We start from the raw sequence: 72089 nt of genomic DNA on the forward strand, positions 1-72089 counted from the left end.
ATCCAATCACCCCATCCTCTGTCTTCCCCTTCTCCTCCTGCCAGCATCTTTCCCAGCATCAGGGTCTCTTCAAATGGGTCAGCTCTTTGCATCAGGTGGCCAAAGTACTGGAGTTTCAGAGTCAACATCAGTCATTCCAATGAACACCCAGGACTGAACTCCTTTAGGATGGATTGCTTGGATCTCCTTGCAAGCCAAGGGACTCTCAAGAGTCTTCTCCAACACCACAGTTCAAAGCATCAATTCTTCAGCACACAGCTTTCTTTACAGTCCAACTCTCATATACATACATGACTACTAGAAAAAACCACAGCCTTGACTAGATGAACCTGCAGTCACCATCTGCAGTGATTTTGGAGCCCAAAAAATAAAGTCTGACACTTTTTCCACATAAATTTGCCATGAAGTGATGGGACCAGATGCCATGATCTTAGTTTTCTGAATGTTGAGCTTTAAGCCAACTTTCTCATTCCTCTTTCACTTTTCATCAAGAGGCTCTTTAGTTCTTCTTTACTTTCTGTCATAAGGGTGGTGTCATCTGCATATCTGAGGTTATTGATATTTCTCCAAGCAATCTTGACTCCAGTTTGTGCTTCATCCCGCCCAGCATTTCTCATGATGTACTCTGCATGTAATCTGCTCCTTATGCAACTGTATTTAGTTAAACCATGTGATATGTCCAATGTTTAAGATCACAACTAAATATAGGTAACTACATACAGTTCAACATGAATAGGCATGAAATAAGGGGACCTGAGCTCTAGGTCAAAGATTGCAGTGTTAAATTCAGCTGGTGATTATAAATGTGTATTAAAATAGCTAGCTCCAAAGTCTGGAGTGAAGAAAGTGTTACTGGTATGAACTTGTATTACCTTTGGCCCCAGTGTTCAACTCCTTTATGGAATAACCTAAATTTGCATCAGGAGTTCTGTTCTTCATTGGATACAGGCTTTCAGGACATTTCATTAAGATATTTTTTCTCTCTTCCCTGAGAAGGGTGGTACAAGATTCAAGCCAGATCAAGAACACATTGGAAAGCTCTGGAGTGATTTCTGCCCCAACTCATCCAACAAAGCATGTTTCTGCAGTTGCTCTTTAGTTCCTGTCCTTTAAAGATTGATTCCTGACCTCTTATTCCACTGCTTAAGCTCTCATATCCAAAACAATATTTTTTTTTCAAATTGACTAGAAGTTAATTCTTCCAGTTAATTCTATTTAATTTCATTAAATTCTCTTAAATCTAATTAATTCTAATGAATTCTGATTAACTAGCATCAATTTCTGATGCTTGGAACCAAAGAAATATAAAAGATCACTCATTTTAGCAAGACATAGCTTGTGGACTAAGGGTAGTGGATGAGACTGAGATATATGGTAAGGATAAAAATCAGGATAACAGAGTAGTTGGGTAGAGAAATTACATAAATTTATGATACAAGCAGGCTTGAGATCATTTGGGACAGTGTAGGGGACAACTTTATAGATAATAGTTATTATAAATTTTCTAGTTTTTATATTGGATGATGGGTTCTTAGATGTTTATTTTAAAAATAAGTAAATACAGACAATCAAATAAAATAAATAAATAAATAAATTAGTAGTCCTGACCTTTTTTGGCACCAGGGACCAGTTTTGTGAAAGACAGTTTTTCTATGGAAGGGGAAGGGGACAGGAATGGCTTGGGGATGATTCAAGCACGTTACATTTCTTGTGCACTTTATTTCTATTACTTTTACATCAGCTCCACCTCAGATTACCAAGCATTAGCTTGTGGAGGTTGGGGACCTCTGCCTTAAACCACAGACCACTGATACAAATCTGTGATGAAATAAGAATTATGATTATCCTAAGTTATACACTTAAAATGTATATTTGAAGAGGCAGAACTTGTAAAAAAAAAATTTAATTAGGTAATGACTGAAAGCAAAAATACAATTTGCTGCTCAACTAACCTCTCCAAGGACTTTAGATAAACAGTTGCAACAGCTTTAGGAAAAACAGCTAAGTTTACTCCAAAAACTATTTGATAACATTCTAAATCCCAAGGAAACTTGAAAATAAATCTTGAATGAACTTATATTCACTGAGTTTCCTCTCTGGTCTTTCTGGTCTTCCAAAGCATGATTCCTTAATTCAATAATGAAATGTATTTTAGCAATCTTATCAGTAGGGTCATCACCAAAAATCTTGTGTTCTTCACTTTTTAAATTAGTTTTCAACACAGCGTTATCCTTACAGAAGCCTAACTTGCTATTTTAGAAAAAAAGAAAAAAAAATGCAAATGATTCTTATTGAAAGAAACTGTGAGGAGTGGATGATTACTATCTGAATAGACTCCAAGTCATGGCTTACATTGTTGATCATTGATCATAATTTTAATCAAGGTTCTAACTAAAATTCTAAGAAAAAATACTTTTAAAAAATATTATATTGTCCAACTTTAAAAATTTGTACTGTTTAGCAAATATACAGGTATAATAGTCACGGAATACTTCCGTTCAGTTCAGTCGCTCAGTCGTGTCCGACTCTTTGCGACCCCATGAATCGCAGCATGCCAGGCCTCCCTGTCCATTACCAACTACAGAATGCCTAAGTCATAAATAATATGACTAGTCAGCATAAGAAAAGAAATAATGTATGAATGTTCCAAATCCTATATGTTTTTGTACATACCTGCACATATTTCTATGTGTTTATATGTAGAACAACTGAACATCAGCTATACATCAAAAACTTAGATACATCAAATTTTAGAATTGAAAAGAATTTAAATGTTTTTTTAGTCACACTCTCTCATTTCCTTATTTTAAGAAAATAATATATCTGAAAACTCTGTGGATTCCATAGTTTTACTATTATTTTAAAAGATGAGAATTCTAAGGTCCACAAGAGTTACTTAAGACTTAAGTAACTTGCTACATTACTTGCTACATTACATTACTGAGGTCTTTATAGCCTAATATTCTTCCAACAAATATTTGTTCTGTGTTAGTCCCTCAGTCTTGTCCAACCCTTTGCAACCACATGGACTGTAGCCCTCCAGGCTCCTCTGTCCATGGAATTCTCCAGGCAAGAATACTGGAGTGGGTTTCCTTTCCCAGGGGATCTCCCTGACCCAGAGATTGAACCCAGGTCTCCTGCATTGTATGCAGATTTTTTACTATTTGAGCCAACATACCAACTATATATCAAGGGTTAGAGATGTGAAAAAAGACAAGATCCCCAGAAGAAGACAAAAAGCAAGCAAACAACAATAGCAAGGATCAGTAATTTAAATAATAACATGGTGTTAAAATGTTGCAATTGGGGACTATGGTAGGGAGTAGTCTAAACCAAAGTTCAGTTCAGTTCAGTCGCTCAGTTGTGTCTGACTCTTTGTGACCCCATGAATTGCAGCACGCCAGGCCTCCCTGTCCATCACCAACTCCCGGAGTTCACCCAAACCCATGCCCATTGAGTCGGTGATGCCATCCAGCCGAAAGACTATATTAAATAGGGTATTCAGAGAAGGGAGCTCTGAGAATTTAGGCCTGAGATATAAATCACAAAGAGGAAATCAACAGCCATAAATTATGTTGTAAACGAGGAAAATAACAAAGGCACAGCCATGAATCCTTTTCCAATGTGATATAAGATTTAAAATAACATCTCATAGAGACCATATTTTAACCTCCTCCCAACTGATTCTAAAAATCAAGTCTTTCAGTTAGACAATATGTGGCTTAGTTTCTCATCATATCTCCCTAAAACAGAGAGAACACATATATATTTAACATATTACACAGAACTTCACAGTTTTATAAAATGCTTTAAATTAAACACACTATTCTATTTGATGCTCACAGTAATCCTATATAGTAAGCAAAGTAGTTATTGTTGGAAGAAACCACAGTGGAATGAAATGAAAAGTAGGTTTAAAATTAGGGTTTGAAGCTGGTCCTAACATTTAGCAACTTGACTCCTTAATTTATATAACTTGAACTCTCTGAAACCAGATTGCCTCATTGGTCAAACTAGATTTCTTCTTTTTGTAGGCTGTTATAAGAATAAAGATAGTCTTCAAAATGGCAGTTGACTTATTAGGAGGTATGGAAGAATTTTAAATAACAGTTCTCAATAAGCACAATTTTCAGTTAAGGAACAAATATTAAGCAGTCAAAACTTTCAGTAGTATACTAAAGTCATAGTAGAAGTGTCTTAGAAATTAAAATTTCAGCGTTTAGAGTTTTATCCTTCCTATTTTCTCCTAATATTGTCTAATTACATATGAACTGAGTCTTTATGCTACTGAAACATGGTGATGTCAATGATCTCAATTATTTCTAAATATCTACTAGCTATGGTTTGGACTTGACTTTTTGTTGTAGTTGGTGTTTATATTGTTTTTTTTGTTGTTGTTGTTATTTATCAGGAAGCAACAGTTAGAATTGGACATGGACCAACAGACTCGTTCCAAATAGGGAAAGGAGTACGTCAAGGCTGTATATTGTCACCCTGCTTCTTTAACTTCTATGCAGAGTACATCATGAGAAATGCTGGGCTGGAAGAAGCACAAGCTGGAATCAAGATTGCCGGGAGAAATATCAATAACCTCAGATATGCAGATGACACCACTCTTATGGCAGAAAGTGAAGAAGAACTAAAAAGCCCCTTGATGAAAGTGAAAGAGGAGAGTGAAAAAATTGGCTTAAAGCTCAACATTCAGAAAACTAAGATCGTGGCACCCGGCCCCATTGCTTCATGGCAGATAGATGGGGAAACAATGGAAACAGTGGCTGACTTTATTTTGGGGGGCTCCAAAATCACTGCAGATGGTGATTGCAGCCATGAAAGTAAAAGACGCTTACTCCTTGGAAGGAAAGTTGTGACCAACCTAGATAGCATATTAAAAAGCAGAGATATTACTTTGCCAACAAAGGTCCGTCTGGTCAAGGTTATGGTTTTTCCAGTGGTCATGTATGGATGTGAGAATTGGACTGTGAAGAAAGCTGAGCACCGAAAAATTGATGTTTTTGAACTGTGGTGTTGGAGAAGACTCTTGAGAGTCCCTTGGACTGCAAGGAGATCCAACCAGTCCATCCTAAAGGAGATCAGTCCTAGATGTTCATTGGAAGGACTGATGCTGAAGCTGAAACTCCAGTACTTTGGCCACCTGATGCGAAGAGCTGACTCATTGGAAAAGACCCTGATGCTGGGAGGGATTGGGGGCAGGAGGAGAAGGGGAAGACAGAGGATGAGATGGCTGGATGGCATCACCGACTCGATGGACATCAGTCTGAATAAACTCTGGGATTTAGTGATGGACAGGGAGGCCTGGCATGTTGCGATACATGGAGTCGCAAAGAATTGGACACGACTGAGCGACTGAACTGAACTGACACTGGGGTTAGTTTGTTTTTTGTTTTTGTTTGCTTTACTTTGGTATTGTTTGCAGGACTTCTGAACATACAGGAAGAATGGGAGAATTATGATATTAATGAAGCAGTGGTATTGGTTGCTTGGATTTTGTGCTAACTTACTCTCAGTTTAGAGGATTTATTCTTTATGAAGCTAGGGAAGGCTAACATTTATAAGTAAACTAGAATACATATGTATGATGGTGTTTTCTCCTCATATTTTAATTTAAGCTATTTCATATTCATCCAAGTCATCCAACCAACCTTTCCTATCACACTGATATCTGAAGGAAGAAAATTACTCTGTTTTTAAGATTTACTTAGAACTTTGAATACCTTCAACCCAAAAATAGCCCAGTTGCTTTCTGAAACTTTTCCTCAAATGAACTCAGATTTATATAAGAGTAATCCCATAGAGACAAAAGAAATAGAGTTTTCAAAGCTGTAACCATATAAAAACTACATATCTTGCATGTTTATCAGACACCAACATTATACTCTTTATCTGAAAATTACACTAGAGAATAGCTGTTATATGTCCTTGATCTCTGCATCAAATGGTCAGTACCAGTCCTCTGGAGGACAACATGATGTTAGAAGAAGAGATCAAGATGAAGTGCTAATATTAGGGAGCACCATGCAATGATATTCCATAACCCTTACAGTCATTTCAAATGTTAAATCACATCCATGCTACAATGAGGAAACGGAGGTGCAGAAAAGATAAGTTGTTCACTCAATGCCACACGAAAAGTGGGAGAATTGGCATTTGATCCCCAGTCACTTCAGACAGGATCTTCCTACTGTATAGCATCTTTCCAGTTCAGAATATCTTAAAGATTCCATAGCATGTTGCATACAGTAACTCATCTCCAGACAAACTGAATTCATGTCATTAGCAACAATGGAAACAGAAGGCCAAATGCTAAGTTGAATCAATTCAGCCAAACCTTTCCATATTCACCATTTTCAGTTTATACTACAATTACTCTTTAATCTCACAATTTCAGAACAAAACTCATTTTTTAGGAAAAAAAGGAGTTGGGAAGAATTTGTAAGCACTGATTAATTTTTCAAATATATAGCTGTGAAAGGCAAATTGCTTTCCTGCTTTGTTCCTAGCTAATGCTTATCATTTCATACACACGTCAAATGCTAATTGATGAAACTTTGAGAGAGGAAAGGAAAGAACAGTATCTCACTTTTAAATATCTTTGAGAACTGAAAATTAAATTGAACATAAAATAATTGGGGGTGGAAAGAAGCTCACATTCTTCATTTCAAACCAAGAGTTCATAAAAGACACCAATTGAAACCTCCCACCTGTTAGGCAATTTGAGAAGAAAGACCAATTTACTAATCTATTCTTTGGATTAATTCTAACATCTTTGATGATAAGTTTACTTGTTTTCATTTGGTAATTGTATCACTTTCCACACAATAAACCCACAACTCAAAACAAGTTGGAAGTGTATTTTTAATAAAGCTAATTAGGCATCAGGAACTTTGGAAGATTCCTCTGTAAAGCACATTAGCAGTTGGGTAATTTCTCCACGGAAGAGTGGGAGGAGCCCTGGATCTTTCAAAATTCCAAATAGATCTTTATTGTTATCATGTCTTCTTTTTTCCTTAACAAAGTTAACATTTTTAAGTGTCACTAAGAGAGTGAGCTATGGTTGTCTTGAAAATGAATTCTGATTCCTTGTTGTGAGCTCAGGATCATATATTCATGGTTAGAAACTAAACTATATTTCTGCCCAACTGCTTGGCAAATATATTTCATTTTATATCATTTGTAACTGCCCAAAGTATAAAGAGCTCAAGGCAATCCCCATACCACAAAATATGCAAGTCAATTCAAGTTTCTCACTCCATCAGTTGTTTAGTAGATGCAGCATACTGAATTAATTGCAGAAGGGACCAAATTTATATGACTATTGAACACTTAAGCACTCATTAATTTTTCCAGGCTTTTCAGAAACCATTTAATGTCACAGAGTTTGGTGACTAGTGCATTGTTTCCATTTTCCTTTTTTAAGGTCACTGAAATGTTGAAGTGAAATAATGGTGCTCTCGTTGCCTCAAGTAATTAATGCCTCTCTAATGTGTCTTTCCAACAGAACATGTTTTAGCTATTAGTGAGACTAAAGTCTCTTATTAGTGCTTCCATCAGCAACCAAAGATTTCTAGAATGTCATAGGTTTATGAAACTGAAGACTACAGCTTTATAACATTCCATTTTATATGATTTTTTTCATATTATTGTAATTATCTTGAATGCAGAGCAGTTAGCTGAGGCTAGTTTGAAATTATTTTGTCTGAAGAATTCACCAGTTTTAAAAAATGAAATTTTATTACTTTAGTAGTAACATATAATTATACCAACAAATAACTGTCAAACTCTTAGGCAGGATTTTTCAGCTAGAAACCAGCTTTTCTTTTACTGACTGCATGAATTGATTGAAAACATTTCCTAAAAAGAAATTCTTTTCTCTCTCTTTTTAACTTAAAAATTATTTAGTTATAAAAGACACAATTTTTAACAGAAAATATACAGAAAAATTTCAAATGAATTCAAGAACAATCATTACAAAATCTGCATTTGTGAAAACTAAGATTGTACTAGAATGAAAACAAGATTCAGTCATTCCTTCATCATTTACTGACATTTAATATATGCAAGATCCTTCTTTAAGTATATTCAATATATTATTGAATAAAATAATCTGTGACTGAGGGAGAGAGAAAATAAGCATGTCAGAGAGTGCTAATTGCAATACAAATGAGAAAAATGAGGACAGGATCTGGGAAATGCAAGTGTTTGAATGCACAAGTTGTAATTCTAGGTGGTCTGGTCAGGGTAGTCAACATAGAGAAGGTAACATGAGATCAAGATTTAAAAGAAGTAAGGAGGGAATCATGCTGGGTCAAGAGCTACCAGCAGAGGGAAGGCAAGTGTTAAGATCCCCAAAGTGTAAATATACTGGCAGACTTGAAAAATATCAAATGATTAACATGACTACAGGAGACTCAACAAAGGGGAGCATAAAAGAGATGGAAATAAAGAGGCAATTTGGGGTGGGAAGGGGGAGTCAAATAGAAGGGACCTGGAAAGACTCGTGTTTTTCTTAATGAAAAGGGGAACCAGTGGAGAGTTTTGAGCAAAAGAGGGACATTGTCTAATATATTTTTGAAAGTAACTTCCAGCCATTGTATTGAGAATAGACTAGAGGAAGGCAGGGATGGAAGCCTGGTGACCAGCTGGGTGCTGGCTTACCAAACAAGGTAAGACATGACTGGAACCAGAAAAGAAGTAAAAGATACAGACTTCAGTGACCTTTACTGAGATCCTATCGAGCCTTAAGTACTTTTGTTCTCGCTAATGGTTTTCCGTGCTGTTTACCATATATATTTTTGTAATATATCTCCTTCAATAGACTGTGAGCACCTCAAAGACAGGGACCATATTTCATTCATTTTTATTTTTTTACTTTCAGAGTATTTTGCAAGCATCTGAAGGAACTGTATAAGCTTATGTGAAATAAACAACTTAAAATTCATCTCAATGCACAATGTTTGTATTTTCCACTTCAGAATAATATTTAATATGCAATTAAGATGTAAAAAAAGATAAGAGAAGGCTGAATATTAATAGACCAACAAAAATCACTAAGCTATGAAGTAGCAAAATGGATATATTTTGTGCATTATTCCCCTGTGAAATAATTCACATTTAATGGTGATCTGTAGCTCTTTAATAGTATCACATCTTTTCTACAAAAATATAAGGAAATTTACATTCTTTAAAATTTTGTATTCTTGCATTCTTTAGCCTGTTAAAGAATGCTAAATCTTTGAGGTCCTAACTGGTTTAAAAAAGAAAAAGAAAAAAAGACTATTTTCAGAAGTAATTATTTAGGAGAGAAACAGTTCTTTTTAAAAAACCAGATAGCTGACAGGATGGAGTTACATTACATACAGAACTACATATGATACATAATGTAATACAGAATTACATTAGTATTCATGGGTGTTCTCCAAACCTGGTATTCTCCAAATCTAGGAGACACTATATTAGTTTAGGATTGCTGGATCCAGTTTGAAAAATGTTTTATGTGTCGCAAAGAACATAAAAATGTCAAAACTTTCCACCAAAAATAACTAAAAGGAATTGTAAAATAATGCTTTTTTAATCTTTTATTTTTTTTAGCAATACAGAAAAGAATATTGATTTCCCTTTTGAACAATTTCTTTCTGATTGTAAACTGAATATAAATTCACTATAAAAAAATGAGATTTTTTTTTAAATCCCATAGTCTTTTTGCCAACAAAACATTTTCTGTATTAACATTTTGGTATATTTCTAACCTTTTTTTGGTGTGAAAATTTGCATATTTCTTATTTTAAAAAACTGAAATTGCATTATGTGTAATCTAATAGTGTATACTTTTAACTTGTCATAACTGACCATCTACCCACATCATTAAGTATTTCTGAAGATACGTTTCACTGCATTTGTGTTACTATTTTTCCATTGCTTTAAGTTGATCAAATATATAATGAGCACCTACTATGCACTAATACGTTAAGCACTAGACACAGACTCATGGAGTACCAGCTCTTGCCAAGAGCTTACATTCAACAAATAGTGAGGCAAACTGCAAGAATGCTAAAAGAACACAATGGAAATGGTGGCCCACCTAACTAACTCTAGGGAAATCAGGCTGAATTGAAGATGAGACCTGCAGGATAAGTAGGAGAGTGTTCCAGGCAAAGGTCTCTGATGAAGAAGACCATGTCTCCTTCAAGGTATTGAAAGTTTATTGTGGCAAGGGGAAAAATAAAGCAGTTGGGAATCTGGTATGGAGTTTGAGGTTCCAAATGACAGCATCCATTAAACAGCTTAATGTATAGGTTTAGTGTTCAATATATTAAGATGTTTAATGGAAGCTGTCATTTATATAGATCTAGTGTTCAATGGGGCTTCCCTGGTGGCTCAGATGGCAAAGAATCTGCCTGCAGTGCGGGAGACCCAGGTTCAATCGCTGGGTCAGGAAGATCCCCTGGAGAAGGGGATGGCTACCCACTCCAGTATTCTTACCTGGAGAATTCCATGGACAGAGGAGCGGGCGGGCTACAGCCATGGAGTCACAGAGTAGGACATGACTGAGTGACTAACATTAGTGTTCAGTAGAGCTCACTGAACTACAGACAGGGATTTGGGAGAGTTTAATATATGTCTGGTGATTATTCTATTAACCAATCTAAAATCACTTGATTATTTCAGGGATGCAAGAATGTATTATATATATGGTTTGTGTATTACAATAATATAACATTTTAAATAGTAAGTACAAAAGTATAATTTAAGCAATAAATACTTGCTATTTAAATATGATAACAATTATTAGTGATTTTTGTTGGAGCTATAAGCTGGTACATTAGTCTAATTTTTCTCAGATTATCAAAACTGAGCAAAAATTAAGAACACAAAAACTTAAGAAACTACTGAAAGTTATTTTCTTTTCAAAAGTACATTCTTTCACAAATAATAAACAGAAAATAAATAAATTTTAAAAGTTTACAACATTAAAAGATGATAGGTACTATTTAAAAAGTAGAGAAAGAGAGTAAGAATGTGGGGTAGGACAGGAGGGGGCTGTAATTTTGAATAGAAGGGTCAGAAGAGGTCGACTAGGATTTTCAAGCCAAGATTTCATGGAGGTGGGGGAGTGAGCCACGTAGATATCAGGGTTAGATGTTTCCAGACAGAAGAGCAAGGAAATCAGTGAGGCTGGAACAGAGAGAGCATATAAAGGGGGATTGTAATTGGAGATAAAGTCAGACAGGAAGAGTGGGGGGTGGGTGGGCAATGGCGTGTAGCTTCAGAGTTCATTCTAAGGAATTTGGTTTTTACTTTGAGTAAAACAAGGCTTCCCTGCTATATTCAGATGGTAAAGAATCTGCCTGTAATGCAGGAGACCTGGGTTTGATCCCTGGGTTGGGAAGATCCCCTGGAGAAGGGAATGGCAACCCACTGAGTATTCTTGCTTGGGAAATTCCATGGACAGAGAAGCCTGATAGGCTACTGTCCCTGGGATCACAAAGAGTTGGATGCAACTAACTTTCTTTTTCTGACTACATTGAAAATTTAGTCGGGCAATGTGGGAGACCTGAGTTCAGTTCCTGGGTTGGGAAGATCCTCTGGAGAAAGAAATGGCTACCCACTCCAGTAATCTGGCCTGGAGAATTCCATGCACTGTTTAGTCAAAATGTAATATTATTAGATGCTTTGAGTGTTAATGGACACTTGTAGTCAGTAACTGCATGCTCTTTAAGTTGGGGCTTCAATTGCCTTCAAGTAAAAAATTCTATAAAAACTTATTTCCAAAACTGCCCTATCAAGTAAGCTGCAGAAGGAAATGCAACCCGCTCCAGTATTCTTATCTGGAGAAACCCATGGACCCGAGGAGCCTGGTGGGCTGCTGTCCATGGGGTCGCACAGAGTCAGACACGAGTCAAGTGACTTAGCAGCAGCAGCAAGTAAGCTAACAATTTCAGTCTTGAAGATGAGAAGCATCTTTACTTTGTTAGAAAAAGTAAATCTTTTGTTCTGGTAGTCCTTATTTTTTTTTCATTTTTATGATTTTTACTTTTAATTGAAGGAAAATCGCTTACAATGTTATGTTGGTTTCTGCCATACAAGAACGTGATCAGCCATAAGGTGTGTATTATATATATATATTTATCTGCCCTTCCTCTTGAGCCTCCCTCCCACCGCATCTCCCCCCGCCCTCTCAGCTATCACAGAGCTCCCTGTGTTGTCACAGCATCTTCCCACTAACCATGCTACATGTGGTTGTATTTATGTCAATGCTACTCTCAATTTGTCCCACCCTCTCCTTCCTAACACCTAACACCACACACAAAAATAAGCTAAAAATGGATTAAAGATCTAAATGTAAGGTCAGAAACTTTAAACTCTTAGAGGAAAATGTAGTCAGAACACTCTTACATAAATCTCAGCAAGATCCTCTTTGACCCACTTCCTAAGGTAATGGAAATAAAAACAAAAGTTAAAAAATGGGACCTAATGAAGTTTAAAAGCTTTTGCACAGCAAAAGAAACTATAAACAAGATGAAAAGACAACCCTCAGAATGGGAGAAAATAATTGCAAACAAAACAACTGACAAAAAGTTAATCTCCAAAGCATACAAGGATCACATGCAGCTCAATATCAGAAAAACAAACAACCCAATTAAAAAAATAGACAGAAGACCTAAACAGACATTTCTCAGAAGAAGACACACAGATGGTTAATAAACAAATGAAACAATGTTTAATGGCACTCATATTAGAGAGATGCACATCAAAACTACAATGAGATACCACCTCACACTAGTCAGAATGGCCATCATCAAAAAATGGACAAACAGTAAATGCTGGAGAGAGTATGAGGAAAAGGGAGAAAAGGGAACTCTTTTTGATTGAGCTATAGATGATGTATAATATAAGTTTTAGTATGTGGACAGCATACTATTCACAATTTAGAGTTATTATAAAACATTGGCTATTTTCCCTGTGTTGTACAAAATATTCTTGTAGTTTATTTTACACATAGCAATTTGTACAGTTTGGTCCACCTACTCCTATCATGACCTTCCCCCTTCTCCTCTCCCCACTGGTAGCCACTAGTTTGTTCTCTATATCTATGAGTCTGTTTCTTTTTTATTATAACTGCCAGTTTGTTTTCTTTTACCTGCTAGTTTGCTTTTTTTTTGGGGGGGTGGGCGGGGGGATTCCATCGTTTATTTAACTATTCACCCTCTTGTTATACATTTAGATTGCATTCTCATTTTCACCACTGCAAACAGCACTTCAGGAAGTTTTTTTTTTTTTTTTTTTTTTTAATACAAGAAGCTTTGGCTACATTTCGGACTGCCACCTTTCCACAAGTCTTTTCTAAACTAAATCCTGTCCACTTTTCTTCCAGAGCTGTCTCTTCCACAAATTGATCTGACAGTAGTACAGCAAGTGGATGTCTTCCACTATCTTGTTCCTACTTCCCTATGTACAACACTGCTCAACAGTTATTTACTAGCTCTTTCATTTAGGTTCATCTTTCATCCTCAAATATCTGAACACCTTAACTTATATTATACATCATCTATATCTCAATCAAAAAGAGTTCCCTTCTCTCCCTTCCCTTAACTAGGGGAACAGTCACGCCTCTGCTGTCCTCTGGCACTACTGAAGTTTTGGCTGATGAGTGTTTGCTGTGAGCTGCTTTCCTGTGCACTAGAGGATGCTCAGCAGAATGCTGGGCCTGTACCTAGTAGGTGCCAGGAGCAAATCTCCGTATCCCATAGCACCCACCCCCCAAGTGGGGACAACCAAAATCATCTTTCAGTTCAGTTCAGTTCAGTCACTCAGTTGTGTCCAACTCTTTGCGACCCCATGAATCACAGCACGCCAGGCCTCCCTGTCCATCACCAACTCCCGGAGTCCACCCAGACTCATGTCCATCAAGTCGTTGATGCCATCCAGCCATCTCATCCTGGCATCCCCTTCTCCTCCTGCCCCCAATCCTTCCCAGCATTAGGGTCTTTCCCAATGAGTTAACTCTTCACATCAGGTGGCCAAAGTATTGGAGTTTCAGCATCAGTCCTTCCAATGAACACCCAGGACTGATCTCCTTTAGGATGGACTGGTTGGATCTCCTTGCAGTTCAAGGGACCCTCAAGAGTCTTCTCCAACACCACAGTTCAAAAGCATCAATTCTTCAGCGCTCAGCTTTCTTCACAGTCCAACTCTCACATCCATACATGACCACTGGAAAAACCGTAGCCTTGACTAGATGAACCTTTGTTGGCAAAGTAATGTCTCTGCTTTTTAATATGCTATCCAGGTTGGTCATAACTTTCCCTCCAAGGAGTAAGCATCTTTTAATTTCATGGCTGCAACACCATCTGCAGTGATATTGGAGCCCCCAAAAATAAAGTCAGCAACTGTTTCCACTGTTTCTCCATCTATGTGCCATGAAGTGATGAGACCACAGATGCCATGATCTTAGTTTTCTGAATGTTGAGCTTTAAGCCAACTTTTTCACTCTCCTCTTTCACTTTCATCAAGGGGCTTTTTAGTTCTTCTTCACTTTTTGCCATAAGGGTGGTGTTATCTGCATATCTGAGGTTATTGATATTTCTCCCAGAAATCTTGATTCCAGCTTGTGCTTCATCCAGTCCAGCATTTCTCATGATTTACTCCGCATATAAGTTAAAGAAGCAGGGTGACAATATACAGCCTTGACGTACTCCTTTCCCTATTTGGAACCAGTCTGTGATTCCATGTCCAGTTCTAACTGTTGCTTCCTGACCTGCATACAGGTTTCTCAAGAGGCAGATCAGGTGGTCTTGTATTCCCATCTCTTTCAGAATTTTCCACAGCTTATTGTGATCCACACAGTCAAAGATTTTGGCATAGTCAATAAAACAGAAATAGATGTTTAGACATTGCCTATTGTCTCTTGGGGAACAAAATCATTCCAGTTTAAGAACCATTACTTTATGTCATATCCTCTAGTCTGGAGTAGAAAAAAACCTTTTCTTTTAGATAATTCAACCAATTTATTCAGTCAATCATTAATACACATATCAATTAGATTCAGATCGCCAAAATCCTAATACAACACACTAGGTGACTGCTTGCTCTGTCTTCACTGTCAGTGTTCATAAAGAACAAAGTATTCTAGTTGTTACGGAGAGAAATCAATGCAAAACTGATCCAAATAACTACCCAGGTAATAATTTTTAATGTTTTTATAACAGAAGAATTTCTAAACTACTCTGTTACTATAAACAAATTTTAGCATTTACCTATTTGTATTATGGTTCTTCTTTAGATGGGTGGTATTACATAAACATCTTAATTTTTCGATTCTCTTGACACTCAAAGCATGGTCCAGAGACCAGAGTGTTGACATAAGCTGGAGCCTGTCAGAAATTCAGAATCTCAGGACCACCCAGATGGAATCAGAATCTTTAACAAGATGCCCAGAGACTTTATACACAGTAAAGATTGAGAAAGACTTAGTTACATGATTCCTCTCTCCCACTATTTAGTAAATTTAGTGAAATAAAATTACCTTCTGCCCAGATAGGGCTCTCTCATATTTTTATGTTAGTAATTCTTTCGTATTTATCAACTTATTTGAAAATGACAGAAAATTAGATATAGCCAGAAGAATAACAGTGTTTATTAAAAGTGCTTTGAAACATCAATCAGCTGAATCATGTATTTATCTATTAAGACAAAATTGAGATTTAGCTGGTATATAATTAGTATTTCAATTAATATGGCTATAAGCACTTCCCTTGTGGCTCAGCTGGTAAAGAATCTGCCTGCAATGCAGAAGACCTGGGCTCAATTCCAGGGTTGGGCAGATCCTCTGGAGAAGGGAAAGCCTACCCATTCCAGTATTCTGGACTGAAGAATTCATGGACTGTACAGTCCATGGGGTCACAAAGAGTTGGACACAACTGAGTGACTTTCACTTTTATATGTAGATAAAAATATTTCAGGAGATTCTTGATCCTTGTTCTTCAATATTTCTTACTTTTTCAATATAATCATGTTCTGCTACCAGATATATTGAAAGTGGAAGTAAAGTTGCTCAGTCGTGTCCAACTCTTTGCAACCCTATGGACTGTAGCCTGCCAGGCTCCTCCATCCAGGGGATTTTCCAGGCAAGAGTATTGGAGTGGATTGCCATTTCCTTCTCCAGAGTATCTTCCCAACCCAGGGATCGAACCCAGGTCTCCCACATTATAAGCAAGACGCTTTACTGTCTGAGCCACCAGGGAAGTCTTTTGCAATAATTTTGATTTTTTTTAAAAAAAATGGACTTTAGACTTGAAAAGTGGTTTCCATGGCTAACCCATTTTTATATTATGCTTAATGAATTTTAGGGTCAAATAAATTTTCAAACACAAGATCATTTTAAACAAAAATAACTTTTACTTGCAGAATCCCTTCCCTTCCCTCCTGATAATTTTATTCTCAATTTAGCAGTGGTGAGGGCAGCAAACATGTTATTGAAAGTTAAAGAAAAAGGAGGAATCATAAGAGTATTTTCTCTGTTTTCTTTTCATGTTCACCACCTACATTTAAAAACACACAGTGACTTTCCACAGTGCAGAAATATTAGTGATTGAGTTCAACAAAGTCATTTCTTTCTTGTCACTGAAATAACTAAAAGATGGTTTTGCCTAGAGCTTCACATTAACCAAGAAATAGCTGAGAGAGAGGTGATATGCAAATTTAAAAGGTGACTTTTTTTAGGATCGTTCTCAGTCTCATTTTTGGAATTAAATATACAGATGACAAAGGACCAGATAGCCAAAGCACTGTAGAGTTGGGAGACCTAACATCCTTGTTTTTCGTGCCCTCAAATCTCCATTTAAAAATCAAAGCACAGGGAGAGAGAATGGACTGGAATGTAAGGCAGACACCCAGAGACAGAAGTGTAACTGCTCAGTGTCCCCTGCCATTTTATCTGCCAGAGGCAAAACCCTGACTGCTCCTGCAGTTCCCTGGTCTCCCCTACGAGGATTATATATTCATACACCCCAAAGTGCTGGAAAACCCAACTTCCTACCTTGAGTAAAGGGAGACAGAGGAGACACTGAATGGCAAAGAGAGAACACAATTCCTTATTTTCTTTGTAAAAATGTAAGTGCAACATAGAAATACACAGGGGAAGATCATGTGAGTACATATAAATGAGTTCAGCATTTGTTGTGATGCAAACATTTACATTACTTTTGAGTGACAGATGCAGAAAACATTGCCTCCCACACTAGACAGCCAGAGCTTTTCCTCTGCAGATTTACACAGGCTCAATAACCCATCATTACTTCATCTCACAGTCTGTTCTGACCTTTACAGCGCTGCTTCTTTTATCGTCTATGATTCTCCAGTGTCTGATGCCTTTATTTTACAGTTCTACATTCCATTAAACTGAATTCTTCTTACACATTATTAATTCTTTCTCGAGTTATCCATATAGCTGTGAACTTATGTATATTTTCAAAGAACATTTAATGAACTGAGACTTAGTTGACTTAATAATTAAAGCATATATTAAAAGAATATATGCTTCATAGAGATTTTGTGGATGTCTCTGAAATCTTCTGGTAATATATTTTGCATGAGAATGGAGAGTTTTTTTTTTAATATTTAAGAATGAAAAGAGAAAGAAATAAAGAACAGACATTAAATAAAGAGAAATAATAAAAAAAGAGACAAATCCATAAAAAAGTCTGATACAGATGTACCATCCAGAATACCCTTGGCTATAAAAAAAATCTTTAGTGTTTATTCTTTGAATCCTTATTTCTAGTAATTTGGGCTTCCATTGACTGATAGGAATAGGTGAAAATTAACTAAAGAGACTTCAGTTTTCTGCCCTCACATCTGGAATCCCCCCCCAGTAATTTCCTCAACTCTTTTCAATTAAATATCTGTCCTCCCCTCAAAGCAAGCATTTTTTTTTTCCATTAATGTTTTTATATTGTTGTTTTATATTCAGTTACCCAGTCATGTTCGACTCGTTGCGGCCCCATGGACTGCGGCACCCCTGGCCTCCCTATCCCTCACCTTCTCCTGAAGTTTGCCCGAGTGACAAAAAAAAAAAAAAAAAAATGTAATAAAGATGCCTGTGAACACACAATGAAATATGCCAACTTTTGGAAATTTTCCTTTGGTTTCAAATTATTAAGTCTCTAAGTGGCATGGATTGTAAAAATTATTGTGCTTTCACTATATTCTGAGATGATGGGAAACTCTGAAACTCTGATGGAAGTTATGAAAGGGATAGCTATTTCCATTTCTCTCCCTAAAATAACAATAGAGGTATAGGTCTCAGTTTCCTCATCTGTAAATTGAAAGGATTCAACTAAGTGTTCTCTACGGATCAACTCAGTTTTATTACTCTTTGATTCTCATATAAATACTTTTTAGATGCCACTTCAATTGAGTTAACACAAAATGTAATAATAAGAAAAAAATTATTCACAGTAAGGATATTTATTCAATATATCCAGTCTTTAAAACTTCAATAAATAGTTCATTACTACCTATTTTGTAAAAGAATTTGTGCTAAATTTAAGGTTGCTAAATTTAGCAAATGAAAATAAAAGAGCTTAATTTGAATTTCAGAAAAATATCAAATAGCTTTTAAGTATGTCTTATGCGATGTTTGAAATATGCTTATACTAAAAAAGTACTTGCTGTTTATTTTAAATTCAAGTTTAACCAAGGGTTCTATATTTTATCAGGCGTCCTAATTACTTTTTTAACCAGTTTATTATAATTCATCAATAGACAAAAATTATATTTTTGTAAAATATTCATTTCCCATTTTTGCCAGTGATTCAACATAAACATTTTGCAGATATTATTTAAGAAACTCTAAATTATTCTTGTTTTATTTTCTTGAAATATTCAGCTAAGAGTGCCTACGTTATCGCAGAGAGAACTATATTCAATATCCTATAACAAACCATACAGGAAAAGAATATTAAAAATGTATATATATATGAATCACTTTGTTATAAAACAGAAGTTAATACATTATAAATCAACTATATTTCAATAAAAAAGTAAAAAGGATGAGCACAATGCCATACTAAATGGCCATAATTTAAAATATTGCTTTAATATACTCCCACTTATTCAAGTCATTCTGATGAATCTGCTGTTCATTCAGTGTCCATCTATGTCTCACATGAATTTTTCCATTTTTCATAGAATTATAAAGAAATTATACACAACATTAAAAACTGTCCTGTGACATGAAAAACACAACACATAAAAGTAAAATTAATAATTTGCACTTCATCTAAATGAAAAACTTTTACTCTGTAAAGACTATGTGAAGCGAATGAAAAGACAAGGTGTAGGCTAGAGAAAATATTTGCAAGCCATATATCTGACAAAGGCCTTACATCAAGAATGTGTGAAAAACTCTCAAAACTCCAATTAGAAAGTGGAAGAAAAGACATGAAGAGGATATACAGATGGAAAATAACATTAGCCATTAAGAAAATACAAATTAAAACCACAGTGAAATGCTACTACATAACTATCACAAAGGTTAAAAAGAAAATTATAGTACCAAGTTCTGATGAGAATGTAGAAAAACTGTATCACTAATACATTGCTGCTGGACGTGTGAAATGGTATAGCCACTCTGGAAAATATTTCGGCAGTTTCTTGTAAAATTAAGCATGCAACTATCATATGACTTAGCCATCGCACTCCTGGGCATTTATCCTAGAGAAGTGAGCACGTATTTTCATACAAAAACCTATACATATTTGTTTATAACCCCTTATTTGTAACAGCCAAAATCTGGAAACAGTCCAGATATATCCTTCAATGGGAAACAGTTACACAAACTGATATATCCATACCATGGAATACAACTCAGCAATAAAAAAGAACAAATCTGGTATGTGAAACAAGGTGAGACAATCTGAATGCAAATTGAAACAATTGGAATGCTAAGATGAAAAAAGCTAATTTAAGAATGTTACATACTATATGATTCCATTTATGTATAACACTATTGAAATAACAAAACTGAGATAGAGAGTAGGTTAAGTGTTACCAAGGTCTACGCAGAAGTAAAGAAAAAGGCGGCTGCGGCTATAGAGGGCAGTTCATAAGAGTCAGTTACAGTGATGGACCCGTCTTTATCTAGATTGCGGTGGAAGTTACAAGAACAAATATGAGATAAGAATTCACAGGAACACAGAAACACACACATACAGACGAGTACATGCAAAATGGGTGAAATCTGAATAAACTCTGTGGACTGTACCAATGTCAATTTCCTGGTTTTAAAAGTGCACTATTATGCAAGGTGTTTCCATTGGAGGAAACTGGGAGGAGGTTAAACCAAAACTCCCTACTCATATGAAATTTTTTGCAACTTTCTGTGAGTCTAAAATTGTTTTAAAATAGAAAGGAAAAGCTATCTTGAATAAAATCTTTGAAGGCTTTTGGAGACCCTATACTGAACTATTGACATTTAAAGTGTTTATTGACAGGTATGTATTTAGTGCCTTTTTGTTACTTGTTTTATGTTTTGTTTTTTGCAGTTCTTTGTTCTTTTCTTCTTTTAATCTCTTCTCTTATGGTTTGATGATCTTTTAGTGTTACATTTGTGCTCTTTTCTCTAGTTTTTGTGGATCTATTGTAGCTTTTGATTTGTTGTTACCAAAGGATTCATGTATGTTGACCTATGAGTTAAATCTATTGTTTTAAACTGAAGGTCATTTAAGTTAAAATACATTGAAGTCAATCCCTCAAATTTTATGCTGCTTTAACAACTAAGTTTATGCAATATTTTAAATCCTTTGTTGTCATTTCAACAATCTTCACAGCATATTCACCAAGGGTATATTCCATCTCAAGAAACTGCTCTCTCTGCTCATCCTTAAGAAGCAACTCCTTAACTTTTTTATCATAAAAATGCAACTTATTCACGTCATTAAGCTCTACTTCTATTTTTCTTACTATTTCTGTCACATCTATATTTACTTCTGCCACTGAAGTCTTGCACCCCTCAAAGCCATCCATGAGAGTTGGAATCAACTTTTTCTAAACTACTGTTAATGTTGATATTTTAACCTCTCCCCATGAATCAAGAATGTTCTTAACAATGTATAAAACGTGAATTCTTTCCAGAAGCCATTTAATTTACTTTGCTCAGATCCATCAGAGGAATCATCTACAGCAGTTATTTGTTGTAGTTGTTGTTCAGACACTAATTCATGTCTGACTCTTTGCAATACCATGGACTGCAGCAAGCCAGCCCTCCCTGTCCCTCACCATCTCCCAGAGTTCACCCAAGCTCATGTCCATTGAATTGGTGATGCCATCCAACCATCTCATCCTCTGCCACACTCTCCTTTTGTGTCTAACGTTTTCCAGCATCAGGGTCTTTTCCAATGAGCTGGCTCTTAGCATAGGTGGCCAAAGTATTGGAGCTTCGGCATCAGACCTTCCAATGAGTATTTGGGGTTGATTTCCCTTAGGATTGACTGGTTTGATCTCCTTGATATCCAAGGGACTCTCAGAGAGTCTTCAGCACCTCAGTTCAAAGGCATCAATTCTTTGGCACTCAGCATTCTTTATGGTCCAACTCCCACATTCATGCGTGACTACTGGAAAAGTGAAAATGAAAATCATTCAGTCATGTCAACTCTTTGGGACCCCATGGACTATACAGTCCATGGAATTATCCAGGCCAGAATACTGGAGTGGGTAGCCTTTCCCATCTCCAGGGGATATTCCCAACCCAGGGATTGGACCCAAGTCTCCCACATTGCAGGCAGATTCTTTACCAGCTGAGCCACAAGGAAAGCCCAGGAATACTGGAGTGGGCAGCGTATCCCTTCTCCAGGGGATCTTCCTGACCCAGGAATCAAACTGGGGTCTCCTGTATTGCAAGTGGATTCTTTACCAACTGAGCTATCAGGGAAGCCCTGACTACTGGAAATATCATAGCTTTGATTATACTGACCTTTGTCAGCAAAGTGATGTCTTTGCTTTTTAATATGCTGTCTAGATTTGTCATAGCCTTCCTCCCTGGTGGCTCAGATGGTAAAGCGTCTGCCTACAATGTGGGAGACCTGGGTTCAATCCCTGGGTCAGGAAGATCTCCTGGAGAAGGAAATGGCAACCCACTCCAGTATTCTTGCCTGGAAAATCCCATGGTTGGAGGAGCCTGGTAGGCTACAGTCCATGGGGTCCAAAGAGTCAGACATGACTGAGCAACTTCACTTTCTTTCTTTCTTTCCTTCCAAGAAGTAAGCAACTTCTAACTTCATGATTGTGGTCACCATCCACAGTGATTTTGGAGTCCAAAAAGAGAAAAAAAAAAATCTGGCAGGTTATAGCCTTATGAAATGCATTTCTTAAATAATAAGGCTTAAAAGTCAAAATAACTCAATGACCCATGGTTGTAGACTGGCTGTTGTATTAGCAGGAATAAAAAAAATATTAATCTCATTGTATATCTCTGTCAAAGCTCTTGGGTAACCATGTGTATTGCCAATCAGCAAGAAAAAGTATTATTTCCTCTGAGCAGTAGATCTCAAAAGTAGGCTTAAAATACTCAGCAAACCATGTTCAGCAAACAGATGTGCTGTCATGCAGGTTTTGTTAGTTTATCTACAGAGCACAGGCAGAGTAGGTGTGTATAATTATTAATGGCCTTACATTTTTGGAATGGTCAATGAAATGATCATTGGCTTCAAGTCACCAACTGCATTAGCCCCTAACAAGAGTCAGTCTGTCCTTTGAAGCCGGGTATTGACTTCTCTCTATGAAAGTCCTAGATAGCATCTTCTTCCAATACAAGGATATTTCATCTCCACCGAAATACATTACTTAATATAGCCAACTTCAGTAATTATCTTCGCTATATCCTCTAGATAACTTGCTGCAGCTTCTATGTCAGCACTTGCTCTCACCTTGCACTTTTATGTTATGGATATGGCTTCTTCCTTCAAACCTCATGAACCAACCTCTGCTACCTTCCAACTTTGCTTCACTGCTTCCTCATATCCCTCAGCCTTCACAGAACTAAAGTGTGTAAGGGTCTGGCTCTGCATTAGGCCTTTCCCTAAGGGAATTTTGTGGCTGACTTGATCTTCCATTCAGACCAATAATACTTCCTCCATATCAGCAATAAGGCTTTTTTGCTTTCTTATTATTAATGTGTTCATGAGAGTAGGACTTTTAATTTCCTTCAAGAACTTTTCCTTTGCAGTCACCAGTCAGCTGTTTGGCACAACAGGCCTCACTTTTGGCTTAACTCAGCTTTTGACATGACTTCTTCACTAAGCTAAATCATATTTAGCTTTTGATTTACTTTCCATAAAGTGAGAGATGTGCAACTCTTTTTTTCCCTTGAGCACTTAGAGACCACTGTATGGTTATTTATTTGTCTGATTTCAGTATTATTGTGTCTCAAGGAATAAAGAGGCCCAAGGAGAGGGAGAGAGATTGGGAAATGGCTAATCAATAGATCAGTCAGAACACGCATAACATTTTTCAATTAATTTTGCCATCTTTTATTCATGGTGCCAGGACAATTACAACAGTAACATCAAAAATCGCTGACCACAGATCAATGTAACAAACATAATAATAATGAGAAAATTTGGAATACTGTGAGGATTACTAAAACGTGACACTGAGATACAAAGTGAGAAAACACTGTTGGAAAAGTGTCACAGATACACTTGCTTGATGCAGAGTTGCCACAAACCTTCAATCTGTACAAAACATATTATCTGCAAAGCACAATAAAATGAGGTATGCCTATATGGAGTAAAGTAGGAACTCTCATTCTTTTTCATGTGGCTATTCAGTTGCCTTAGAACTATTTGACAAAGATGATATTATTTTCCCATTAAATGACCTTGGCATCCCCTCGTTGAAAATCAATTGGCCGTAGGTGTTTTGGTTTATTTCTGGATTTTCAATACTATTAATTGTTCCACATATCTAATCTTATGCCAGCACCACTCTGCTTGGGATTTTTTTTTTAAAGGAGTTTATTAGAAAGTTTTTAATTTGCGGAGCACAAGTCCTGCAACTTTGTTTTTTCCTTTTCAATATAGCTTTTGGCTATGTTGGGCCTTCTGAAATTCAATACAAATTTGAAGATCATCTTTTCCATTTTCTCTAAAATGTCCATTGGAATTATGATAAATATTGCATCGCATCTGTAGATCATTTGAGAAAGTATTGCCATATTAACGATATTGTTTTCCAATCCATGAACATGGGATGCCTTTTAATTTAATTAAATCTTTAAGTTCTTTTAGCAATGTCTAGTAGTTTTTAATTTGTAGGATTTTCACCTCAGTTAAATTTATTCTTAAGTATTTTATGATTTTGGATGCTATTATGTATGAAATTGTGTTCTTCAATTTCTTTGGACTTTTTATTGCTAGTGTATAGAAACACAACTGAGGTTGTTATGTTTATCTTGTGCCTTGTTACTTTGCAGAATTTCTTTATTAGCTCTAATAATTTTTTGGTTGATTCTTTGTGATGTCTGACATATAGGAACAAGGCTGTGGTCCAGGTGATCAGTTTGACTAGTTTTCATTCTGTCTGCCCTCTGAAGGAGAAGGATAAGAGGCTTACGGAAGCTTCCTGATGGGAGAGACTGACTGAAAGGGAAACTGGGTCTTGTTCTGATGGGCGGGGCCATGCTCAGTAAATCTTTAATCCAATTTTCTGTTGATGGCTGGGGCTGTGTTCCTTCCCTGTTGTTTGACCTGAGACAAAACTATGCTGGAGGTAATGAAGATAACGGTGACCTCCTTCAAAAGGTCCTGTGCCTGCACTGCCACAATCAGTGCCACCAACCCTGCAACAGGCCACCGCTGACCCACGCCTCTGCCAGAGTCCTGGACCCCCACAGGCAAGTCTGGGTCAGTCTCTCGTGGGGTCACTGCTCCTTTCTCCTGGGTCCTGGTGCACACAAGGCTTTGTTTGTGCCTTCCTAAAGTCTATTTCCCTGTCGTGTGTAAGTTCTGGCAGCTCTATGGTGGGGTTAATGGCAACCTCCTCCTAGAGGGCTTATGCCACGCCCAGGCCTGCTGCATCCAGAACCCCTGCCCCTGCGGCAGGCCACTGCTGACCCGTACCTCTGCAGGAGACATTCAAACACTCAGAGGCAGGTCTGGCTCAGTCTCTGTGGGGTCTCCTGGTGTGCACAGGTCTTGTCTGAGCCCCCGAGTGTCTCTGGCGGGTACTGGGTTTGATTCTAATTGTGATTTTGCCCCTCCTACCACTTGCTGGAGCTTCTCCTCTGCCCTTGGATGTGGGATATCCTTTTTGGTGGGATCCAACATCCTTCTGTGGATGGCTGTTCAGCAGCGAGTTGTAACTCTGGAGTTCTCACAGGAAAAGACAAGCGTACTTCCTTCTGCTCCACCATCATGTGAAAAAGAGGTCTTCTTCTGGCCCAACTCAATGAAACTATGAGCCATGCCGTGTAGGGCCACCCAAGGTGGAGAGTTCTAACAAAATGTGGTCCACTGGAGAAGGGAATGGCAAACCACTTCAGTATTCTTGCCTTCAGAACCCCATGAACAGAATGAAAAGGCAAAAAGATAGGATGCTGAAAGAGGAACTCCTCAGATTGGCAGGTGCCCAATATGCTACTGGAGAAGAGTGGATAAATAACTCCAGAAAGAATGAAGAGACAGAGCCAAAGCAAAAACAAGGCCCAGTTGTGGATGTGACTGGTGATGGAAGTAAAGTCCAATGTGTAAAGAGCAATATTGCATAGGAACCTGGAATGTCAGGTTCATGAATCAAGGTAAATTGGAAGTGGTCAAAGGAGAAGGAAATGGCAGCCCACTCCAGTATTCATGCGGGAGAATCCCATGAAGAGAGGAGCCTGAAGGCTACAGTCCATGGGGTCTCAAGAGTCAGACATGACTTAGCGATTAAACCAAACAGCAGATGGCAAGAGTGAACATCAACATTTCAGGAATCAGTGAACTAAAATGGACCAGAATGGGGGAATTTAACTCAGATGGCCATTATATCTACTACTGTGGACAAGAATCCCTTAGAAGAAATGGAGTAGCCATCATAGGCAACAAAAGATTCCAAAGTGCAGTACTTAGGTGCAGTCTCAAAAGTGACAGAATGATCTCTGTTCATTTCCAAGGCAAACCATTAAATATCACAGTAAGCCAGTCTATGCCCCAACCAGTAATGCTGAAGAAGCTGAAGTTGAATGGTTCTATGAAGACCTACAAAACCTTCTGGAATTAATACTCAAAAAAGATGTCCTTTTCATCATAGGGGACTAGAATGCAAAAGTAGGAAGTCAAGAGATACCTGGAGTAACAGGTAAATTTGGCCTTGGAGTACAAAAATGAAGCAGGGCAAGGCTAACAGAGTTTTGTCAAGAGAATGCACTGGTCATAGCAAACATCCTCTTCCAACAACACAAGAGAAGACTACACATGGACATCACCAGATGGTCAACACCAAAATCAGATTGATTATATTCTTTGCAGCCAAAGATGGAGAAGCTCTCTGTAGTCAGCAAAAACAGGACCGGGAGTGGTCTGTGGCTTTGATCATAAACTCCTTATTGCCAAATTCAGACTTAAATTGAAGAAAGTAGGGAAAACCACTAGACCATTCAGCTATTAAATCAAATCCCTTACAATTATACAGTGGAAGTGACAAATAGATTCAAGGGATTAAATCTGATAGAGTGTCTGAAGAAATATGGATGAAGGTTTGTGATATTGTACAGGAGAAAGGGATCAAGACCATCCCCCAAAAAAAGAAATGCAAAAAAGCAAATGGTTGTCTGAGGAAGCCTTAAAAATAGCTGTGAAACAAAGAGAAGCAAAAAGCAAAGGAGAAAAGGAAAGCTATTCCCATTTGAATGCAGAGTTCCAAAGAATAGCAAGGAGAGATAAGAAAGCCTTCCTCAGCGATCAATGCAAAGAAATAGAGGAAAACAATAGAATGGGAAAGACTAGAGAACTCTTCAAGAAAATTAGAGACATCAAGGGAACATTTCATGTAAAGATAGGCACAATAAAGGATAGATATGATATGGACCTAACAGAAGCAGAAGATATTAAGAAGAGGTGGCAAGAATACACAGAAGAACTATACAAAAAAGATCTTCATTACCCAGATAACCACAATAGTGTGATCACTCACATAGAGCCAGACAACCTGGAATGTGAAATCAAGTGGGCCTTAGGAAGCATCACTATGAACAAAGCTAGTGGAGGTGATGGAATTCCAGTTGAGCTATTTCAAATCCTAAGAGATGATGCTGTGAAAGTGCTGCACTCAATATGCTAGCAAATTTGGAAAACTCAGCAGTGGTCACGGGACTGGAAAAGGTCAGTTTTCATTCCAATCCCAAAGAAAAGCAATGCTAAAGAACGTTCAAACTACCACACAATTGCTGTCATCTCACACACTAGCAAAGTGAAGTTGCTCAGTTGTGTCTGACTCTTTGCGACCCCATGGACTGTAGCCTACTAGACTCCTCTGTCTTTGGGATTTTCCAGGCAAGAATACTGGAGTGGGTTGCCATTTCCTTCTCCAGGAGATCTTCCCAACCCAGGGATTGAACCTGGGTCTCCTGCATTGTAGGCAGATGCTTTACCATCTGAACCACGAGGGAAGTCCCACTAGCAAAATAATGTTCAAAATTCTCCAAGGCCGCTTCAACAGTAACCATGAACTAGGTGTTCAAGCTGGATTTAGGAAAGGCAGAGAAACCAGAGATCAAATTGCTAGCACCCATTGGATCATAATAAAAGCAAGAGAATTCCAGAAAAACATCTATTTCTGCTTTATTGACTACACCAAAGCCTTTGACTGTGTAAATCACAACTGTGAAAAATTCTTAAAGAGATGGGAATACCAGACCACCTGACCTGCCTCCTGAGAAATCTGTATGCAGGTCAAGAAGCAACAGTTAGAACTGGACATGAAACAACAGACTGATTCCAAGTTGAGAAAGGAGTAAGACAAGGATGTGTATTGCCACCCTGCTTATTTAACTTATATTGAGAGTACATCATGTGAAATGCCAGGCTAGATGAAGCACAAGCTGGAATCAAGATTTCCGGGAGAAATATCAATAACCTCAGATACGCAGATGACACCACCCTTATGGCAGAAAGTGAAGAAGAACTAAAGAGCCTCTTGATGAAAGTGAAAGAGGAGAGTGAAAAAGTTGGCTTAAAACTCAACATTCAGAAAACTAAGATCTTGGCATCCAGTCCAATCACTGCAAGGTAAATAGATGGGCAAACAATGGAAACACTGAGAGACTTTATTTTGGGGGACTGCAAAATCACTGCAGATGGTGACTACAGCCATGAACTTAAAGACACTTGCTCCTTGGAAGAAAAGCTATGACCAACCAAGGCAGCATGTTAAAAATAGAGTCATTACTTTGCCGACAAAGGTCCATCTAGTCAAAGCTATGGTTTTTCCGGTAGTCATGTATGGATGTGAGAGTTGAACTATAAAACTGAGGGCTGAGGTTTTGATGCTTTTGAACTGTGGTGTTGTAAAAGACTCTTAAGAGTCTTTTGTACTGCAAGGAGATCCAACCAGTCAATCCTAAAGAAATCAGTCCTGAATATTCACTTGAAGGACTGATGCTGAAGCTGAAACTCCAGTACTTTGGCCACCTATTGTGACAAACTGACTCATTGGAAAAGACCATGATGCTGGGAAAGATTGAAGGTGGGAGGAGAAGGGGATGACAGAGGATGAGATGGTTGGATGGTATCATTGCCTCAGTGGACATGAGCTTGAGTGCACTCCAGAAGTTGGTGATGGACAGGGAAGCCTAGCGTGCTGCAGCCCATGGAGCTGCATAGAATTGGACACGACTGAGCGACAAACTGAACTGAACCAACTCTGAACTAGGCATCAGGTTTTCCTTCTTTTCTTCCATTTGGACCCCCTAGTAATTTCTTCTGTTCCTTAAGTATTTTAAGAAAAGATTTAGAAGTTGTAGAACACAAATGTACAGACTCAGAACAAGATCAAGCTGGACCTTCTTTTATCCAGCCAGTGCTTTCAGGATCTCTTCAGTTCTCAGGGCTTTCTCATTTATTCCCTAATCTTCCCTTATCTTTTACAAGCGAATGGAAGTAATTATTCCAACATAACAGACTGAATTTTAATGTGACAGATAAGTTTCAAATCAGCTAGGTTGCCATTCCCTTGTTTTCTTTCTTTCAATATTTTTCCATTTCCTAAAACTACTGAAAACCATTTACTTCTTTCTCACCATTCTTTATTCTTTAAATAAGAATAGATCATGACCTAAAGGACTACATGGGTGAGATTATTTAGGAATTTTGGAGATGATGATCACTTGGCTAGAGCGCCAGAGTGAAGAATAATGAAAGGTGAAACAGAGAAGGCAAAACTACTGCACACAGATTCATGTGGTTGAATAGGGTAACTGCTCAAGGATATTTTGGAGAGAAAGCACTCCCCTCCAACCTCCACTCTATAAAATATCATTATATGTCCACCATCTTGGTAATTTTGACTAATAGATTTGTAAGATTCTTGCAAGAGAAAGAATTTTGATGATTAAAAATGTTGTAATTTAGTCTGTTCATAACAAAGACTCTCCATTACCATCACTATCAGTCTTGGGAATAAAATAAGAACATTAGAGCACTTTTTGCCTGTCACCAGTAGCAGACCCAAGAGGCTCTTGTTCCCACAGAGAGACAAGAGCAATTAGACTTATTGTTCACCACCCTTCAAAAAACTCTCAAGTAATTTCCAGTAATAGACTTAAAACCTATTTTCCCTCCTTAGCCATTCAATGTGATAAATTCAAAGACTTCCAGAGCAAGAATGTATAAGAAGCCCTAATTGTTAAAATTGGATTTTTAGCAAAGCTTTTGCATTTTTTCCAAGTGCTCAATAGGATTAAATATTCATCAGCTGAAATGAACAAATGCCTGCAAACCCAGTGCCCTGTGTACTTACTTCATGGCTTCCCAAACATTTGCACTGCTAATGATCTACTTATTGTAGGAATGTTGGGGGATTCAGAGTATCTAATATTCAGCCCTGCTGGCTCAGTGGTAAAAAATCCACCTTCAGTACAGGAGACCAGGATTCGATCCATGAGTCAGGAAGATCCCCCAGAGAAGGAAATAGCAACGCATTCCAGTATTCTTGTCTGGGAAATTCCATGGACAGGAGAGCCTGTGGGCTACACTCCATGGGGTTGCAAAAGAGTTGAAAATGACTGAGTGAATAAACAACAATATTCAGCAGCATTAACAAAATTTTTAGAAGCACACATAAAGACTGGGCACACAATCCTGCACACTGGAATGTGAAAGATCATTAAAAAGAGAGAGAGACTAATTTCCTTGTTTCCTTCTGCTATCCTAGATCCAACCTAAGGTCACTGCCTACTTCTAATTTCCAGTAGAATCAGAGAAAGCAGCGAAGCTCAGACCTGGGATCACTAGAACAAGCATCAGCTGAAAATTATTAGTAAGTAGATGTAACATGTAGTAGTATCCACAAGACAGGAATTAACAACAAATGAAGTGAATCAACAATATAGATACAAAGTCCTAGGATACACTGCTGCCCTGGGAGGTTTTTATTGTTATCATCCAAAAAACTTCATTATAAAATGCCCATTTTTCATAATAACTTAATTTCAGTTTGAAAATATTTATGTGTGTAAATACAAGCATTTCCCTCTAACAAATGGCTTATATTCTAATAATTAGTTAATAAACCATATAAATCAAGGCCAACATTCAAGTCACAAATAAAGTCACAAATGCTATAAAGTGAGTAGTAGTTTTCCAAAACAACCGCTAAATTTTCATCCAGCATTGACTATTTATGAACACTTTAACTGATAGTGGATCTTCTTATCACAACTTCTTAACTCTAAAAATAAATCTCTTTTTAAAAAAATCTTTCAAAAGTAGAAAGCATTTTTAAAATAATCTGGTATGATTTGTTCCTTTTATGATTTTGAGCAACTGTTATGAATATTCTCTTTGTAATATGCTGATAATTTTTAAGATGGTGTGGGACATGGGATTGTACAGGCACTGCTCACTGTTTTTGTTCATTTATCAAGTCTTTTGAAGTTGAGTGAAACAAAGGCAGCTACAAAATCTCCATAGCAGAATTCCATGAGAACTTTCAAACAAAATTATTTAGTAAATTAAAGCCAGGGTTACCCTTCTGACAGTCTTATCCTTCAAAAATGCATTTTTTGTTGTTTTCAGTGACTTGTGCAGACTTCCCCTTTAAAAAAAATTGATTTTAATACCTATAAAATTATCTGAAAATCAGAAATACATGAAAGAGATTACTGCTGCTGCTAAGTCGCTTCAGTCGCATCCAACTCTGTGCGACCCCATAGACAGCAGCCCACCAGGCTCCTCTGTCCCTGGGATTCTCCAGGCAAGAATACTGGAGTGGGTTACCATTTCCTTCTCCAATGCATGCATGCATGCTAAGTTGCTTCAGTCGTGTCTGACTCTGTGTGACCCTATGGTCAGCAGCCCACCAGGCTCCCCTGTCCACAGAATTCTCCAGGCAAGAATACTGCAGTGGGTTGCCATTTCCTTCTCCAAAAGAGATTACTAAGTATTCTTAAATCCAGTACTGGGCTAGACTTTCTATTGACTGAGCCATATAAAAAATTTTAGAGGAAGAGCTTAACTTGTAGACTTGTGTCCTGTAGAGATGTGAAGTATAGAGTATCATTCCCCACAGCAGCCAAAGATGGCCACACCCTAATCCCTGAAACCTGTGGATGTATTATCTTACCTAGTAAAAGGGATTTTGCAGATGTAACTAAATTGAGATGGAAAGGTAAGCCCAGTTTGTCTAGGCGGGCCCAGTGTTCAGGCTAATGTCTTGATCTTTCAGAAGTTTTGCATAATGTTGTATTGAATAAAACCTAGGCAAATAAAATACTGATGTGTATATTTAACATTTCAATATATATTTGCAGTCTTTACTGAGTACATTTCAGATGCTTTGAATTTTAACTTTCAATGAACATTTTATATTTATGTTTTACATTTATATCCAGAACCTCAGAGGGTTTGGAAGCAGAATTGTGCTTTGTGGGGAGTTGAAGCCAGAAAAGTAGTGGTTATACAGTCTTCTTGCCAATGAAGAGAGAGATGTCTTATGATTCATTTGACATTAGCATAGTACATCTGCATTCTTGAAGGAAATCCAATCATAAGTGACTTTCTGAATTTGACTCTATATCTTTTCCTATAGTCTCCTAAGTCAAGGATATATTTACACAGATCTCACCGATCTCAGTTGTAGAATTTAAAAAAGAAATGAAGTAAAAATTCCCAAGGTCATTTTCAGATCTAAGTCTCATATATCATTTTTATTTGGTCCAGACAACAAGAAAGTAGTCAGCGAGTTTGAAGTTTGCTTTCACTATTTAGGTCACTTAATAAATATTTATTGAGTATCGGCTGTGTGCTTGACACTGTTCTAGGCACAAAGGTTACGGCAATAACTAAAAGGTTTTACTGTTACAGAGCTTAACTGCTAGTGGAGTAAAAATCAATATAACTATAATGTCAAGTTGCAAAATCATTATAAAAATATTTAGCTGGATAAGGAGGAAATAAGAATCTACTCCAATATCTCAAACATCTCTCCTATTAGAATTATTTTTAGTTACAGTATTTCAAATTTTACATTTGTTATATCCTGAGCTTTTTAAAATTATTATTCTTTACAATTATACCAGTTCTTTGGTTTCTTACATCTATTTTTAAATGGGAGTTTCCACTTGAATTATTCTGAATTATTAACTAGTTCACCACCTTCAGAGGGTATTAAGTATATAATATACTAAGTATATTAAGTCAAAGCTAAGAGACTTCAGTCAAAAAAATGCCACCATTTTTAGTGCTCTTGACAATGTAGATGAAGAGACAAACACTAATGGTATAGTAAATAAAATCTGAAGCATGAATTTAGCAATGCAAACATTATGTTTCTATGTTAGCATTTCCAATGGATCTTGTTCTATGAGGCCAAAAATTGTTAGCTCACAGTAATTCTTCCTTCTCTGAGAACAGTTCCTGGCAAGAAGGGCTGGATCACTAATAGCTCTGCCTTGCTACATCACCCTACATTCAGCTTACTTCATCTGAAAGGTCCAGCAGTGGTCCCCTTTTGTGAACTGAACCAGTCATATTCTTTTTTCTTTCTCAGGACTATGATATTCATAATAAAGGGACCCAGAAGCAGAACAGTGCTAGAACTGGGTCATTTTAAATGACAATTGTTCAGATATGGTCTATAAGGTAATGTACTTCCAGATTCTTCATTATCTGTTTCTTTTGTGGTTTTAAGATAGCCTAATAATATTCAAAAAACTTCACTTTCTAATTTAAACTAGTGAGAATCCTTTATATTGCTTGACGTGGCCACAGATAACATCATACTAAATGGTGAAAGATTGAAAGCTTTCTCTCTTAGATCAGGAATAAGACAAGAATGTTTACTTTTGCCACTACTATTCAACATCTTTGAAGTCCTAGATAGAGCAATTTGGCAAGAAAAAGAAATAAAATGTACCCATATTGAAATAGAAGAAGTAAAATCATCTCTATTCACAGATGTCCTGTTTCTACATGTAGGACATCACTAAGAATCAACCATAAAAGAAATTATTAGAACTAATAAAGAAATTCAACAAAGGGGTGGGGCACAAGACAAACTTACAAACCTCAGCTGTGCTTCTTATGCACTTCTAGCCATGTGCCATCCAGTAGGGTAGTCACCACCCACTTGTAGTAACTGAGCACTTGAAGTGTGCCTAATTTAAATTATGTGCTGGTAGTGTAAAATACACCCCAGATTTCAAAGACAAAATGGAAAAAAAATCCCAATAATTTTTATACTGATTCTGAACTGAAATGCTAATATGCTGTATATGTTGGGTTATACAAAGTATGTTATAAACTTAATTTTATCTATTTTTTTAACCTTTTTAATGTGGCTACTAGAAAACTTAAAATTACTTATAAGACCCAGGCTCACATTATCTTTCTATTAAACAACACCGCCTCTATACTCTGTGGAAAGATATAATCCCATTAAAAAGAAAATTGGACAACTCTCACTGAGTCCTAAAACTTCCTCAGTATGGCTTTTAAATGATTACAAATGTAACATGCTGGAAAATGTAGCCAAGCTGAATATGCATACTGAATTCAAAACTCTCTACTCAGCCTCCTCTCATTCTGGAACTGTCAATGTGGGGACAACTGTCCTTCCTGCCTTAGCCCTTCTTTCCCTAAGGCTGCACTTAGCATTTTAAGTGCTAAAGGGGGTTTAGTCTTTAGACTTTGGGCTAAAGTCTTTTTGCTACTACTAATAAAAATGACATAACTCCATGAGTAATTTATGTAGTTATCATGAACCCTTTGAGAACTTTCCCAAGATACAAGGAATAAATCTCTCTCCTTTTATGATATGTTTAGGTCAAAAAGGAAAATCACAAGGCCTCTGAAAAATCAGGGACCAGGTATCTTAGAATGCACATTATAAGTTATCTCATTTTTACACAGATTCCCAAATACAGTACTACCAACAAATTGATATCCCCTCCATGTAGGTAGATTAAAATACTTAAGAGACCTTTAAATGGTCTTAGGTGTTCGATTGGGAATTACATTGACTCCATTCCAAAAACAATTCCCCTTCTACTTTTTATATAAGAAGCTAGCTTTCCTTTCATCATGGCACCCATCATTATCTGACATTATAACATGAATTTATTTTTGTCAAACTCATACTGTAGAACACAAGTTATTGAAGGGCAAGGACTTTGCTTTATTCATTGCTGTGTTCATTGTTGTATTCCTCCATCAGTAATAGTAACTGATGCACACTTATTTCTCAATAAACAAAGGCTATTGTTGAGAGAATGAACAGTACTTTTATGGAAACCATTATGAGTCTTTACTCCAAATTCACTACTCTAATGTGGCGGTTGGCTACTCTTACGTTGTAGAACCCACTGTATTTATAAGAAAAGTTGCCATTCAGAGACAAAATTAAATGTCTGTATTCTACTAATTTTCCATGTTCTCTTTCTGATGGAATGAAAACGAAACTCTCAGTAAAACAAAAACAACAACAAATTGTCTCTGGGCATTGGACACAAAGAAAAGGAGTACAGTAGCAAGAAAAATGAAACTCTATTAAATTAGCTAAGAAATTTTCAGCTCAGTTCAGTTCACTTAGTCGTGTCCGACTCTTTGTGACCCCGTGGACTGCAGCATGCCAGGCCTCCCTGTCCATCACCAACACCCGGAGTCCATCCAAACTCATGTCCATTGAATCGGTGATGCCATCCATCCAGCCATCTCATCCTCTGTCGTCCCCTTCTCCTCCTGCCCCCAATCCCTCCCAGCATCAGTGTCTTTTCCAATGAGTCAGTTCTTCACATCAGGTGGCCAAAGTACTGGAGTTTCAGCTTCAGCATCAGTCCTTCCAATGAACACCCAGGACTGATCTCCTTTAGGATGGACTGGTTGGATCTCCTTGCAGTCCAAGGGACTCTCAAGAGTCTTTGCCAACACCACAGTTCAAAAGCATCAATTCTTCGGTGCTCAGCTTTCTTCACAGTCCAACTCTCACATCCATACATGACCACTGGAAAAACCATAGCCTTCTCTAGATGGACCTTTGTTGGCAAAGTAATGTCTCTGCTTTGTAATATGCTGTCTAGGTTGGTCACAACTTTCCACCCAAGGAGTAAGCATTTTTTAATTTGGCCGCAGTCACCATCAGCAGTGATTCTGGAGCCCAGAAAAATAAAGTCAGCTACTGTTACCACCGTTTCCCCATCTATTTGCCATGAAATGATGGGATCAGATGTTTAAAACATGATCTTAGTTTTAAGCCAACTTTTTCACTCTCCTCTTTCACTTTCATCAAGAGGCTCTTTAGTTCTTCTTCACTTTCTGCCATAAGGGTGGTGTCATCTGCATATCTGAGGTTATTGATATTTCTCCCAGCAATCTTGATTCCAGCTTGTGCTTCTTCCAGCCCAGTGTTTCTCATGATGTACTCTGCATATAAGTTAAATAAGCAGGGTGACAATATACAGCCTTGATGTATTCCTTTTCCTATTTGGAACCAGTCTGTTGTTCCATGTCCAGTTCTAACTGTTGCTTCTTGACCTGCATACCGATATCTCAAGAGGCAGGTCAGGTGGTCTGGCATTCCCATCTCTTTAAGAACTTTCCACAGCTTATTGTGATCCGCACAGTCAAACGCTTTGGCATAGTCAATAAAGCAGAAATAGATGTTTTTCTGGAACTCTCTTGCTTTTTCAATGATTCAGCAGATGTTGGCAGTTTGATCTCTGGTTCCTCTGCCTTTTCCAAAACCAGCTTGATCATATAGAAGTTCACGGTTCACGTATTGCTGAAGCCTGACTTGGAGAATTTTGAGAATTTTTTGCTAGTGTGTGAGATGACTGCAATTATGGATAGTTTGAGCATTATTTGGCATTGCATTTCTTTGGGATTGGAATGAAAACTGACCTTTTCAGTTCTGTGACCACTGCTGAGTTTTCCAAATTTGCCAGGATATTGAGTGCAGCACTTTCACAGCATCATCCTTTAGGATTTGAAATAGGTGATGGAATTCCATCACCTCCACTAGCTTTGTTTAGGATTTGTTTAGGATTTTAGGATTTGAAATAGCTCATTTGAAATAGGTGATGGAATTCCATCACCTCCACTAGCTTTGCTCATAGTGATGCTTCCTAAGGCCCACTTGACTTCACATTCCAGGTTTTCTGGCTCTAGGTGAGTGATCACACCATCATGGTTATCTGGGTCATGAAGATCTTTTATGTATAGTTCTTCTGTGTATTCTTGCCACCTCTTCTTAATATCTTCTGCTTCTGTTAGGTCCATATCACTTCTGTCCTTTATTGTGCCTTTCTTGACATGAAATGTTCCCATGGTGTCTCCAATTTTTTTGACAAGATCTCTAGTCTTTCCCATCTACTGTTTTCTTCTATTTCTTTGCACTGATCACTGAGGAAGGCTTTCTTATCTCTCTTTGCTATTCTTTGGAATTCTGCATTCAAATTCTGTATTCAATGGGTATATCTTTCCTTTTCTGCTTTGCCTTTCACTTCTCTTCCTTTCACAGCTATTTGTAAGGCCTCCTCAGACAGCCATTTTGCTTTCGTTGCATTTCTCTTTCTCGGGAATGGTCTTGATCCCTGTCTCCTGTACGATGTCACAAACCTCCATCCACAGCTCATCAGGCACTCTGTCTATCAGATCTAGTCCCTTAAATCTGTGTCTCACTTCCACTGTATAGTCATAAGGGATTTGACTTAGGTCATACCTGAATGGTCTAGTGGACTTCCCTGCTTTCTTCAATTTAAGTCTGAATTTGACAATAAGGAATTCATGATCTGAGCCACAGTCGGCTCCTGGTTTTGTTTTTGCTGACTGTATAGAGCTTTTCCATCTTGGCTGCAAAAAATATAATCAATCTGATTTCAGGGTTGACCATCTGGTGATGTCCATGTGTAGAGTCTTCTCTTGTGTTGTTGGAAGAGGGTGTTTGCTATGACCAGTGTGTTCTCTTGGTAAAATTCTATTAGCCCTTGTCCTGTTTCATTCTATACTCCAAGGCCAAATTTGTCTGCTACTCCAGGTGTTTCCTGACTTCCTACTTTTGCATTCCAGTCCCCTATAATGAAAAGGACATCTTTCATGGGTGTTAGTTCTAAAAGGTCTTAGAGGTCTTCATAGAACCATTCAACTTCAGCTTCTGCAGCAATACTGGTCAGGGCATAAACCTGGATTACCATGATACTGAACGATTTGCCTTGGAAATGAACAGAGATCATTCTGTCACTTTTGAGATTGCACCCAAGTACTGCACTTTGGACTCTTTTGTTGACCATGATGGCTACTCCAATTCTTCTAAGGGATTCTTGTCCACAGTAGTAGATACAATGGTCATCTGAGTTAAATTCACCCATTCTGGTCCATTTTAGTTCACTGATTGCTAAAATGCCAACGTTCACTCTTGCCATCTCCTGTTTGACCACTTCCAATTTGCCTTGATTCATGGACCTAACATTCCAGGCTCCTATGCAATATTGCTCTTTATAGCATCGGACCTTGCTTCTGTCACCAGTCACATCCACAACTGGGTATTGTTTTTGCTTTGGCTCCATCTCTTCATTCTTTCTGGAGTTATTTCTCCACTGATCTCCTATAGCTATTGGGCACCTGCTGACCTGGGGAGTTCATGTTTCAGTATCCTATCTTTTTGCCTTTTCATGCTGTTCATGGGGTTTTCAAGGCAAGAATGCTGAAGTGGTTTGCCATTCCCTTCTCCAGTGGATCACATTTTGTCAGAACTCTCCACCGTGACCCATCTGTCTTGGGTGGCCCCACACAGCATGGCTTAGTTTCATTGAGTTAGACAAGGCTGTGGTCTGTGTGATTAGATTGATTAGTTTTCTGTGATTGTGGTTTCAGTCTGTCTGCCCTCTGATGCCCTCTCTCAGCACCTACTGTTTTACTGGGGTTTCTTTGACCTTGCACATGGGGTATCTCCTCACGTCCACTGCTTCTAACCTTGGACGTGGGGTATCTCCTTACAGCCACTGCTTCTAACGTTGGACGTGGGGTGTCTCCTCACGGCCACTGCGTCTAACCTTGGACATGGGGTGTCTCCTCACGGCCACTGCGTCTAACCTTGGACATGGGGTGTCTCCTTACGGCCACTGCTTCTAACCTTGGACATGGGGTGTCTCCTTTCGGCCGCTCGCTGTTCCAGTGCTGTGCAGCTGCCGCTCGCCACTCACCAAAAAAGCCCATATTCAAATAAAAATCAGTTTAGATTTTTCTTTGCCATTATCTTTGTCTTGGTCCTCCTTTTCAACGAAGTCTCAAAAGGATTTAGTTATACCATTTTAAAATTTATCTCCTCATCCTTGGCCTTCTCTAAGCAAAATGTTAAGCAAAATTTGTTCGGGTTTTTCAGAAAAACCCAGATGAACCTTTTGACCACCCCGATACCTAAAAGTATTTACATTCATCATTTAACCCATCCTCTTAAAGCCATGAGTCATTAATATCATCAAAAGATGGCCGTGTCTGTCATCACAGTTACTGACTTGTGGTAAAGTGGTACAGAGCAGACTCCCTACCATATTTTAGTGGCTATGAGCTAAAGAGGAGATGAGTTGGCTGCTGACCATCATAACTCCTTGACTTAGAACATTTAAGATTATGTCAGAAATTTGAGGTGAGATACAAAATTGCTCTAATAGGTCTTCTCTGACTTTCTTCCTTTGTTTCTCTTAAGATAACTTTTATTCCCTTATCCAGATTGCTTCCCATATTACATCCCACTTAGTAATTGTGTTTCTGGAAAATTACTCTGCGAGCTAGTTTTCCTTCTACCTGTGATAGGTGGTTTAAGTTCCCACAAAGGAAATAAATACTAATCTTTGTTTGGTTTCACTTATAAATTATTAGAGAAGAGTGTTTCTAAAGAGGATTGAGATTTCACCCTCTGTTCAAGTGTATTAGTTTCTATTTCTTTAGCACTTTATACTTTTCAAAAATACCTTCATTCACTCATGAATATTTTTATAAATAATGTATAGATTCTGGGAGCATACAATGTATAACACAGATGGTTTGAAGAGGTTAAGCTCACAGCCTGAAGATCAGTAATAACAACAATAACTAGCCCATAAGGGAAATTCTAAAAGGCTGAGCAAAAGCAGAGATGGTCAGAATAAGGAGCACGTAAGCAGGACAGTGACTTGAGCATGAGCTGGACAGGTGAAAGAGAGGATGTAGTTGAGATGACCCTAGGGTTTCCAGCTGGGTTAATGGATGAACAGTAGTTCCATTCACTAAGGTGATAAGGGAAAGGCAACGGAAGGTGCTTGATCCCTTTTCACTTTACAGACGTCCTGGGATATCTTATCTACAATCATGGACTCATTTACCATCAACATAATAACCATTTCAAAACTTGCATCTCTTGCCCACATGTGTACTTCAGGCTTTTGACACATATGAGGCTGCCAGGGGGACAGCTCCATTTAGATGTTTCACAGGCACCATGAATTCAATATTTCCAAATAAACTCACCATCTTCTCCCAAAGCTATTCTTACTCCTAAATCCCAGTTGCAGAGATTCCTCTATTATTTAATGAGAAACTAAAAATCTATTATTACTTCTTCCCATTTATCTTCCACTTCCAATTCACCATCAAATCATGGTGATTCTATCTACTATATCTTTTGAAGGCTTCCATTTTTCTCCATACTTCTGCTACCATAGTTCATTTAAATCATGTTATTATTTGAGAATTATGCAACAACCTAATTTCTCTTACTTCCAGGATTGCCCCAATCCATTTTGACATGCCCTCCAGCCTTGACAAATTTGTTCATAATTATGTTTCTAAAAGACAACTTTCCTTATTTAAACTTTTGCAGGACTCTCCATTGATTTCAGGGTAAATTTGATCTCCTTAACATGGCCTATTCACTTTTATAACAAGTGGCCCTGGTTTACCTCTCCAGCCTTTTCTCTCAGTACTGATCTTCTCCCAACTAAGCTACTTCCATCGTTCATCACTGTTATGACTCTTTGCATTGCAGTCACAATGAATATATTGTTAGATAACATCTAAATAGTGCTTGTGAATTCAGTGATTAGTACCTTATTAAGAGAAATTTTAGGTGCTTAATGGTGGTAACAAGCAAACTACAGAGGTCTGAAATCTAAGACATCAGAAATAATAAGGAAGCAATAACAGAAAAAGCAGACAACTCATGAACCTCATCAAGTATTGATCAAGTATCAAGTACCAAGCACATGACAAGGTAGATGGGCTTATGACCTCAAATTGATGCTTGAAATTTACAGAAGAGTTGGCTAGGAGACACTGTCAGAACATCCCAATTCAAACCTGATCAAATAGTATCACAAAAGTAAAGAGTTGGAAGAAAAACTTCTGTTGATAAGGTGAGATGATATCAAGAAACCTTGTAATATTAGAGCATAGAATAAGAGGACAGAAAATAATAAGAGACTCATAGATATGAAAGTATCAGACCATAGAGGGTCTTGTTTGTCATGTCATGTCCTTAGAACTTACTTTTTAGCAGATAAAAAATCAGTGAAAGTTTAAATAAGAATAGCAATGAGACCCATTTTCATTTCTGATTGGTCATTCTAACTACAGTATGAAGAAGAGCTTTCCGAGGAGCAAGACTGGAGGCCAGGGAGAAGACTGGCCATGAAGGAAAGCAGAACAACACCAACAGAGAAATGGAGACAAAATCAAGACTTTTATTAAATCCCTACAACCAACTGGTAGCTTAGGTAGGGTGGGCATTGTTATTCCACTTTTACAAGTCAGGAGGCAGAAAAGGAGCATCAAGGTGATTCACCTCTGTGGGAGAAGGCGAGGGTGGGATGTTCAGAGAGAACAGCATTGAAACAGGTTTCTAGAAAATTTGGAAACAAAACAAATTCTTCACTTTGGGACTAGTGTTCTTGGAGCTGGAAAACTTGGACTTCAATTACAAAAGTTTTATAATCAATTTCAACCCACCAGGTGATCGAGGTATCAATATAAACTTGTGTGTGCTTGCTCATCTATTCAATGGATAGATACAGAAAGAAATATAGATGTGTGCATACATACATTTATTTCTAAGCTTTATCCATTGAGAGGGCCTAGGAACAATGACATACACCTGCCACTCAGATCCTGGTTTTTAAACACCATTCTCCAAAAAAGAAACCAGAGCTCTTTAGAAAATGGGTTGATTCTAAGACTGAAGCAGGAAAAATGAAAAATGAACCTGAAGTATTTTGTGGTTTCAGGAAGTAAAAAGTGCTTAAAAAGGAAAGGAATGAGAGCATATTAAAAAGACACATAAATTAACCTGAAAAAGCTCCCAATGATCAAAGCTAGAATGACACGATCAATAAGATAAATAGCAATGATTTTAGATAACTTATAGCATAAATATATACTAATAAAGCTATAGTGAGAAATATAAACAACAGAATAAATAAATAAAGCCACTGTTCCATACAAAAGAATTCTAATTAATAAATGCAGAGGAGTAATACAAAATGATCTGAAACCAACATAGTGATCAGTTCAGTTCAGTTCAGTTGCTCAGTCATGTCTGACTCTTTGCAAACCCATGGACTGCAGCATGCCAGGCCTCCCTGTCCATCACCAACTCCCGGAGTCCACACAAACCCATGTCCATTGAGTCAGTGATGTCATCCAACCGTCTCATCCTCTGTCATCCCCTTCTCCTCCAGCCCTCAATCTTTCCCAGCACCAAGGTCTTTTCAAATGAGTCAGTTCTTTGCATCAGGTGGCCAAAGTATTGGAGTTTCAGCTTCAAAATCAGTCCTTCCAATGAACACCCAGGACTGATCTCCTTTAGGATAGACTGGTTGGATCTCCTTTCAGTCCAGGGGACTCTCAAGAGTCTTCTTCAATACCACAGCTCAAAAGCATCAATTCTTTGGCACTCAGCTTTCTTTATCGTCCAGCTCTCACATCCATACATGACCACTGGAAACCATAGCCTTGACTAGATGGACCTTTGTTGGCAAAGTAATGTTTCTGCTTTTTAATATGCTGTCTAGGTTGATTATAACTTTCCTTCCAAGGAGTAAGTGTCTTTTTATTTCATGGCTGCAATCACCATCTGCAGTGATTTTGGAGCACAAAAAAATAAAGTCTGCCACTGTTTCTCCATCTGTTTGCCATGAAGTGATGGGACCAGATGCCATGACCTTAGTTTTCTGAATGTTGAGCTTTAAGCCAACTTTTTCACTCTCCTCTTTCACAACACAGGGATAAGATGATAATTGTTTCAAGAAATGTCTACCAATGGATGCTAAAATTAACAGAGGAAAGTTTCAGGAGAAATAGGATGTTTATATAGTCTCAAGGTGTCCCTCCACCAAGACATTTATTGTTTTAAAGGGGAAAGCAGTAACTTTACGTTGGAGAAACTTGACAGACACCACCCTAACTAAGTAAACAAAGTCAGTATCATCAATAAGACACAATGGCATTACGCCATCCTTGATAAACAAAGTCAGTATCATCAATAAGACACAATGGCATTACGCCATCCTTGATGTGATTCACTGAGAAGGGCAAAATATCACTTCAGTGGTGTTCTTGCCAAAAATACATTAATCGAATCATGAGAGACATGACACAAACCCAAATTGAGGGATATCCTACAGAATAACCGACCAGTACTTTTTGTAATATCAAGATGATGAAAACCAGGAAAGACTGCAGAACTGGCAAAGATTGGAGGAAAGTGACAAAACTGAATCAGTATATGCACTGTGGGATGTGGGTCTGGATTACAGAACAGAAAAAGGATGTTGGTGAGAAAAACTGGTGCAAAACTGAAGTCTATAGTTTACTTAATAGTAATCAGCTTCCTGGTTTCAACTAATGTACTATGGTTATATAAGATGTTAACATGGGTGAGAAAATATAGGAACTTTCTGATCCATTTTTTGCAACTTTTTTTTAGGTCTAAAATTATTTCAAAATTAAATGTTATTTTAAAAAGTGATGGCAGAAGTATAATATTTTTCAGAAAATTTCTAGTCTACACTAAACTGTATCCAATAAGCATAAACTTTCCTAAATAATCATCCAAATATCAAATTAAATTTTTTCATCTGTCCATCTTCCCCTCCATTAGCGTGTCAATTCCTCTAACTAGGAGGCTGGCTCATTGCTGGCACATAATTTAAATTAGCTTTATGGAGCTGTAAGAATCTGAGAAGGTATGTCAGAAGCCCTGCAATGAGGACAGGAGCTGTTACAAATCAGGCTTTGTATAGACAGGAATCTGGATTCAAAAGACAAACAAGCACATTTTTAAACCATTAGAAAAGTCCAATGACCAAAGACTAGAGCATCTGAATGCCAGTTTGAACACCAGCCCTCCCACTTGTAGGTGTGTAAAGGGAGTAATGTGCAGCTCCGGCCCGTTAGTGGTTAACTGGAGATACAGCAAACACTGACCTCACAGGACTGCTGTAAGAATTTCATTATACATATACTGTAAAAACCACAATCTGATTATACCAATTAGATGTTATCGAAAAATGTGAAGACGATATTTAAAATGCTCTTTGAAATAAAGATCTGAATGAAAAGTAGTGCATTTTGAATTTTGTTGCTTTCCCTGAAGTTGAGGGAACATTTGGGGAAGCAGAAGTGCTGCTGGCTTCTCTGACTTGCACAGAGTTCACAGTCATATTTATCTGGCAGCTAATGAAAACAACTGCTAGGATTCAGAAGCCTCCTACTTAAAAGGATTGTGATAGATTGCTCAAACGAAATTTAAATGTCGTTAATAAATGTCTGAAGTTAACTTGAAGATGGTAATTAATTATAGTGAGTCTCTGGAACTACCCCATACTACATTTATCATCACTGCATTTCTGAAACAGCATAATGATGCTGATAGATTAGCTTCATTACCCGGACAAATCCGAAGAAGTCTCTCAGAGAGTCTCCCATCAAGGAGGTTTGCTAGGTTTGCTCCAATTCCCTTTCCTTAAAAAACCTATCCACCTATTGACAACTGACACAGGAGTAGTGATAACTTATTAGATGCTATGCCTTTGTTTTAAAAGGGGAACGATTCATTTATTTTCACCTAATATAAGTATCAAGCAAAGATGATGATGTTTACAGTAGGAAGAGGCAATTTGTAAATGAGTTTGCTCATCAGAGAATACATGTAAAGTTAGTAGGGAAGCAAAACTAAAATTCTCCACAAAACAGCATTTGAGATGTGGGCTGATGAAGGAGAATGCAGAGTAGGAGCGTCTGACTATGTGACCCCGTGAACTACAGCTCTCCAGGCTTCCCTGTCTATGGAATTCTCCAGGCAAGAATACTGGAAAGGATAGGCATTGTCTTCTCCAGGGGATCTTCCCAACCCAGGGATCGAAACCACATTTCCTGCAATGCAGGCAGATTCGTTACAGTTTGGGCCACCAGTGAAGCCCAATATAAATATCAAAACCCTTTTATCTCCAGCACATAAGTGACGTGTGCATCATTTAGATTTGAGCTCCCTCAAAACAATCTCCCAGTTTTACTCATGTCTCTAGCCACTCTTTTTAGTCTTCATTTTACATTCTGTCTTATCAGCCCAAATTTCAAATGTTATTTTGCTAAGAATTTCAGATTCTCTTCCCTCCTAACTTTACACATACTCTGATGAACAGACTTATCTACAATTTGCCTCTGCCTACTGTAAACATCATCATCTTTGCTTGAATTATTATAACAGCCTCCTAACTAGTTGCTATACTTCCAGTTTCTTTACAATCCATTCTCTGCATGGTAGCCAAAAGTGATCTTTCTAAAATACCAACCTAATCATGGCAATCTTTTGATTAAGTCCTTAAGAGTTCCCCACTGCCCTCAAGATGAAGCACAAACTCTCAGTTGCAGCTTCAAGACCCGGCTTCTGTTAAACTCTTTATTTCCAGATCTTAACTACTCCATCTGTTACCAGCGCATTCTGCAATCTTGCATACTTTTCTGTTCTATGTATTCCTATTTGGAAATTGTAACCATGGTGCTTAACACTATTCTAGGCACATAAATGTTCAATAAATAATTATTAAATAAATCAATGGGTGAGTAAATGAAAATGACCATCTTTATAAACAAGGGAAGCCACTGTAAAAATTAACTATTTAAATTTAAAAAATCGACAATTAGACAATATAATTTTACAATTATAAAGAAAGGGGAATAAATGGTAAAATGATCATCCTAATGTTATAGGTTTAAAACTATAAAAAGTAGCAATATATTCTTACTAAAAGTCTATTACTAAGAGAATGTGCAATTTTATTCCTTGTAAAACAAACTCAAATGGTTTCAGGATAACTTATTTTGGCACATAAAATATAAAATGTGTGTGGTATGGACATTTATATAACTGCATAGTTGAACAAAACCACTGCCTATTCTGCTTTATAGAGAAAAATTTTTTTGCTTGTTTCATAAGAAATTTAAAAGAGTTGCTGCCTCAAGAGATGAAAAATAGCCTCTTGAAGGAATACTAAGAACTGCTTGCTCTATTATACTATATTTCTATGGAAATATGAGCAGATCCCATCAGCATTTCATGAATCTGTGTGGACATGTGAGAGCTTTCATTTGTTTCCCAGGGAAGTTTCATATTACAAAAAAGCCACTGCCTAAGTCAGTGAACTGCCAATTACAGTTAACTGCCCTCTATTTTCCTCCTCAGAGACAGGCAGCAGGCATTCAAATTCTTATCCAATGACCCTCTCATTTTAACTCATTCTAAACTAATGACTTTTAAGATTTAATTTTAATATCATAATGAGAGGAAAAAATATAAGAAAAAGTTTGCAATTGAATACATAATCTCAGCCCTATTTGGAATATGGAATAGGAAATTCCATTCCTATTATAATTGCCCATTATTTATTGCTTGATAAACATTCATACTCAAGTCACTGAAGATATCACATTCATAATTTCTCAATCATTATCACTTTAATTTTTAACATATAAGCCCTCAGGTTCCTATCATACCTGTGTGAATTATTTTAATGCAAAGCTACAACTTCAAACAACATGATGTTATATAAATGACACATACAACATGGACAGAAAGCAAGTCAGTTGTAAGGTAAGAAGACATCCAATTTACAAGTCCCCTCCAGTAACTGTCCTAGGTTCTATGTATGTACATGAAGATAGACACTAGTTCTGTTACAGATTGGTTTGCTAAAAAGTATTCCAGAAAGTTCAGCAGTATAACACTTCTCTCGTTTTATGACTTCTGATCTCAAATTATTTTTTCCTACGTAAACTCCTGATACAATATGAATTACCATCAGACAATACTTTTTCATGTTGCTGCTTAAAAATTTAAGCCCATCATGCTACTACATTTGAGTTTACTTGTTGAAATGTAACTGATTTCAATGGGAAAATGTGAACAAAGAGTACCTGGATCATGACCACAGCTACAATGGTTAGATAATTTATATATTAATATCATTTTGTGTTTATTCTAAACAAAACAAAGAGAAAACTGACAAATACGGTAGTCTCAGTAAAGTGATAAAGAGTAAAAAGTTATGTAATATGAGGAATTTTAAACTATTTGAATGTAAGCTCCTTGATGACATGGGCTATATTTTTCGCGATAGTGTACTATCCAGAATGTTACTTGGCACATACCAAGTGCTCAACAAATATATGTTGATTAAGTTAAAAAAGGAACATGAATGAAGATCTGGAAAATATAACTTAACTTACAAAAACCACTTCAAAGATTTAAAAGCTATGAGGTGAAAAGCTATGAGACATGCCAGGCCTCCCTGGCATAACCAACTCCCAGAGTACACACAAACCCATGTCCACTGAGTCGGTGATGCCATCCAACCATCTCATCCTCTGTTGTCCCCTTCTCCTCCGGCCCTCAATCTTTCCCAGCATCAGGGTCTTTTCAAATGAGTCAATTCTTTGCATCAGGTGGCCAAAGTATTGGAGTTTCAGCTTCAACATCAGTCCTTCCAATGAACACCCAGGACTGATCTCCTTTAGGATTGGCTGGTTGGATCTCCTCGCAGTCCAAGGGACTCTCAAGAGTCTTCTCCAACACCACAGTTCAAAAACATCAATTCTTTGGCACTCAGCTTTCTTTATAGTCCAACTCTCACATCCATACATGACCACTGGAAAGACCATACCCTTGACCAGATGGACCTTTGTTGGCAAAGTAATGTCTCTGCTTTTTGACATACTGTCTAGGTTGGTCATAACTTTTCTTCAAAAGACTAAACATCTTTTAATTTCACGGCTGCAGTCACCATCTGCAGTGATTTTGGAGCCCAGAAAAATAAAGTCAGCCACTGTTTCCCCATCTATCTGCCATGAAATGATGAGACCAGATGCCATGATCTTAAGTTTTCTGAATGTTGAGCTTTAACCCAACTTTTTCACTCTCCTCTTTCACTGTCATCAAGAGACTCTTTAGTTCTTCTTCACTTTCTGCCATAAGGGTGGTGTCATCTGCATATCTGAGGTTATGGAATATTACTCAGAAATAAAACGAAATGAATTTGTGCCATTTGTGGACCTAGAGATTGTCATACAGAGTGAAGTAAGTCAGAAAAACAAATATTATATAATGTTACTTATTTTGGAATTTAGACAAATGATACATTTGTGGACCTAGAGATTGTAATACAGAGTGAAGTAAGTCAGAAAAACAACAATTATATAATGTTACTTATTACGGAATTTAGACAAATGATACAGATGAACTTATTTGCAAAGCAAAAATAAAGACACAGAGAGAGCAAATGCATGGACACCAAGGGTGGAGGGCAGTTGGAGGTAGGTGGATATTAGCATATATATACTTCTGATACTATGAATAAAATAGATAACTAATGAGAATCTATTATATAGCACAGGGAACTCTACTCAAGGCTCTATGGTAACCTAAATAGGAAGGAAATCTCAAAAAATGGGGGATATGTGTATGATATATATATATATACATATATATATATATATGATATATGTATATATGAAGAAGCTAATACAACAATTTAAAGCAATTATACTCCAATAAAATTTTTAAAAAGAAAATTTGTAAAATACAAACAGGTAAATTATACATGATAGGCTTATGACCAGTGAACATTTCAAAAAATGGCCAAAAGTTTCTAATAATTAAGAAGTGCAAACTAAAACTAAAGGAGTCTTGGGTTTTTTATTTTTACCCATCACAATAGCAAAATTATGTGAACAATGCAGTGGGTTTGGCCAAATAAACAGAATCTCTGAGAGTTATAGGGAGTTTATTAACAAGGGATTGGACCCATAACTGTGCAGGCTGGTTAATCAGTCCAAGGGAATTACCGTGAATCTGTTTCTGGCCCTGCAGTCAGCATGCTGGCAGTCAGAAGGAAGATGGATGCAACAGTAAGGAAAATTAGAATCCATGAGAACATGCAGGAACACACGGCGCTCTCTAGGATTACAGAACCCAGGTAGGTTTTCACTGCTTCCAAAACTTTGACTTTGATGATAGAGTGACAGAAGAAATGTCAGCATGTGTCCTCATGGGGCTAAACACCCATCTGGCAGTGGGCTCGGGAGGGAAAGAAGCCAGAGCTGGAAGGCTACAGGAAAGGCTGGCGCCCTGCTCCAACAAGGTGAGCCAGCAGAGTCTCGACCATGCACATGCACTGCAACAGCCTCTGTCTCATGCCTGCTGCTTCACTTCCCCTTCTCAAAGGGCTTGCCGATTGCTTCTGTGGCCAGGAGAATCCACACCATGTAGGCAAGGGGACTCTAGGCAGCGTTATTTTCAATTCGGCTGACACACCGCACAGCCACCACAGATGGCTCCAATAAGGACAACAACATGTACTGAGTGCTTTCTACACGCCAAGCACAGGTCTGCTTCTGGACAGCAGTCCTCTTAGGTAATTCTGGTGCTATCCTTGACTCTTTTAGACACTAAAGAGAGACACAGAAAGATTAAACAATATCTGAACCAAGGCAATCTGATTTTAGAGCTGTACTTTTAACTGCTACTCTATAATTAACAAGATTTGATGAGGGTGTAGGCAAAAAAGAAGAGCTTTCATATTGTATTAGAAGGCTTTGAGTCATGTTTGCACTTAAATTTGCCAGAAGCACTGTTTATTTTGAGCAGGGCGCAGGTGAAAATAAGATTTGGGAATGATGAGAGGTTTTCTGAATAGTAAAGCAAAAATAAAAACAAAACAAATAACAAAAAACCTCACATACACAATTTATATTGTGATGCATCAAACCTAAATTCTTTTACAACTAAAATAAACACATTCATTTTCTATAACAAATGTATATCCTAAAGATTTTAAGTGTCATGACATTGTATAAGCTTTAGGCATCCCTATTCTTTATGATTAAAAAGCCAGATTTTTGAATCATTAGAAAAACCTTTGTGGTTAAATACTAAATATCCCAGGATGAGTTATCCAGGATGAATCTGTTCTATAAGCAGAACAAGAGACAGACAAATCCTGTATTTATTTAAATTTGATAAGATCTTTTCCACTTGTTTTTTCCTAGAACAATGTTCTCATTTTACACAGTCCCTGTGCCCTAGGAGACCCAGAGCACCTAATATTCAGAGTTCAAGATGATATATTCCTGAAGGGCACAGACTAGCTCCACAGCATGAAAATGTTCTGACCAAAATGCCCACAGTCCACCCATGAGAAACGTCTAATCAACTCCTGGTTGTCTAGCCAAGGAGGACAATTTCAACTACTCCACATTAAATCCACCAGCTTTTAATACTAAGTTCATTGTAGCTTACCATTTTACAACTAAAATCAGTCTGTGAAATTATTTCTGCTTCTACAATATACTGTTAAGTAAGCAACTTTTTATATACCCTTTCTGGAGAAAAACTTTTCCTGTATTCCCAAGTACAAAATGAGCCTACATACCTTTTGATGTTCCAATTTTATATGTATAAATCTACACTAAGGAAAAATTAAACAAGTGTGTGCAAAAAAAGAAGCTGCAAGAACTGTTCACGGTAACATTTATGAGAGCAAGCAGGTAGACATCTTTATATCTGCTAGCAAAACATTAGTTAAATCAATTATGGCATACCCACGCACTAGAACACAAAGCCATTAAAATGTATAGATAGCTCTATACATACTGATGTGCACAATATCCAAGATATATTATGTTTAAAAAGCAGATTGCAAAATAGTATATATTTATATTGCTATTGTTCAGTCACCCAGTCATGTCCAACTCTTTGCGACCCCATGGACTGCAGCACTCCAGGCCTCCTGTCCCTCATGATCTCCTGAAGTTTGCCCAAGTTCATGTCCATTGCATTAGTGATGCAATTTATATACTGTGATGCATATTATATTTATTGTGATAATCATAAATGTAAGACTCACCAAAAAACATGCATATTAGAAATTAAAGGTCTTTGTATATGATATTTCCAAAATGCAAACTCTATGTGATTTACAAAGTGTTATAGTATAGATGGTATTTAATGTTAATAAAACTGATTTTTTAAAGTTTCAGGTTGAACCCAATTGCACTTGTAGAGTAAATGAATATTATTCTTCAAATGTACAACCTCACTTAAGGTAAAACGTAGTGGTGATTTACAGTTCCTTTCATATCGAACTCCTGAAAATAAATGTATATTCTACAGATACAAATATATTTTATTTCTTTTTGTATACCAGCAGCAGTTGGCAAGGTTCACAACAACGTAATAAAAGTCCAAGATATAATTTTGGGTGTTTTAGTATAGATGTACCTAAATTTAGAGCTTGTTTTTATGTCTTTTCCCTCAACCAGCTTTTAACCATCTCTTTTCACCATAATTGTCCCAAATGTTTTCGCTGTTTTCCAGTCCCGCAAACCAATTTTGCTTTTCTTGTAATCTCTTCAACTCTCTCAAATGCCATATTTTATTAAGTATAAAGTGTCACTGATTTAAGAAACTACTATTTCTCGTAGTACTAAGAAACAAACAAAAAGGTGACAGTTAAATTAACAATAATTTGTAGCTTAAGATTTTTATTCAAAAGGTTTCTACAGACTTGCGTGCGTGTGTGCTTAGTCGCTCAGTCATGTTCAACTCTTTGCGACCCCATGGACGGCAGACTGTCAGGCTCCTCTGCCCATGGAAATTTTCAGGCAAGAATACTGGAGCAGGTTGCCATTTCACTCCAGGGGATCTTCCTGACTCAGAGATGAACCTGCATCTCCTGCATCTTCTGCATTGGCAGGCGGATTCTTCACCACTGTGCCGCCTGGGACGTCCTTCATAGACTTGTTTATACACAGATGTCCATCACAGACATCACTCCCATGCACACTTTAAAAGGACAACAAGAGGGAAACCAGCTAAAGCGTTTTCCAATGATGTTCTTGCTTGGCTTCACTCTTCTGGCATCACTTTTCAGCTCGCCCTTGTCTTCCACTCAATGTGTCCTCTGCACCGCCCGGAGCACGGAATGTTACAGCATGGCATAAAAGCGGACTTCTTTCTGTCTTTAGAACTTTCTTCCTAGCCGTGGACACCCATTTTTGCAAGTATTGATGTGGATGTTTTTTAATCTTACTAGAAGATGTCAATAAAAGTTTTAGACAAACAACCAGAACGCATGTATGTTCTTTATGTGGTCCTTAAGTAGTCTATTGCCTGAATCATTGATGGGTTGTAGTTGTACTAATCTTGATAGCAAGAACCAGGTTTGTGCATAACATGCAATAACGACCATATCACAAAAGCCACCTGGCTCACTGAAGTGCCAAGATGTCATCAACTATGATACTCACCTTCATTTCAGAGGTGGTAAAATGTAAACTAAACACCTTGGAATCAACAAAATTTAGTATCACTTTAGGGCTTCCCGGGTAGCTCAGCTGGTAAAGAATCTACCTGCAGTTCAGGAGACCCCAGTTTGATTCCTGGGTTGGGAAGTTCCCCTGCAGAAAGGATAGGTTACCCACTCCAGTATTCTTGGGTTTCCCTGGTGGCTGAGACAGTAAAGAATCCACCTGCAATTCAGGAGACCTGGGTTCATTTCCTGGGTTGGGAAGATCCCCTGGAGGAGGGTATGGCAACCTACTCCAGTATTCTTGCCTGGAGAATTCCCATAGACAGAGGAGTCTGGTGGGTTACAGTCCATGGGGTCGCAAAGAGTCAGACATGACTGAGCAACTAAGCACAGTACATCATCACTTTATGGATAGGAAATTAGGAGGCATAATCTCTTACTGCCCATAATTATCACACTACCAGTAAGTGGTCAAGCCAGGGCCCAAATACAGGTTTCATAAAATGCTGTGTTTCAGATCCCACATGAGGTGGTACTCAATAGATATTACATTGGGCTTACCTCCTTTTAGATGACACCACCCTATGGCAGAAAGTAAAGAAGAACTAAAGAGTCTCCTGATGAAAGTGAAAGAGGAGAGTGAAAAAGTTGGGTTAAAGCTCAACATTCAGAAAACTAAGATCATGGCATCTGGCCCCATCACTTCAAGGCAGATAGATGGGGAAACAGTGGAAACAGTGGCTGACTTTATTTTTCTGGGCTCCAAAATCACTGCAGATGGTGATTACAGCCATGAAATTAAAAGACGCTTACTCCTTGGAAGGCAAGTTATGACCTACCTAGACAGTATATTAAAAAGCAGAGACATTACTTTGCCAACAAAGGTCCATCTTGTCAAGGCTACGGTTTTTCCAGTGGTCATGTATGGATGTGAGAGTTGGACTATAAAGAAAGCTGAGTGCCAAAGTATTGATGCTTTTGAACTGTGGTGTTGGAGAAGACTCTTGAGAGTCCCTTGGACTGCGAGGAGATCCAACCAGCCAATCCTAAAGGAGATCAGTCCTGGGTGTTCATTGGAAGGACTGATGTTGAAGCTGAAACTCCAATACTTTGGCCACCTGATGACTCATTGGAAAAGACCTTGATGCTGGGAAAGATTGAGAGCAGGAGGAGACGGGGACGACAGAGGATGAGATGGTTGGATGGCATCACCGACTCAATGGACATGGGTTTGGAGGACTCCGGGAGTTGGTGATGGACAGGGAGGCCTGGCGTGCTGCAGTTCATGGGGTCACAAAGCGTCAGACATGACTGAACGACTGAACTGAACTGAACCTCCTTTTAATATCAAGTTATTCTTATTGATTAGATGTGTGTGAATTATTCCTCTCTCTCACCTACTCCCAACCATGTCTTATCCTGTATTTTCTCAGCAAAATTTAATGCTTCTTCAATAGACATCTGTACTTTGCATTTACTACTTCTAATTTTTCTGCAAGCTAGGAAAGAGATACCTAATCATGTATAAATTATAGTATTGCTTTTAACTGCATTCAGTACATGAACTTTAATGTATTGACTCGAGTTTTCTATTTAGTCTCCTTAACGCATTTTGTTTTAGCTTTCTCTTAATCTCTAGCTATTTTCCAAATGACTGCAGATGCCAAATGTATATCCTACACATAAGGTAGCAGCCTACAGCTATAGTCTTTCTCTCAGTTTCTATTTTTGATGTTTTGTATGATTATATAATTCTTTGATAATTTAGTCTGTACTATAAAATTTCTCATCTCTACCATTCAAGACTTACTGGTAACAATTAGTATTGCTCTTTGGTGATGCCATTTAGTTTTAAACAGCAGGGATGGACAAATAAGCTACCTACGATTTATGAACTTTAAAAAAGATAATTATAGGTACTAGGTCACTCTTACAATTATCCAAGTACCCAAAAGAGAATATTATATATAAAAGTTATTTTTAATCACTTGGTTTTCAATTTACTGTGCATTTTCTGTTAGATTTACTATATACTACTATATACATAAATTTTTTCACCACTAGTGATTGCTCCCTTTTCCCTTTCCCTGGAGTTGCTTAAAAAGCTGTAATAAAACTTGTCACAACAGAACTCTGAAGTAAAAGAAGCTATCAGGGTTCTTGTTAATATTGAAAAAGAATTTTCTGAAGAAATAAATGAAGAAGATACTTATCTCAAATCTAAGTCTGGCCGTATCTGTCTCATAAAGCAGAGGGATCTTTCCATCCCATCAATTTAGTCCTACTGAAATGGCATTTCTGCATTCACTTGCTAGCTACCTTCAGTTATTCAGATGCCTCCTCATTCTAAATTATGTATCGGCTGCTTGTCTATCTTCCTGTAGGTTATTTTCATCACTCTGAATACACTGCTTGATTATTGATGTGTCTCATGTAGGTTTGTTCTTACTCTCTCAAAGAAATGCTAATAAATTGAAATCTGTGCCTGCTGCTAAATTTCAGTCTTATGTTGTGATAAAAGGCCCAGAGCCTCATAATTTATAGATAGTGACTCCTCTTGTACACATCACTGATATTTGACATGCTTGCCTTGATGTTTATGTTCTAACAGATGGGGCTTCCCATCTAACAGTGGGGCAGAAAATCCCTAAACCACATTGAGCAGTCTGCTTCTCTGGATAAAACACAAGAGTAAGGAAGAAGAAAATGTTCTAACCATTCAGCAAGCACACCATGGATCCTTCATGCTGTCAACTGTATGCCTGTCCTTGACATACCAACAGCACCTGCTCATTACCTTCTGAGAATTTGTGCAGTTACCAAAGGCTGTATTGGAATTAAGGGACAGTTTTCCCATATAAGGGGTAGGTCTGGAACCCAAATAATGTGGCTTCATGCTGTCCTAGTCTAACCCGAGGGGCAGGGGCAGGGGCAGGGGCATTAATTCCAATATTAGTTTCATTTAGTATCTAAAACATCCATGTTCTTAGCTTCCTTACAGACATCTTTTTTGATGAGTGTATGGCACAAATTCCCTATCACATTTCTCTACGCCTAAACTTGGAGATTGAGGATTACTTAAAAAAAATTTTAAACCTGCAATTTGATAGCATCATAAATTAATGATCTTCAGCCTCCATGGAAATGTCAGTACACACAGGCATCCTAAAAGGATAGTTATTTACTAGTTGTTCTTCTCCACAACCTCTGAAGTCCACTCTATTCAGTGACCAAGATCACTACTCCAAGAAATTGCTATTACCAGGCTGGCCATGACCTCCAGTATAAGCAATTCAGTGGATAAATTTCAGTTCTCAGTCTTAAGTCTATGAAATCATGTATATAGGGTTATCATTACCATCTTTCTAGAGAGGGAGGTGGGAGGTGGGATCGGGATGGGGAATACATGTAAAACCATGGCTGATTCATGTCAATGAATGAAAAAACCCATTACAATATTGTAAAGTAATTAGCCTCCAACTAATAAAAATAAATGAAAAAATTAAATAAAAAAAGAAATCACTTATACTCTTTCTCTCTCTTCAGTAACTCCTTTACAGTCTGCTTTTCAAACATCTATTCCTTAACCAAACTCATAAATTTTGTTATCTTCCAGCCATCCTTCTCAACATCCTTTTCTTCTTACTCACCTGGCCTTCTTTGGCCATTTCATTCCCATTTATGATTTCAACCACCTCCAAAATATAGATCACAATGTCACATATATCTCCAAAATATATTCTTCTACGTCAAATTTCTTTGGGACTATCAAATCCATACTCCCACTTCCTACAAAACACCTCCACTGAATGTTTACCTGGTATCTCAAACTCAGCATATTAAATCCGAATTTGTCATCATCCATATCAATCTGTTTTATTTTTGTGTTCCCTGTTTCAGAATCAGTTCAGCTAAGTTGCTCAGTCGTGTCTGACTTTTTGTGACCCCATGGACTTCAGCACACCAGGCTTCCCTGTCCATCACCAACTCCCAGAGCATACTCAACTCATGTCCATCGAGTTGGTGATGCCATCCAACCATTTCATCCTCTGTCATCCTCTTTCCCTCCCACTTTCAAGCTTTCCCAGAATCAGGGTCTTTTTAAATGAGTCAGTTGTTCACAGCAGATGGCCAAAGTACTGGAGTTTCAGCCTCAGCATCAGTCCTTCCAATAAATATTCAGGTTTTACTTCCTTTAGGATTGACTGGTTGTATCTCCTTGCAGTCCAAGGAACTCTCAAGAATCTTCTCCAATACCACAGTTCAAAAGCAGCAATTCTTCAGCACTCAACTTTCTTTATAGTCCAACTCTCACATCCATACATGATTACTGCAAAAACCATAGCTTTGACTAGACGGACCTTTGTTGACAAAGTAATGTCTCTGCTTTTTAATATGCTGTCTAGGTTGGCTATAGCTTTTCTTCAAAGGAGAAAGCATCTTTTAAGTTCATGCCTGCAGTCAACATCTGCAGTGATTTTGGAGCCCCCCAAAATAAAGTCTCTCACTATTTCCATTGTTTCCCCATCTATTTGCCATGAAGTGATCAGACCGGATGCCATGATCTTAGTTTTTTGAATGTTGAGTTTTAAGCCAGCTTTTTCACTCTCCTCTTTCACTTTCATCAAGAGGCTCTTTAGTTCTTCTTTGCTTTCTGCCATAATGGTGGTGTCATCTGCATATCTGAGGTTACTGATATTTCTCCCAGCAATCTTGATTCCAACTTGTGCTTCATCCAGTCCAGCATTTCACACTATGTATTCTCAATGTAAGTTAAATAAGGAGGATGATAATACACAGCCTTCACGTACTCCTTTCTCAATTTGGAACCAGTCTATTGTTCCATGTCCAGTTCTCTGTTGCTTCCTGATCTGCATACAGACTTCTCAGGAGGTAGGTCAGGTGGTCTGGTTTCCCATCTCTTTAAGAATTTTCCACAAGTTGTGGTGGTCCACACAGTCGAAGACTTTAGTGTAGTCAATAAAGCGTAAGTAGATGTTTTTCTGGAACTCTCTTGCTTTTTCGATGATCCAGCGGATGTTGGCAATTTGATCTCTGGTTTCTCTACCTTTTCTAAATCCAGCTTGAACATCTGGAAGTTCACAGTTCACATACTGTTGAAGCCTGGCTTGGAGAATTTTGAGCATTACTTTGCTAGCATGTGAGATGAGGGCAATTGTGCCATAGTTTGAACATTCTTTGGCATTGCCTTTCTTTGGGATTGGAATGAAAACTGACTTTTTCCAATCCTGTGGCCACGGCTGAGTTTTCCAAATTTGCTGGCATATTGAGTGCAGCACTTTAACAATATCATCTCTTAGGATCTGAAATAGCTCAACTGGAACTCCATCACCTCCACTATCTTTGTTCATAGAATACAGCTCATCATCTACTCAGTTGTCCAAGTGAGAAATCTAGATGTCATCTTTTCCTTTTTTCTTGTCCTGATTCCCCTATAACCAATTAATCACTAAATCTTAGCATAACTATTTCTTCAATACCTCTCAAATCTACTCCCAAAATTCCATTCCTATAGCTAAATAGAACTTAGCCATTGTCAGCTCTTGATTGAATTGCCACACAATATCCTAACTCCCCGCTCAATAGTCCTTAAACTTCTGACAGAGCGATATCCAAATTCACAAACCAGATCACATTATTCTGCAGCTTAACATCTTTCATGGCTACCTTTTAACTTCAGTGGGCAAGAAATGCAACATTATATAAAATCTTTCAGGAATGAAATGCTAACTCTTTGTAAAGCTGTATCACTCTATACAGGCTTCCCAGGCACAGTGATAAAGAATCCGCCTGCCAATGCAGGAGACACAGGACATGTGGGTTTGATCCCAGGGTCAGGAAGATTCCCTGGAGTAGGAAATGGCAACCCACCCAGTATTCTTGCTTGGAAAATTCCATGGACAAAGGAGACTGTTGCGCTACAGTCCATAGGGTCGGAAAGAGTCAGATATGATTGAGCATACACACACACATACATACATACATCACTCTATACACCTTTCATACCACCATACACTTTTTATGGACAGGCTTCAGTGTAGTACTCTGAGTCTTGATGCTGAATCAGATTCATGTGTAGGCTGTATTCAAACCTTAGGAAAATCTCTGGTAGAGGCCTAATTACATGCTATCATAACTATGTTTCTTCCCCTGTTTTCAGTCCCTTTAAAGGAAGAAATTTATTTCCTTTCTGGACCCTCCCCCAATACCTGGCACATAATAAAAATTCAACAAGTCTTTGTTAAGTGCATGTCTGATTATAATTGTGAAAGTATAAAGTTTTTGTTCTTAGTATATTCACTGTCTATTCTTTATCAAAAAATATGGTATAAGGAAACTTTTATCTTGTTGCCAATTCAAATGAATTCAGAGATTGAATAATCACAACTAAAGAATAATAAAAAGGTCAAAGTGAAAAAAAAAAATCCAGTGTTATAATAACCAAAATTATGAACTACATAAAGTCTCTAAGAATAATTTTATTTATTCTTTTCAAAGATGCTTTTAAATAAGTTTAATTGGTCTATGCCTTGAGGTGATACTTGACTTTATATTTGAATTTAAAGTGTTAAAAATATAAGATCTGATATGCTCAAAGCAAGAACAGGGACAAATATAACCTATTTCACCCAGCAACTACTTTACAGTCTTCCAGATTTGTAAAGACTAACGTGCAAAGACTGAAAACAAAATTTGCCTCCAGTGGGTAGGTGGCCCAGTCTGACAAAGAGAGCAAAAATGCAATGAATCTGAATTTCAACAGCATTAGTAATTTACATTTCACCTTCCACAAACATCAACAACAGAAAAGTCTGAAGCTGTGACTCCCAGTTATGATTGTCAGGATACACTCATATCCTCCTCAATTCTGTCTCATCACAACAAAGATTTGGAGTGACGGACATTGAAGCCCCCTCGGCGGGTCATAGCTCTTGGGTCTCAGACAGACCGTGTTATAGCTCTCAGGTCTTGAACGGACGATGTTATAGCTCTTAGACAAATCAGTGTTACAGCTCCATGTTACAGCTCTATTTTATTTAGAAAATAGCAGGAAAATCCATCTTCGAGGCGTGAGGGCATGTAGACCCTAAGATGTGAAGAGAAGAGCGTGGGGGAGCACGCCAGCATGCGGGAGAGAGAGAGACCCCCGGGCCCTTTGGTTCCTCTTTTTATATGTCTTTTCCCCTCCCTGGGCCTGCCCTATGTAAATTGGGCTAGCCAAGAGTGTCGTTTGTTCTACCTGAGGTCCTCACTCTGGTCCTCGGACCTTCCTTTGTTCTATTTTCGAGGGTTCTTCCCTTCATTATCTTTTAGCCACCACCATTCTGGACTCCTGTTTCCTATTCTAAATACCTAACATGATCATATATCATCTTAGTGGTACTTAAAATAACATAACTTAAGCGATAACATAAAAATTTTTTTAAATCTAAACTAGAAATTCACTTCCATTTTAGAAATGGATGTCACATTTTAGATTTTGTACTAAGGATTGCCAATCCAACAATGATTTGAGAATATAGCAGGCAGAAAATCTAGAGACTCACACTGAAAATGCTATATGGAATAATAAGACCTATTTGCAAATAAGAGGGAGTCCATTGTTTAATTTGTTAGGATCACATTGTGTATTGATTTTAATATTTTAGACAAAATTTTCATAACAAATCATGCAGAAATTTATAATTATGGATATATTTCAGTGATAAAATAGCTAGTCATATAAATGTTTTAGTATACAGAATAGTTCAACACTATTCCCACAGTTAAAGAGATCAGTATAGCACTCAAGGGTAAACTAGACAAAAGAGAGGAAAAAATAAAGCTGCTACATGAGTACACAGGAAATAGGCTCTCAGAAATTAAAACAACAGTAGACTTAATAAGTTGTAGAATCTAAATGATGCATATGAACTTATTTTATTTACAAAACAGAAACAGACTTACAGATCTCAAAATCAAATTTATGGTTACCAAGTGGGAAATGTGGAGGGAAGTGACAAATGAGGAGATAAGAGGTTAACATGTCTGTGCTATGCTCTATGTAAAACAGCGGCATAACACTGCCTTCAGAAAAACAAGTGGAAGCAGGGAGCCCCATTCGGGGCTAACGCGGCCATCCAGCTGAACAGGATGGCGACTTGGACCAGAGTGACGGCAAAGGGAGTCAGGGAGAAGCAGCTGCAGTCAAAGACTAGTTTAGAGGTAGCGTTTACAGGACTTGCCAACGGATAAGGAAAGGAAAGTGGAACACATGATTCTTAGGAAGTTGGCTTGAATAATGGTTGTATTTCTTACAACATGAGAAAACTGAGGATACAGTTCTGGAGAGTACAATCAAGGGTTTGACACTGGATATACTTTGTGTGCTTGTGATGCCTATTAGACATCCAAGTGCGGCTGTCAGGCATTTGAGTTCTCAGGAAAAAGTTTTTTGATGCAGATATGGAATAGAATATTTATAGCCTCAAGCCAGAAAATATCACCAACAGAAAGAAAGAAGACCAAAGACTAGACTCTGATTCCTTTCCTCTTTAGAAATCAGACAGGAGGGATGCATTCATTAGCCAAAAGGCATGAGAAGAAAGGGACAGTTAAAGTATGAAGAAAACCAGAAACATGAAGTGTCGCAAAAGACAAGAAAGAGGGGTGTCCCAAGAAGACGTCAATGGACAGTTGTATCTGATACCAATAAGAGATAAAGAAACGACAATTTGGTCTGGTGAGATGGAAGCCACTGGTCACTCAGACTGATTAGGGCAGAGTAACGGAGTGAAGCAGGTTCACACCCATTTAAAATAAGTGGAACAGGCAACAAAGTTGAGGAGATGGAGACAGTTTGGACACCTCTATTCATAAAAATGTGTGAATTCTCTCCTGAAACTAGAGTCTATTCTATGGCTTCCTAATCGTCTACTTTAATTAGTGAGCCTATCAAGAATAAATGATGCTAAGTTTAACGTATTGTCTGGCACACTCATGTGACTAGATATTATTTGCACTTCCAGATGAATTCTGCAGCCTTCTCTATGCTGCTCTGTGCACTGACTTCAGTCAGGCTCTATTAAATTCTGATTTCTAGTCGGATACAGTCAACAGGAGATGCCAGTAGGCGAGAGAAGCTAGGAGGAGACAGACAGATCAGGGCATTTAGTCTCTGCGTTCTGTCTGCTTGTCCAAAGTTTGATAGTAGCTTTCTCCCTTACCTGAGGCCTCAGCTCCTGCTAAGCCCACATAACAATGGCCACCTGCTAGATTCCAGTAATAGTTATTTTTCCTTGTCCTTTCAAGATCAACGATGATAGTGGATACCTACTGTTGCTAGCCAGCCCTTGATTTTTCACTATTCTTGATTGGTTCCCTCAGCCCTACCCATTCTTTGTAAACTTCATTATTTCAACTGCCCTTTGGGCTGTTATCTCTCTACCACTGGGACTCTGACTGATAAAACTCTCAAGAAGGATTTGTTGAAAGAACGTGGACTATATTTTTCTTAAAGAGTACATGCCTTATAATCACTGTCAAATATTTCAATCTTTTATGGATTAAGGTAGGACAGTCAGGAATAGTGAAAAAGAGAAGAAAGGGAGTGAAGGAGAGAGAAGAACAGGTTACCTCTTTAGCCAGCAGAATTTTCACTCTGTTTTCACCGGCTGGTGTCTCAGTCCCCAAGTCAATCCTCTTTTGGCACAAAAGCCAGTCTTTCAGAATGCAAGTTCTTACATGTTAAACACATCTCTTTTTGGGGAATTCCAGACTTCTTCATTTAAATAGCTTTAAATTATTACACTGTCATACTCAAATAACACACTAAAGAATAAAGTGTTCTCATTTCTCTAGATTGATAATATTTCAGCCCCCTATGCCACATGTAAAATTATAATATCAAGTATTTGCTTCCCAGCACAATGGTTTGACCTCAAGACAACTTACAAGGAAGTTTCTCATTCTATAGTCATTGATCTCAGTCACGAAGTTTTGGGGGGAAATAATTTTCCCAAATTGGCAAATTAATTCAAGGCATGAACTCTTTTGGGTATTTCCTTTAGAAAATGTAGAGAAAAGAACTCTTTTAAGTGAAAAATCATGCTTTGTAGATAAAAGATAATTTTTGCCAGGAAATTAGAGAGAGGATTTTTTTTTTTTACATTTTATTTATCCTTTTGTGTTGACCTACAAAATCGAATCTAAATTTCTACAGAAAAAAAAAAATCTATACTGGAAAAGCCTAAAACACATTCAAGTCCTTCCATAGTGGACAAGTCACTTTGCCAATCACAACCAGTTCCCTTCTTCATGTTAACATATGTTTTGCTTTTCAACCTCAACATAAAAGTAATTCCACTGAACATCACTAGATTTTTTTTTCCTTGCAACTATCCTTACATGAATAACCCTTTAAAGGCACTGTCCTAATTACCATACAGAATCACCAAGTTTGGTATGAATGGCCTAGGAAACCTAATTTTTAAAAGAAACTTTGCATGAATAGGTTGGGGAAATAATTTTACCTGTTGTCTAGTAGATATTGTTATCTAGCATTCAATATGACATCCCTGGGAAGTAAGCTTTTATCAGAGATGTTCTCAGTCAGCACCAGAAATAGAGTATTTTCATTTGGAAGGCCCAGAATTGGATTTGCTGCTTTAGAAATAGATATAGACAGATACATTTGCCAGCACAATGGATTTTCCAGGTAATTTCTGAAGAAGCTTTCAGACTAGTATCCCATTATTCAACTTTTATTTAGACCTTGGGGGATATTTAGGAGCCCAATGGCAAAGTGGCAGGGATGGTACTGAAACAAGAAAGGTAAACAAATTTTGCTTTGTTTTATGATTAAGTTGCCAGCATTCCAGCCACAGATTGAATTGTGAAAAAGATTTATTAGGAATAAAGCAAAAAAGATAAGTTGGTTTACCAGTAAGACTTTTTTTCTACAAGAACTACAGAAATAAGTGACATTATGGATGTATTTAATTTTTCCTACAAACTAGCTTTATAAATGCCTTAAATCTGTATTTTTAATAAAAAGAAAGCTACAAATCAGTAGTATTTTGATCACCTCTGCCATCCCTACTGCTTCCAGAATTAATAATTACTGGTTGTGTTAGTTCATTCAGGCTGCTATAACAAAACATCACAGACTAGGTGACTTGGAAATCTCTTGCACTGTTGCTGGGAATGCAAACTGATACAGCCACTGTGGGAACAGCATGGAGATTCCTTAAAAAAACAAGAATAAAACTAACATATGATGTAACAATCCCACTAATGGGCATATACCCTGAGGAAACCATAGTTGAAAAAGACTCATGTACCCCAATGTTCATTACAGCACTATTTACAATAGCTAAGATATGGAAGCAACCTAGATGTCCATTAACAGACAAATGGAAAAAGAAGCTCTGTGGTACACATACACAATGAATATTACTCATTCATAAAAAGGAACACATTTGAGTCAGTTCTGGTGAGGCAGATGAACATAGAGCCTATTACACAGAATGAGGTAAGTCAGAGAAAAACAAATAAGGTCTATTAAAGCATATACATGGAATCTAGAAAGATGGTACTGATGAACCTGTCTGCAGGGCAGCAATGGAGATGCAGACATAGAAAACAGACTTACGGACACAGTGGCAGAAGGAGAGGGTGGCACCTATTGAGAGAATGTCACTGAAACATATACATTACCATATGTAAAATGAGATAACCAGTGGAAATTTGCTGTATGACACAGGAAGCTCAAACCCAGTGCTCTGTGACAACCTAGACAGGTGGAATGTGATGGGAGGTGGGAAGGAGGTTCTACAGAGAAGGGATATATGCATGTATACCTGTGGTGGATTCATATTGATACATGGCAGAAACCAACACGACACTGTAAAGCAATTATTTTTCAATTAAATAAATTTAAAGTTAAAAAAACAACAAAAATTAATTTTTTTATAGTTCTGGAAGCTGGAAGTTCAAGATCAAGTCACCAACATAGTTGAGGGAGGGGCTTCTCCTGTTATAGAGTACCAACCTCTCTCTGTAACATCATGTGGTAAAAGAGTCTAGGGAGTTCAGTGGAAACTCTTTTATAAAGAATGCTCTATGACCCACATCTCAGAATTTTAGAAATAAAAGCAAAAATAAACAAATGGGACCTAATGAAACTTAAAAGCTTTTGCACAACAAAGGAAACTAGAAGCAAGGTGAAAAGACAGCCCTCAGACTGGGAGAAAATAATAGCAAATGAAGCAACACACAAAGGATTAAACTCAAAAATATACAAGCAACTCCTCCAGCTCAACTCCAGAAAAATGAATGACCCAATCAAAAAATGGGCCAAAGAACTCAACAGACATTTCTCCAAGGAAGACATACAGATGGCTAACAAACACATGAAAAGATGCTCAACATCACTCATTATCAGAGAAATGCAAATCAAAACCACAATGAGGTACCATTACACGCCAGTCAGGATGGCTGCTATCCAAAAGTCTACAAGCAATAAATGCTGGAGAGGGTGTGGAGAAAAGGGAACCCTCTTACACTGTTGGTGGGAATGCAAATTAGTACAGCCACTATGGAAAACAGTGTGGAGATTTCTTAAAAAGCTGGAAATAGAACTGCCGTATGACCCAGCAATCCCACTTCTGGGCATACACACCAAGGAAACCAGATCTGAAAGAGACACATGCACCCCAATGTTTATCGCAGCACTGTTTATAATAGCCAGGACATGGAAGCAACCCAGATGCCCATCAGCAGACGAATGGATGAGGAAGCTGTGGTACATATACACCATGGAATATTACTCAGCCATTAAAAAGAATTCATTTGAATCAGTTCTAATGAGATGGATGAAACTGGAGCCCATTATACAGAGCGAAGTAAGCCAGAAAGATAAAGACCATTACAGTATACTAACACATATATATGGACTTTAGAAAGATGGTAACGATAACCCTATATGCAAAACAGAAAAAGAGACTCAGATGTATAGAACAGACTTGTGGACTCTGGGAGAAGGCGAGGGTGGGATGTTCCAAGAGAACAGCATTGAAACATGTATATTATCTAGGGTGAAACAGATCACCAGCCCAGGTTGGATACATGAGACAAGTGCTCGGGCCTGGTGCACTGGAAAGACCCAGAGGGATCGGGTGGAGAGGGAGGTGGGAGGGGGGACTGGGATGGGGAATATATGTAAATCCATGGCTAATTCATTTCAATGTATGACAAAAACTACTGTAATGATGTAAAGTAATTAGCCTCCAACTAATAAATGGAAAAAAAAAAAAAAGAATGCTAATTCCACTTGTGAGGACGTAACCTTTATTTTATGATGTAATAAGTCCCAAAGGCCCAATCTATAATTGTCGTTGTGTTTAGCTGCTAAGCCGTTTGCGATTCTTTTGCAACCCTGTGGACTGTAGCCCACCAGGCTTCTCCGTCCATGGGATTTCCCAAGCAGGAATACTGGAGTGGGTTGCCATTTCCTTCTCCAGGGGATCTTCCCAACTCAAGGATCACATCCACGTATCCTGGTTGGCAGGTGAATTCTCCACCACTAAACCACCAGGGAAGCTCCCACTATAATACCACCACTTTAGTAGGTAAGGTTCTCTCACCATATGAATTGCGAGAAGTGGAGGGAGGTTGAGAGAGGACACAAACATTCATTCCATAACACTGGTTATTCCATGATGGTGGATTAGAAAGCATACGGGAAGCACACAGGTAAAGGAATGAGAGACTAAGAAGAAAAAACATTAACAGTTTATAATTAATAGTGTTTAAATTACTATACAAATATTTATATGTTTTTCTTCCACAGCTTCTCCTTCAAATGGTTGTCATGTAAACTGAGATTTAGAAGGCTGAAGCCCTTGAGATTTGCAATGTTTATTTGTTAAAACGATGCATTTTACTCATTCATTTCAGGGTAGTGCTAAACTCACTCACATAGCAGCTGGCAACTGTCCTTGGAGCTGCTGCCTTGAAGTCACAGGTTAGAAAAGGCTACAAAAGCCCTGAAAAATCAAATGTAGACAATTTCTCAGTGATTATGGTACAATAGTTATAATACTTCTTTCTATACTTGAATAAAAGAATTACAATAAGGACAGAATATATTTGGCACAGAGTTATCAAAATATGTATGCATGTGTGTATGTGCATGTACATATATATATGAGAACAGAAAAATATCATTCCAGAAGCTTGGAATCAAGAGGAGGAGTTATAGTGGGACATTGCTGAAAGGTTTAAATAAACTCTATTATATAATGTTTTGCCAAGGCGGACTTTGGGCCCTATTTTAATCATTAACTGATGTTTAAGATGTGAATTATCTCTAATTCACTTCTAAAATAATTTACAAAAGGATAAATTCCTGAATTATGCTCCTCTGGTTTTCCTCTTTTACTCTGTATAGGCAATCTCTGAGTTCTACTGCTTCTTCAGACATAGCATTTTCCAGATCCATCAGCTTTTTCCACACAACTCACAAGCCTCTGCCTGACTTGAAACTTTTATCACAGAATCAAAGATTCTTTAAATTTCAAGGACATGAAATGGCACCTAAATCAATCCAGGATATAAATCCCCTCTATACTAGAGCATCCCTGACTGACAGCCACCCTGTCTCAACAGAAACAATTCCAACAAAAGGGGTGGGGGAGCAAGATCCAGTTCATGGGCAGCCTATGTTACTTGCTAACTAGATGACTATGAAATAATCACTTGACTATTTGTTTGGCAAATAAAAATAAAAATACTATCCATTTATCCTGACTGTATGTAAAACTCTTTATAACCTCTGAAAAATCTATAAAAAGTGCTATTAAAATTTAATTCATTCTTTATTACTTTACCAATCAGCCTACTCTACTTCTATCCATCTCTTTTTATTACAAGTCTCCCATCTTCCCTTAAAAATGACCAAAAATGTTTCCCTAAAGTTCCACCTAGAATGACAGAACAGTCTAGTAGTATTGTTGCCTCTGAATATCAAGAGGATGAAAGGTTCTTGCCATGGCCACAAGATCAGGCATAGCTATGGTATCAGTAAGGAAACAATGTCTATTAGGTAAAAATAAGCTGTTAACTTATTTCAAAATCTGGATGGAACATTACTGATTGTGCCAGTAATAATGTCTTAGTTCATGATTTCTTCCAGCCAATGACTGTACCTCTTAAAACTAAATATACAAGATTGAGGTATGGTATAATAATACTGCTGCTTTAAAAGGGGCCCAGACAACTAAATCTTGGACTGCTCTGCTGAAGGTTGCTCAAGCTCTGCAACATTCCATTAGGCCCCACATAGAGTAGACACTTATTTCTAATTTCGTATCCATTGTTTGCTGCCATTAACTTGTTTGATAGACCTTCAGTAACATATTGGTGGTGATTTTTTACCCCAAACTTTTCAGCCCCAGCACCTCAATTAGCTACATGCACGCCTCCCTCCATCCCCCTTCTCAGTCTGTGTGTGTACCTCCTCCTGCACACCCACACTGAGATTCTCACCCCATCACAGCACAGACATTCTGTCTTATGCTATGCTAAACCATTTTCCTGTCTGTCTTTCTTAATGAGTCATAAGCTCCTTCAGTTCAGTTCAGTTCAGTCGCTCAGTCTTGTCCGACTCTTTGCGACCCCATGAATCACAGCACACCAGGCCGCCCTGTCCATCACCAACTCCTGGAGTTTACTCAGACTCATGCGCATCGAAGCTCCTAGATGCCTGAAAATATGATGAATGAATAAGGTAAACAACAAAGGACTCATTTAACAAATGGCAATAGAAAGAATATCTGTTTTTCCCTCTATTTATAATATTTTCTATATAAGAATATATTCCTGATACTGATTGATCCATCAAGAAATATAAATTTATTTATTGCCATCTAAATTTTATTTTAGTATAAATTCAAACTCAGAAAAAGCCTAATGATATAGACATGTTGTGGGGGGAAGCTTTCAAGATGCTCATGATGGGAAACTGACCTTTGTTTCTAGATTGTTGGAGAGAGATATCCCAACGCCATACCTATCAGTCAGAGTTTATGACAACAACAAAAACAACAACTTGCTGGAGAGGGTGGGGAGGAAAGGGAACCCACCTACCCTGTTGATGGGAGTGTAAACTGGAATAGCCGCCATGGAGAACAGTATGCAGGTTCCTTTAAAAACTGAAAAGAGGGCTTCCCTAGTGTCTGAGTGGTAAAGAATCCACCTGCCAATGTAGGAGACACGGGTTTGATAGCTGGTCCGGGAAAATCTCACATGAATCAGAGGCACTAGGTCCGTGCACCACAGCTATTGACCCTGAGCTCTAGAACCCGGGAGCCACAACTCCTGAGACTGCATGCCACAACTACTGAAACCTGTGTGCCCTAGAGCCCATACTTCACAACAAGAGAAGTCACCACAATGAGAAACCCACACACCTCAACGAATAGTAGCCCTGGCTCACCACAACTAGAGAAAGTCCATGCAGCAGCAAAGACCCAGCACAAATAAAAATAATAAGCAAATAAAATTAAAAACAAAAACAAAAATCAAACTACCCTATGACCCAGCATCCCAATCCTGGGCATGGACACAGAGAATCCCATAATTCAAAAGGATACATGCGCCTCAATGTTCATAGAGGCACTATTTACAACAGCCAAGACATGGAAGCAACATAAATGTCCATCACCAGAGGAATGGATAAAGAAGATGTGGTACACATGGAATAGTGTACACAATGGAATACTACTCAGCCATGGAAAAGAAGAAAAATAATGCCATTTGCATTGACATGAAAGGACCTAGATATTGTCATTCTGAGTAAAGTCAGTCAGACAGGAGAGAGAAATATCATATGATATCCCTTATATGTGGAATTTAAAAAATAAGTGAAATTATTTACAAAATATAAACAGACTCACAGACTTAGAGAATGAACTTATGGTTATCAGGGGAAAAGACAGAGGGAAAGGATAGTTAGGAAGTTTGGGATTGACTTGTCCGCACAGCTATGCAGATAACAACAAGGACCTGATGTGTAGCACATGGAACTCTGCTCAATGTTATGTGGCAGGCTGGATGGGACGGAAGTTTCGAGGAGAATGGATACGTGTATACGTATGGCTGAGTTGCTCTCCTGTGCACCAGAAACTATCACGACATTGTTAATCAGCTATACTTCAACATAAAATAAAAGCTAAAAAAAAAGGATAAATGTAAAAACTAGATTCGATTCAGTTGAGTTCAATCGCTCAGTCGTGTCTGACTCTTTGAGACCCCATGAATCGCAGCACACCAGGCCTCCCTGTCCATCACCAACTCCTGGAGTTTACTCAAACTCATGTCCATCGAGTCGGTGATGCCATCCAGCCATCTCATCCTCTGTCGTCCCCTTCTCCTCCTGCCCCCAGTCCCTCCCAGCATCAGGGTCTTTTCCAATGAGTCAACTCTTCACATGAGGTGGCCAAAGTACTGGAGTTTCAGCTTCAGCATCAGTCCTCCCAATGAACACCCAGGACTGATCTCCTTCAGGATGGACTGGTTAGATCTCCTTGCAGTCCAAGGGATTCTCAAGAGTCTTCTCCAACACCATGCTTCAAAAGCATCAATTCTTCAGCGCTCAGCTTTCTTCACAGTCCAACTCTCACATCCCCACATGACCACTGGAAAAACCATAGCCTTGACTAGACAGACCTTTGTTGGCAAAGTAATGTCTCTGCTTTTTAATATGCTATCTAGGTTGGTCATAACTTTCCTTCCAAGGAGTAAGCGTCTTTTAATTTCATGGCTGCAATCACCATCTGCAGTGATTTTGGAGCCCCCAAAAATAAAGTCAGCCACTGTTTCACTGTTTCCCCATCTATTTCCCATGAAGTGGTGGGAACAGATGCCATGATCTTAGTTTTCTGAATGTTGAGCTTTAAGCCAACTTTTTCACTCTCCTCTTTCACTTTCATCAGGAGGCTTTTTAGTTCCTCTTCGCTTTCTGCCATAAGGGTGGTGTCATCTGCATATCTGAGGTTATTGATATATCTCCTGGCAATCTTGATTCCAGCTTAGGACTATCTAATTTAATGTTTATAATTACATACAATGTCTATAATAAACACATATAGTAGAAAGGAATTTTCACATTTTTAAATAAATATAAAAGTACTGCGATTATCAGTAAGCTTCCAGGCCCTGGGGGCTCTAGTTCATTCTTCTGTGTTTCTAGAACATGTGTAGAAAACTGCAGTCTGTAAAGGGAATGAAAACAGCTGTCAAAGCAAATGGAGCACAATGATTGATACATCCAAGTAAGCTGATATAGTACATGATTACGCAAGAGTATCTTACTCCTCTTTTTAATCTGTTTGTTGTCCCTCCGAAATTCAAACCAGGGACTGATTTATTCCCTAGATATGCTTTCCCTCACTATAATGCAGGCACTGACCAGGCAGTGAAAGTAACGGAGATAAATGTGACAGGGCTGCTTGTCTGAAGGATTTCTGATGAGTCAGTGGGGATGGGCATGCATCCAAGTGGCACAGGAGTTATGATGCAGTGAGGCCCAAGAAAGAGCGCAGTCAGAACGGTCTTCCTGAAGCAAATATCCATGCATTATACTTTGGGATTTTAAAATTGAGCACACTGGAGAAAACATGAATTCTAAAGTAAGCCCCAGAGAAATCTTTTCTGAGTTCCCAACACTTCTGTGTATAAATATTCAATAGTTGATCTGTTGCAGATAGGATTCTGTAAACAAATTCAGACATGACCTTCATTTGCTATGTGCTGTGGCAGGAATAACGAAGCTCCAACACTGAAAGCTCCTGGTTCCATTATAATAGCAACACTGGCTTCTTAGAAGAGTCACAGACCACTGGCAGAAGGAATTTTGAATACTTTAATATTTCTTTTAAAGCCAAGGAAACAGTGAAACAACTGTAGAAATAGAAGGTGTGAATTCTTGACATATTTTTCTGTGTGTCTAGTATTCTGAATTTGCACATAAAAACTCATAAAATGTATAATGCTGAAAGGGAAAGACAACATTATACTTAATATTATACTTATGATATTATGAATATGAGGTGGCAAAAGGATCTTTTGTCAGAGAGTCACCGAATAATTTCAAGTTGATAGGATTTTTTTAAATGGTTTGTCATTTTGAAGGTATTTATTACTTTGCAAAAAAAAAAATCAGCCATTCAGACATTGAAGAAATGTCGTAGGTTTTTCTGGATTTTATTCCATACGTTTATATTAGACCAAAAATAAGACAAATGACCACATTAATGAACAGATTTTTATTTCACCGAAAATAATATCTGGATTTTTCGGCTCTTGATTTTTACAGACCATGGCCAATGGCCTCAAAATAGCTCCATGAGTTACTGAAAAACATATCTGAGGATTCACTAATCTACTTAGAAGCAGCAGTATTATGTTTTCATGATTGAGAGTAAACAATGAAATAAATTTCTCTTTTGTACATCTTTTCTCTAGGATTTAATACACTACTGCTTAATAT

The sequence above is a fragment of the Odocoileus virginianus genome, chromosome 4 (assembly GCF_023699985.2).
Source record: "Odocoileus virginianus isolate 20LAN1187 ecotype Illinois chromosome 4, Ovbor_1.2, whole genome shotgun sequence".
NCBI lineage: Eukaryota > Metazoa > Chordata > Mammalia > Artiodactyla > Cervidae > Odocoileus > Odocoileus virginianus.